The following is a 72,089-nucleotide window of genomic DNA, read 5'->3' on the forward strand; positions in this document are numbered from 1 at the left end:
TAGTCGAAGGCAGATGCTTAACCAACTAAGCCACCCAGGCACCCCTATGTAGGAGTCTTTAGTCTTCCACAGCTTCCCTATTCAGTGGCCAAAGGCAGTACAGACATTTTAGCAGTTATGAATATAGCTACTTAAACATTTGTGTATGTATTTTTGTTTGAACTTATGTTCTCATTTTTATTGGGTACCATTCATAGGCCCCAATAAAAAGTGAAATAATATAAATAAATATATAGATGTTCAGGCTATCCATTTAAGCTATGTATTGAATGAGCTTTATGAGTTTTGTTAATTTGTACTGCTCAAGGAATTTACTGACTACAGCTATGCTGTCAAATTTATAGGCATAAGATTGCTCATAGTACTACCTTTTTATAGTTGATGTCTATAGGATCTGAGTTGATGCCTTCTATATTTCATTTTTTATACTTCCAAATTACAGCTTTTCTTTTTTATTGTATTGTATTCTAATTTATCTGATCAATCTGGCTAGAGGTATACCAATTTCATTGATCATTTTATAGCCAATTTTCAGTTTCACTGATTTTTTTCTCCACTGTATTTTTCTTTTTTTTTTTTTTTAAAGTAGCTCAGGAGAGTCTTTATTGCTTTTATTTATTTATTTTTTAATTTATTTTCAGCGTAACAGTATTCATTGTTTTTTCACCACAGTGCTCCATGCAATCTGTGCCCTCCCTAATACCCACCACCTGGTTCCCCCAACCTCCCACCCCCCACCCCTTCAAAACCCTCAGCTTGTTTTTCAGAGTCCATAGTCTCTCATGGTTCACCTCCCCTTCCAATTTCCCTCAACTCCCTTCTCCTCTCCATCTACCCTTGTCCTCCATATTATTTGTTATGCTCCACAAATAAGTGAAACCATATGATACTTGACTCTCTCTGCTTGACTTATTTCACTCAGCATAATCTCTTCCAGTCCCGTCCATGTTGCTACAAAAATTGGGTATTCGTCTTTTCTGATGGAGGCATTATACTCCATAGTGTATATGGATCACATCTTCCTTATCCATTCATCCGTTGAAGGGCAGCTTGGTTCTTTCCACAGTTTGGTGACCGTGGCCATTGCTGCTATAAACATTGGGGTACAGATGGCCCTTTTTGCCACTACATCTGTATCTTTGGGGTAAATACCCAGTAGTGCAATTGCAGGGTCATAGGGAAGCTCTATTTTTAACTTCTTGAGGAATCTCCACACTGTTCTCCAAAGTGGCTGCACCAGCTTGCATTCCCACCAACAGTGTAAGAGGGTTCCCCTTTCTCCACATCCTCTCCAACACACGTTGTTTCCTGTCTTGCTAATTTTGGCCATTCTAACTGGTGTAAGGTGGTATCTCAATGTGGTTTTAATTTGAATCTCCCTGATGGTTAGTGATGATGAACATTTTTTCATGTGTCTGATAGCCATTTGTATGTCTTCATTGGAGAAGTGTCTGTTCATATCTTCTGCCCATTTTTTAATATGATTTTCTGTTTTGTGTGTGTTGAGTTTGAGGAGTTCTTTATAGATCCTGGATATCAACCTTTTGTCTGTACTGTCATTTGTAAATATCTTCTCCCATTCCGTGGGTTGCCTCTTTGTTTTGTTGACTGTTTCCTTCGCTGTGCAGAAGCTTTTGATCTTGATGAAGTCCCAAAAGTTCATTTTTGCTTTTGTTCCCTTTGCCTTTGGAGACATATCTTGAAAGAAGTTGCTGTGGCTGATATCAAAGAGATTACTGCCTATGTTCTCCTCTAGGAGTCTGATGGATTCCTGTCTCACGTTGAGGTCTTTTATCCATTTCGAGTTTATCTTTGTGTACGGTGTAAGAGAATGGTTGAGTTTCATTCTTCTACGTATAGCTGTCCAGTTTTCCCAGCACCATTTATTGAAGAGACTGTCTTTTTTCCACCGGATATTTTTTCCCACTTTGTCGAAGATTATTTGACCATAGAGTTGAGGGCCCATATCTGGGCTCTCTACTCTGTTCCATTGGTCTATGTGTCTGTTTTTTTGCCAGTACCATGCTGTCTTGGTGATCACAGCTTTGTAGTAAAGCTTGAAATCAGGTAACGTGATGCCGCCAGTTTTATTTTTGTTTTTCAACATTTCCTTAGCAATTCAGGTCTCTTCTGATTCCATACAAATGTTAGGATTATTTGCTCCAGCTCTTTGAAAAATACCGGTGGAATTTTGACCAGAATGGCATTAAAAGTATAGATTGCTCTGGGCAGTATAGACATTTTAACAATGTTTGTTCTTCCGATCCAAGAGCATGGAATGGTCTTCCATCTTTTTGTGTCTTCTTCAATTTCTTTTACGAGTGTTCTGTAGTTCCTCGAGTATTTCTATTCTTTTTTTTTTTTTTAAAGATTTTATTTATTTATTTGACAGACAGAGATCACAAGTAGGCAGAGAGGCAGGCAGAGAAAGAGAGGAGGAAGCAGGCTCCCTGCTGAGCAGAGAGCCCAACGTGGAGCTCGATCCCAGGACCCTGAGATCATGACCTGAGCCAAAGGCAGAGGCTTAACCCACTGAGCCTTCCAGGCACCCTGTATTTCTATTCTTAATGTCACTGTTTTCATCAATTATCTTTATTGTACCTTTCTATTTAGTATGGGTTTAATATGTAACCAACACAGAAAACGAGAGTGCTTACTTTTTCCAATTTATTTAGAGAGAAATTTAGAGGGTTAATAGAAGAATTTCCTTATTTTCTAATTAAGGTGCTTATTGCTATAAAATTTCCTCTACCTACTGCTTTACCCATATCAAACAACTTTTGCTGAGCAAAAAATTTACCTATAGCATGAGGACTGAGTCCATACAGACAGCTGAACTGGTTCTATATTTTGTTGGCGTTATTTTTATCAGTTCCCAGCAACTTCAAATTCCTCTGTTTTTGTCCTTTTTAGGGTAGAGAGGGTTGGAGTTTTTCTTCTCCCAGTTTTCCTCAACCAGTCCTTTGCCTTAGGCTTTCCTGTGTGTCTGTGTTGCAGATAAGCTATCTCTGACTCCTTGCACTTTTTCAACAGTAACCCCTCTCACTTGTTACTCAGTACTTGCTAACCTGATGGTCGACAGTCAGAGAGTATTCCTTGTTATCCTCCTTCAGCCTCATTCTTAGGCAGGACCCTTGTCCCTATACCTGACAGCTGGTAATTTCTCTGTAATTCATCCCCCTTCACCAGCATTGGGAAATCACTAATGGGTGATTTTCGCTCCTCCTCTAGGGTTGATTGGCTCTTTCTTTTATATTTCTCTGCTATGATCTTGAATGCCAGAGTTTGCTGCCTTTTTCTCAGCAGCTGAAGGCTTTTGTTCCTTAGGGCTTATGTGAAACTTTATTCTTTTCTGTATTTGTGGCCATTCCCCTCCTCTAGACCTATACCACCCGAGAAAGCTTTGTCCAGTCTCTTTCCCACACTACGCTTTCTTGTAAGCACCCAGTAGAAGTCTATCAAAAAGAGCCTATGAGAGGATACATTTCCCCCTTGAATCTATAACACTCAGAATTTCTATACTACTTCACTAGCCTACATACAACCTTTAGTAATTTGTTAAAAAGTTTAGTTAATTTTTTTAATCTATTTGAATAGTGGTGCTGTCTTTCTCCTGATGCCACAGGTGAGCCAGTGCTCATGTTTCATCTCTTCTGGGAGAATGAAATCATGACTTTGATTTCAAGAAAATTAGTATGAGATTATAGTGTTTCATATATAGTTCTGATATATTATTTTGAATTTTGATATTTATAACATTTACACCTTCACTTTGAACATTTAGTTATAAAGTGAAAACAAATATTTTAATGATTTTACCTAATTCCCTTATATTTCCTAGAGCATAATATATTAAACCAAATTAATTTCTTCTTGAATTTTCAATGCATAATAAAACTATTGTTATGTTTTCAAAGCTTCTTCTGTTTTATTTTTTGTTTTTTTTTCAAGTTCTTTTATTTATTTTAGAAAGAGAGAGTGAGTGTGTGCGAGTGGAGGAGGGGCAGAGGCAGAGGGAGAGAGAATCCTCAAGCAGAGGACCCCAAGATCATGACCTGAGCCAAAACCAAGTCAACTACTTAATGGACTGAGCAACCCAAGTACCCCTCTTTTGTTTGGTTTTTGTTTGTTTTACTGATAAAATCTGTATGACAATTTTCCTATATAAATTCTACAAAGTATTTGATCTATTTAAAATTTTCAAATTTGGGGTATCTGGGTGGCTCAGTCAGTTAAGCATCTGCCTTCAGCTTAGGGATTGAATCCTGCATTGGGTTCCCTGCTCAGTGGGGAGTCTTTTTCTCCATCTCCCTCTGCTGCTCCCCATGCTTGTGCTCTCTCTCTGTCAAATAAATAAATAAAATCTTTAAAAAAAATAAAATTTTCAAATTTTAGGGACACCTGGATGGCTCAGTTAGTCAAGCATCTGCTTTCAGCTCAGGTCATGATCTCAGAGTCCCGGGACTGAGTCCCACATCAGGCTCCTTGCTCAATGGGGAGTCTTCTTCTTCCTCTTCCTCTACTTCTCTCCTGGTTGTGCTCTCTCTCTCTCTCTCAAATGAATACAATACAATCTTTAAAAAAAATAAGACAAAATTTTCAAACTTTATCGAGGCCTGTGCAGGAACCAGCGTGTCTGTAGTTTGGGGTTGCTATCTGTCTTTTAAAGCAAAGTAGAGGGTTTGTACTCTGGGAAGACAAAATTGTCTTCTCCTCTGAAAATACCTCCTACATAGAGGGCTTTGGTATCTCCTGGAGTAGGGAAGCAGGGATTGAGGCCTCATGAATCTCAGTTTTCAGATGAGGTAGAGAAAGATGAGAGTGCTTATAACAAAAATCCCAGAGTTTAGTGTAGTTACCTCCAGAACTCATTACTGTTAACCCAGTCTGGGCTTCATGACAGTCCTAGAAATGGATTCCTTAACAATAAAATAATAATAATTTATTTAAAAAATAAAATAAAATTTTTAAACTTTACCTCTGTGACATTTTATATTGGATATTACTTTTGCAAAATTTAATTTTTCGAAGTCAAACTTTTAAACTAGACTTTTGGAACAAATGTTAAGTTGTTATTTAAATATCTAGGCAATACTAATTTTGTTTTGTTCTCTATATTGAGAATAATCAGTATCATTTTATATTGATTACTTTTAGCTTGTCTAGATCTTCTGGGGTAATTTTTGTAAATTTTAATTACAACAAATGGATATGGATCTATGTATGTTTACATTTCAGTATATTTTAGTTTATACATTTTAGCTATTATAATTTTCTATTATTTATTTTTACAGTAATATTTATTAAACACTGGTTAAAACTTATGTTTTTATTGCTGGATCAAAGAGCAACAAACATAAACAGGGCAAAAACATTTAATATGTACATATGGTGGGGACAAAATATATTTTTTTTAGGAGAAAGATGTTAAGATATCATTCCAGGCTAAAGAAAGGATATGAATAAAGCCAAATAAAGTGCAAGAATCATCAAACTAATGATAAGGGAAAGGGGGGAGTAGTTAAAGAAAACCAACACAGAAGAAATAATGAGGTTATATTGGGAAATAGGAGACAGAATATTAAACATTTCAGTGTAGCCTGTAGAGCTTGTGAATAATAATTGCAAAATGGGCCATGTTGAGAAATAGTCTGGGTTGGTTTTTCAGCAACTCTTCCCTCCTTCATAGAAATCTGGGAAAAGGTTTTCAAGCAGTATTTTTAGAGTACAACATTTTCTTGGAAATATACTCCTTCTACAAATATGATCACTAAGGTAAAGTGTTTGTTGTGCATCTTGTGTGGGAGCTACATACTTCTTCCTGAATCTTTATTTATTAGCAACACTATTGTATCCTTATACAATAAATAAATAATTAATATGAAGTCCTTAGACATATCTTTGAAGGGAGTATACAGTTTGTATATAGAAGAAGTGTATATATTATTCACACAACCAAAACTTAACAAAGGTAAAAAGCAAGGATTTTTTTTTTTTAATTTTACATAGACCAATAAAATTAAGAGTGTGTTTTTGTGTGTGTCTTTATTTTGGTTAAGAGAATTGCTGGGAAGTAATTTAGTCAGGTAATGAAATATACTACCTTCTTCAACATTTTTGTGATGGTCAATGTGTGTTTACGTATCTAGAAAACATAAAAGCTATGTGTATTTTGATTATGTTATTACTGCCAAAATCACTCCTGATAATGTTTGAGCACCAAAGGAACAGGTTTAACTGTATATCAATCTATGCTAGGAGAAAAATATTTTCAAAAATGAACATCACTCATTACTGATTTTTTTCATAATTATCCCCAATTTTTACTCCAGTTTCATCATGGTATGATTGTCAACAATTCTCAAGAAAGTACTGCACAACCAGGAGACAAGATGGTGGGGAAGTAAGAAGAGGCACTGTTTCAACCTGTACACTAAAGTGAGCTGATTACCTACCAAAGAACTCCGATCACCCATGAAATCAGCCTGAGATCAGAATTATACACATCTGGATCTCTACGGGGGCAGAAGACACCAATGGGCAGGTAAAGTGGAGTGGGAACATCAGACTGGTATCGGAAGATAAACAAAAGGGGGAGGGAGCCACCAGAGGCAACCCATTGGAAAGTAATACCCCAATACAAGAGTGCCCTGTGTCTGGGGACCAGCGTTAACTTGGAGTCTGGTTGAAAGCACTCAAAAAGAGCAAAGGATCATGGAGGAGGGGGAATTGTGAGAATAGGGGCAGTTAGGGACAGGGCTTAAGTCCCCAGACCCAGGACAGCCACCCCTGGTGCTGAGCCAGAGAGAGTGCAGTGGAGAAACCAGGTCTTGGTCCCTGAGCCACCAGCATGCCTGAGAGTAGGGAGTAGGGTCCAACTCCCATGAGGGGCTGGGAGCCTCACCAGCTGGCAGAAGCACAGCCTTTTTGCACTCCCCACACAAGCGCCATGCTGTGCTATCAGAGCTTGAGACACGTGCGCCCCACACCCTCCCCTGAGAGAAGTGTGAGTAAGCCTGGCGCTCTTGGACCCAGAAAGACCAGGCACTCCCAGCCCGGTCCAGTGGGAAAATCTCAGTGTTCGATCACTTGGAACCTCTCTGGTGGTCCGGAGCTGCCCAGACAGCCACCGCTGTCATGGTTTCGGGTACAAGCAGGAGTTTCTGTGTCCCCAGGGACCGCGACTGGGAACGTGCTCTGCCAGCAGCCGAGGGGAATCTTATGATTTCTGCAGCATCCAGAGGGGATCAGACTGAGGCTTCTCTCTGAGAGGGAGGTTGGGGTGCAGTTACTTTCCTATAAACCTCCAAAACCCATCATAAGCTGTCAAGGAGAGAGAAAACAAAACAAAACAAAACAAAAACGATCAAACATAAAAACCTCCAGAGAACAAAAGCCTGAAAAACCGGTTTCCTCAGAGCCCATCCCCTTGAGGGGGGCGGGAGGACTTAACTCAGGGAACATTGCCGGAAAACCCAGGTGGCAGACCCCTCCCCCAGAAAACCAACCAGGAAAAAAAAAAAAAAAAAAGACGACAAGAGAACAACTACCACTACTTCATAGATACAACTTTTATTTTTAATTCATTCCCACTATTCTGGTTCATTTTTTTTTATATAGATAATTTTTTAACATATTTACCATCACAGTGATATGTCCAGTATATCAAATTCCATAATAACCTTTTAACCTGAACTTTTGCTTTTCTATTTTTTATTTTTTTAAATTTTAGTTTAGTTTAGCTCAGTTTATTCTTTTTTTAATTTTAATTTTTTAATAATCACATGGAGTTAAACTTCAAGGTAATCCCCTTTCCCCAATCAATGCTACCCCCATAGGTAAACCAATTTTTAATCCCCCTCTTATCTTAGGAAAGTTGAGTCCTTTAACAAAGATATCAAGATACATCCAGGAAGAATCAAAATAATCTTCCTCGCCCACACTGAGAATTTATAACCACTTTCCCATCTTTTTCTTCCACCAGTGTTTCTGTGTATTTATGTTTGTCCTGATAGTATATAAATCTTATACTTGGGGTTCTTTTTGATGAGGGTTTTTTTTTTTTGCTTTTATATATATATGTATATATATATTTTTTCTTTTGTCATATACTTTTATCAGTCTTTTTGTTCATCTGTTTTTGTTTGTATACTTCATAAATCTTACTTTGGGGCCCATTTGGGCTGAGCCTTCTCTTCTATCTTCCTTTTTTTTCCTGTCTCTCTTTCTCTTTCTTTTCTTTTTCTTTTCTTTTTTCTCTCATTTGGGTGGGGACTCCTGATTGCTCAGAAGCGTTCCAGGGTGCACCTTGACTGCCCCATGGTTGATACATCCAGCTACATCTGTTCAGCCATCTCTCACCAAAATGACTAGGAGGAGGATTGCCCAACAGAAGAAAAATTCAGAGGATGAGCCTTCTGTGACAGAGCTAATGGCTATCGACACAGGCAATATCTTGGAAAGGGAATTCAGGCTAACGTTATCCAGGCAATAGCTAGGTTGGAGAAAGCCATGGATGACCAAGCAGAATTGATTAGGGCATAACTGAAAGCCACCAGGGATGATGTTCACAATTTTAGGGCAGAACTGAAAGCCACCAGGGATGATGCTCACAATGCTCTCAATGAGTTGCAATCTAATCTAAATTCTCTAAAGGCTAGGGTAACTGACATAGAAGATAGAATTAGTGATCTGGAGGACAAACAGATAGAGAGAAAGGATCAGGAGGAAGCCTGGAACAAACAGCTTAGAAGCCACGAAAAGAGAATCAGGAAAATAAATGATGCCATGAAAAGTTCCAATATCAGAATTATTGGAATTCCTGAAGAGGAGGAGAAAGAAGGAAGTCTAGAAGATATAGTGCAACAAGTTCTCCATGAAAATTTTCCCAATCTCACGAATGGAAACAGCATTCATGTACTAGAGGCAGAACGGTCTCCCCCCAAGATTATAGATTCTCAAAAGTCCTCGAGACACCTAATAGCAAGAATGAACAATTATAATTGCAGACAGGCCCTCTTGAAGGCAGCTACGACAAAGAAGCTCCTTAAGTACAGAGGAAAGCCCATCAGAATAACGTCAGACCTGTCCACAGAAACCTGGCAAGCCAGAAAGGGCTGGCAAGATATATTCAGGGCACTAAATGAGAAGAACATGCAGCCAAGAATACTTTATCCAGCAAGACTGATGTTCAAAATGGATGGAGAGATAAAGAGTTTCCAAGATTGGCAAGGCTTAAAAGAGTATGCAACCACCAAGCCGACACTGCAGGAAATATTCAGGGGGGTTCTATAAAAGAGGAAAAATCCTAAGAATATCATTGAACAGAAATATAGAGACAATCTACAGAAAGAAAGACTTCAAAGGTAACACGATGTCAATAAAAACGTATCTATCAATAATCACTCTCAATGTGAATGGCCTAAATGTGCCCATAAAACAACACAGGGTTGCAGATTAGATAAAACAACAGGACCCGTCCATATGTTGTCTACAAGAGACCCATTTTGAACCTAAGGATGTACCCAGACTGAAAGTGAAGGGATGAAGAAGCATCTTTCATGCCAGTGGGCCTCAAAAGAAGGCCAGGGTAGTGATTCTCATATCAGATAAATTAGATTTTAAACTAAAGACTGTAGTCAGAGATACAGAAGGACTATCCACCAAGATGATCTAACAATTGTAAATATGTATGCCCCCAATATGGGAGAAGCCAACTACATAAGAAAACTATTAATCAAGATAAAGAGTCATATTGATATGAATACATTAATAGCAGGAGATCTTAACACACCTCTCTCAGTAATAGATCATCCAAGCAGAAAATCAATAAAGAAACAAGAGCATTGAATGACACATTGGACCAGATGGACCTCATAGATATACACAGAACATTCCACCCTAAAACAACAGAATACTCATTCTTCTCAAGTGCACATGGAACCTTCTCCAGAATAGATTACATACTGGGTCACAAATCAGGACTCAACTGATACCAAAAGACTGAGATTATTCCCCGCATATTCTCAGATCACAATGCTTTGAAACTGGAGCTCAATCATAAGGAAAAGTTTGGAAGGAACTCAAACACCTGGAAGCTAAAGACCACCTTGCTTAAGAATGTTTGGATTAACCAGGAGATCAAAAAAGTTAACAATTCATGGAAACCAATGAGAATGAAGACACTTTGGTCCAAAACCTATGGGATACAGCAAAGGCAGTCCTAAGGGGGAAATACATAGCCATCCAAGCCTCCCTCAAAAAAATTGAAAAATCCAGAATACACCAGCTGTCTCTACACCTTAAAGAACTGGAGAATCAACAACAAATCAAACCAACTCCACACATAAGAAGGGAAATAATCAAGATTAGAACAGACATCAATGAGGTAGAAACTAGAGATACAGTAGAACATATCAATGAAACTAGAAGCTGGTTTTTTGAAAGAATCAATAAGATCGATAAACCATTGGCCACACTAATCCAAAAGAAAAGAGAGAAAGCTCAAATAAATAAAATTATGAATGAAAAGGGAGAGATCACAACTAACACCAAGGAAGTAGAAACAATCATCAGAAGTTATTATCACCAGTTATATGCCAATAAGTTAAGCAACCTAGATGAAATGGATGCATTCCTGGAAAACTATAAACTCCCAAAATTGAACCAGGAAGAAATTGACAACCTGAATAGACCGATATCTAGTAACGAGATTGAAGCAGTGATCAAAAACCTCCCAAAAAACAAGAGCCCAGGACCTGACAGATTCCCTGGGGAATTCTACCAAACTTTCAAAGAAGAAATAATACCTATTCTCCTGAAGCTGTTTAAAAAAATTGAAGCAGAAGGAAAACTTCCAGACTCTTTTTATGAAACCAACATTACCCTGATCCCCAAACCAGGCAAAGACCACACCAAAAAGGAGAATTTCAGACCAATATCACTGATGAATATGGATGCTAAGATTCTCAACAAGATCCTAGCAAACAGGATCCAACAGCACATTAAAAAGATTATCCACCATGACCAGGTGGGATTCATCCCGGGGTTACAAGGATGGTTCAACATTCGCAAATCAATTAATGTGATAGAACAAATCAATAAGAGAAGAGAGAAGAATCACACGGTCCTATCAATTGATGCAGAAAAAGCGTTTGACAAAATCCAGCATCCGTTCCTGATAAAAACACTTCAAAGTATAGGGATAGAGGGAACATTCCTGAACTTCATAAAATCTATCTATGAAAGACCCACAGCAAATATCATCCTCAATGGGAAAAAGGTCACAAGCTTCCCGTTGAGATCAGGAACACGACAAGGATGCCCACTCTCACCACTCTTGTTCAACATAGTGTTAGAAGTCCTAGCAACAGCAATCAGACAACAAAGAGAAATAAAAGGTATCCAAATTGGCAAGGAAGAAGTCAAACTCTCTCTCTTCACAGATGACATGATTCTTTATTGGAAAACCCAAAAGACTCCACCCCATACTACTAGAACTCATTCAGTAATTCAGTAATGTGGCAGGATACAAAGTCAATGTACGGAAACCAGTGGATTTCTTATACACTAAAAATTAAAATATGAAAGGGAAATTAGAGAATCAATTCCATTTACTATAGCACCAAGAACCATAAGATACCTGGGAATAAACCTAACCAAAGAAGTGAAGGATCTCTACTCAAGGAACTACAGAACACTCATGAAAGAAATTGAAGAAGACACAGAAAGATGGAAGACCATTCCATGCTCCTGGATCGGAAGAATAAACATTGCTAAAATGTCTATACTGCCTAGAGCAATCTATACTTTTAATGCCATTCCAATCAAAATTCCACCAGTATTTTTCAAAGAGCTGGAGCAAATAATCCTAACATTTGTATGGAATCAGAAGAGACCTGAATTGCTAAGGAAATGTTGAAAAACAAAAATAAAACTGGCGGCATCACGTTACCTGATTTCAAGCTTTACTACAAAGCTGTGATCACCAAGACAGCATGGTACTGGCACAAAAACAGACACATAGACCAATGGAACAGAGCAGAGAGCCCAGATATGGACCCTCAACTCTATGGTCAAATAATCTTCGACAAAGTGGGAAAAAATATCCAGTGGAAAAAAGACAGTCTCTTCAATAAATGGTGCTGGGAAAACTGGACAGCTATATGTAGAAGAATGAAACTCAACCATTCTCTTACACCGTACACAAAGATAAACTCGAAATGGATAAAAGACCTCAATGTGAGACAGGAATCCATCAGACTCCTAGAGGAGAACATAGGCAGTAATCTCTTTGATATCAGCCACAGCAACTTCTTTCAAGTTATGTCTCTAAAGGCAAAGGAGCTGTTGGAGAAGTAACTCCACAAGTTCCATGAGTGGAAATGTAGTGCTCAAGTCACATTCTATTTTAAAAGGTTGTAACAAATACCAAAAAAAAAAAAAAAGAACTGCACAACCTACTACAAAAATAAGTAGAATGGGAATAATCTGATATTCATTTGGTATGTGGGAGGGTTTTTTAAAAATTTTTTAGTTTATTATTTATTTATTTATATTTTGGTATGTGGGAGTTTTATCTTCTCCACAAATTCAAGTCACCCATTCTTTCTTTCATTTAAAAATATCTATTAATTACTAGAACCTATGCTAGGTGTTGAGGAGATGGCAGTGAATGAAACTGACTAAATCCTTAACTTCCTGAATGTCACATTTAGCTTTGAATAAGGCAGAATATAAAGAAAGTATATAATATATTCATTGTTTATAAGTGCAATAGTGAATAAAATAGAGACTGAAAGGAAAATAGGAAGTATGTGTGTGATGAAGGACAATTTTATTCATCACTGAAGAATCAACTAAGAAAGAATTTAGCAGCATCCTGATGCAGGTATGGGGACAAACCACTCACAAATATCAGAGTGTAAAGGCAGTGGAGAAAACAAATAAGTGACTTTGGTTCAGAAGCATGCCTGATCTACTGATTAAAAAAAAAGAAAAAAAAAGTTATTATCAGAATTTTGGAATTTACTCTGACTGGGATAGGAAGGTGTTAAGGGCCTGCACAAAAGGATCAAGTGATATGGCTGTTCAGTGGGGTCACCTGGTAGTTTTACAAAGCACAGTCTGTTGGCAACTGAGAGCATTAGCATTAGCTGGCTAATGAGTCATGATAATGGCCTGTTTCCATGTGTTTGTGTAGGGGTAGTAGAAATGGTCAAATTCTAGTATATTATGAACATAGAGGCAGCAGATTATCTTGATTGGTAGAATGTGAGAAAAAGCAAAAATGATTTCAAGGTTTTTGTGTCTGTTTGTTTTTCTTCCTCCTGAGCAACTGAAATGATATAATTTCCATGAACAAAATGGGAAAGGCTATACAAGAGCAAGTTTGGAGGGAAAGATGAATATCCCAATTTTGGTCATCCTGAGTGCTCAAAATAAGATAAATAGAGGGGATAAGTAGAGATATATAGACAACTGGATACACAAGTCTGAAATTTCAAGGGAAATCGAAACTGAAGATGTAAAGTTTGGGGTGATTATCATCATCATATATTTTGTATCAATGTCATTATATTGGATAACATTTCAAGTCAGTGAAATTAAACTCCCAAGTGAGGAAAAATAATCTGAAGAAGTCCAAGGGCAGAACACATTTGGGAGTTGGGAGAAAAAAAATAACTATCAAAGGATAATGAAAAAGAGAGAATCAGGTTCTATTCACAGTCATGGGGTATTTTTAAATTATCAGCCATTTTAATATGATATACTTTAATCATGGAAAGTGGTGTATTCAGAAAAATATTATATTCCTGCTACAGATGAAGGAAATAATTTGGGGGATCATCTTACTCAAGATCACATATTTTAAGTCATGAAGATTCCATTTTTATTCTGGTGTTGGAATATCAAGTCAAGTAAATTTTATTTCACACTATTCAACTAAATGCTGGTTCCTTCTACATTTGTGTCTTTGGGTCCACCAGATACAAACATCAACTCTGAACACTGGCTTAAATATTGCATTAAAAATTTGTGTGTCATCCTTCCAAAAGGGCCATGCTAATCTTTTATGTATCATTTCAATTTTAGTATAGGTGCTCCCGAAGTGAGTACTAATATTGCAAAAAGAATATCAGCTAGAACAATATTGTAAACATCATCACAGGTGATACACAAAACCAATAATTTTGGAAAGATTTTGAGATGGGTACAGAAGATAGAAGAGTTTGAAACAATTGAAGGGGAATGGCAGGAAATACGGACAGCTTGGGATCTGTAAATGAAAAGTAGGCTTGAATATGTCATTCAGTAGAATTCCTGGGTTGTCAGGAATCAGGATGAGGCACTAAGTTTCTGATAAATAGTATACAAATATGATATCTTTGTTAGCTATGAGACACATAGGGAAAAAAATGTAAGGGGCACAATATCAGTTTTAACAAAAGCTCAAAAAACAAACACCTACTAGCTAGATAATGGAGTCCATACTCATTTAAAGATACAAATTGAATCCTATGATGTGGACATATCTCTTATTTTTATGTTTCCTACTAATTCTCAAGTGCCATGCTTCTCTCCATGCAGGAATTTCAGAATATCCATTTTATCCATTTTAGACCTTCCTTATCCCTGTAAGTATTTCATGTCAATTTTTCTTAGTATTTACAATATAGATGCTTAATATTACAATAGATATAGCAATGCACTAAGAAGTAAAAAAAAAAAAACTTTCATTTAACTTTTCAATATCCATTGCTATGTATCTCTTCTAGTCAGAATAACTTTGAATGCTAATAATTCATATTATGGATATAATTTTTTGAAAAGAATTATTAGGTTTTGTAAATTAACCTAAACTCATGCTTTCCATGAGTACATTTTGTTTTAAATCAATAGTTCTTAAGCATAGTTCATGAACACCAGGGGTCCCTGGGACAATTCCTGGTGGATTGAAGATAATTTTTTTCCATAAAAATATGAAAACAGTATTTGCCTTTTTTTTTTTTTAATTATGTTGACACCTGCACTGATGGTGAAAAAGCAGTGGTGGTGTATTTTACTTGGTGTTACTTGACATAATCACATTTCATGACCATTCCCCATGCTGTGGGCACCTGAAAATAAGAATGAGATTTTTAAATGTATTCTCACTTCTCCTTAACTTTCCTAAAATAAAGAATTGAAGTGAAAGATAATCATGTTCTATAAAGTATTTGTTGACTTGAATAATAGTCATAAAGCTGTGGAAAGCAAACTCTTCCTAAACTTAATTATACATACCCTAGTAGTTCTTTTCAGTCAGCTCTTCATTTGCATGTATTATTTTTTCAAATTGAAATGTATTAAAAGAAGAAAAAAATGTTAAACAAATCTACATGCATTAAGGAGAACTTTTTTTCCCCCCAGGCTTTGAAAAATTCCCCACTCTGTATTGGGGTTTGAATAAATAATAGTATTCATTAATTCACAAAGATTTGTATAGCTTAGTGATTATGAACAGGGAAAAATATGAGAAAAGTAAAAGTTTGCAAATCAAAATCTTTTAAGTAAGCAAAAATTTCACGTCAGTCAAAAACATTAAAGCTTGATGTTTTTGGTTGATTTTGAAACCCCAAGTGTTAGGCCTTGGGCATAAAACAAGAAAACGATGAGGATGACGGAATAAAACACACATTCACCAATAGCTGGCAGGTTTTGAAAAGGTTAAGATATGAATGCTGGGCTTTATATACGTATAAATATGTATTAATGCTTGTCTATAGTATTTAAAATTATTTAGAGATACCATTCTTCAGGAAAACAGAAATATAAAAAATATTCACAGATTGAAAATGCAATAAAATAAAACTAAATGCAATATTAGGACAAAATATCTACACTTGTGATGGCCTTTAAATATCTATAAAATGTTTAAAAAATTACATTTCTTGACATTGAATATTTAGGTAGAATTTGAAATTTAACTTTTGCTTTTACATTAAATGTGGAAAGGCACTTCCTTTCTCTTAATCAAATGCAGTTTTATGCCTACCAAGCTATGTTCAGAAAAGGCAAAGCTGTCAACAGAAAGCCAATTAAAGAGGGAAACTGAAATTCTACTTGTAAAGAGAACTTGATAAGACAAATGCAGGATCTTACAGCTAGCATTTTAGAGTCAGACCTTGAGTAAAAAAGGCCATTAGAGCCCTTATCAATGCAATGTCACTTTGATAGATGTCAATTATGTCAACTGCATTCTTTATATATGTATGCCATTTATTAAACTAAAAAAAAAATTATCAACCAAACTTACTATGCTAATCGTTTTTGCCATATATACAAATATCAAAATGTTATGTTCAACAACTGAAATATATATATATATATTTAAAGATTTTATTTATTTATTTGATAGACATAGATCACAAGCAGGCAGAGAGGCATGCGGAGAGAGAGATGAAGGGAAGCAGACTCCCCGCAGAGCAGAGAGCCCGAAGCCCGATGCAGGGCTCAATCCCAGGACCCTGGGATCATGACCTGAGCGGAAGGCAGAGGCTTTAACCCACTGAGCCACCCAGGCACCCCTGAAAAATATAATTTATATGTCAATTATATCTCAATAAAAATGAAGAAAGACATAAAGACAATTTAACAAGACAGCTATAGAAAAGCACAATTTCAGTTGCTGTCCTTCCAAAAGCAGATGTTTTTTGGACCAAATCAAGAATTCTGTGAAAGGTGTCTTATTATGTGAGAGTCTCAGCACACATTGGACTAGCCCCTCTTGACCCTATAGCTCCTCACTTGCATTCAAAGTTACTACTTCTCCTTCTTCCTTTTTTTTTCAAAGATTTTATTATTCGACAGAGACAGAGAGAGACAGTGAGAGAGGGAAAACAAGCAGGGAGAGTGGGAGAAGGAGAAGCAGGCTTCCCGCTGAGTAGGGAGCCTGGTGCAGGGCTCAATTCCAGGACCCTAGGATCATGACTGGAGCCAAAGGCAGACGCCCAACTAACTGAGCCACCTTAGCACCCTCAATGTTACTACTTCTTAATTCTACCCACTTTACTCTTACTTTCCTTCTTAAACATACCACTATTTCATTGCTATTTATTTCTGGTATAGGCATGCAGTGACAGTTTTATTATTTCATAATTATTCTATTTTATTATTTTTTAAAGATTTTATTTATTTATTTATTTATTTATTTATTTGACAGAGAGAGAGAGAGAGAGATGACAAGTAGGCAGAAAGGCAGGCAGAGAGAGAGGGGGGGAAGCAGGCCCCCCCCAAGCAAAGAGCCCCATGCGGGGCTTGATCCCAGGACCCCGGGATCCCGGGACCACGACCTGAACCGAAGGCAGAGGCACAACCCACTGAGCCACCCAGGTGCCCCTTATTTCATAATTATTTTAACAACTGGCACAGTTTCTCTCAATTTGAGAATTCACTTTATTTGGGGAAAAAAGTACCTTGGTAGGTTATTAACTTGAGAGATAAGGCCTCAAGGGCTATGTTGGCTGGGGGCCAGTTGAAAAAGATATGTTTGTGGCTGCTTTGAATACAACAAAAAAGAGATGTGTTTTACCCAAAGAATGAAGGTTTTATGGGTAGAAGCGGGGACCAGCATGATTGAGGGAAACTTAAACACAGTGATATTAGGGACAGTGAATTATCACTCTTCTTACCACTCAATGTACTGAGTGAAAGCCAAGACATTTTAAAAAACTGTGATGACTCCAGTTCATATTTCAAAATATTTGCAGATGTCAAGTAAACTATATCTCTATGCTACTTCAGGTCTTTAAATCCTGCCATATGTTCCTATGTTATGTAGGCATTAATGTTTTGTGGAATATGAAGTAGGTGCTGAATTTCACACCTGAGCATATTCTATGTAGCAGGCAAAACATACTCCCATCAAGAAGCCAGAGAAAACTATAAGAATATAAGTGCACTGGGAAATTGCAGAAATGTTATGAGAATGCTAAATTTTCATAGTCCATGGAATTCTATTAGATTTTTTTTAACTGTGAGAATTATAACTAAAAATGATTTTAAAAATCCATATTTTCCTTCTCTGCATGTAGCTTAAAAAGTAGTACTCAGAAAATAGTGCAAAAGAGAAAAAAGGAAGCAACTGGCTCAAAATTCTCATTTATTTTTTATTATTTAAAACAAATTTTTTTTTAATTTATTTGACAGAAATCACAAGTAGGCAGAGAGGCAGGCAGAGAGAGAGGAGAAAGCAGTCTCCCCACAGAGCAGAGAGCCCAATGTGGGGCTTGATCCCAGGACCCTGGAATCATGACCTGAGCCGAAGGCAGAGGCTTTAACCCACTGAGCCACCCAGGTGCCCCTCAAAATTCTCATTTAGTCTGTAGTTAATTCATCTCATTTATGTGACCAGATATTGAACTTCAAAAATCCAAATACATGTATTAAAAAAAAAAAAACAGCAACTTCACATGAATTCTCTCTATTTTGAAAATCCTAATTTACTCTTCAGTTCCAAAATAAGTTAGTGTCTCTCATGACATTCATTCAATGATCAGTGGGTGAGTTATTCTTTGACAGATGCAAATTATCCATTTATTCATTCAACAAAATATTTACTGACTGCCTACTACATGCCAAACACTGTTGTAAGAGTTAAGTTCACAAAAATGAAGAAAACATATTCTTCATCCAGTAACTAGTAGAATGACAAGAAAACAAGTTTGTCTTTATTTTTAAGCAAATTAAAGCTAGTTTCATAGCAATACATGTAGGAGAATCTGATTTGTTAAAAATTGTAAAAATATGTAGATATGAATCCTTGTATGAAACAGAAAACACTGAATATGGTGGGAATAGGGGCAAGAAGGGAAGGTAGGAAGATGACTACTTTTCACTTTTTATACTTGTATCTTTATATCTTTCTGTATTGTTTAGATGTATTGATGTATGTGAATATGCACATATACATCTACCTATTATATGTAACATAATACAAATATATTAAATACAATATAAAATGTAAACAATAATGTGTATTACTATATTATATATATATGAAGAGAGAGGAGGGACAACCATGAGCACATATCAAGCAAGCACTTTTTACAAATTAATTAAAGTTTGTATTTACTGACGTTTCCTTATTCTTCCCTGATAATTCCTTTTCTGTTCCAGAATGCCATCCAGGATACTAAATTGCATTGAGGCATTGTGTCTTCTTAGACTCCTCTTGGTTGTGACATTTTCTTAGACTTTACTTTGTTTTTGTGACTTTGACAGTTTCAAGGATGACTGGTCAGATATTTTGTAATGTCCCTCAATTGGCATTTGTCTGATATTTTTCACATGATTAGACTCAGGTTTTGGATTTTGGGGAGAAAGCTACAGACATAAAGTGCCATTCTCACCACATGTCAAAGGTGCACACTATCACTATTGATGTTAAGTATCTTGCTGAGATATTTTTGTCAGGTTTCTCTATGACAAAGTTACTCCTTTTTGCCCCTTTCCACAGTGCATCCTCTGAAAAGAAGCTGCCATATACTGCCCACACTTAAAATTCTGGGTTATTCCTGGAGGTCAACCTCAGGAACATGTGTGTGTGTACAGGGTGAAGGGTATGGGAAAGTAAGTGTGTGTGGCAAGAGGACTAAGACTCCCAACATTTTCTTATTGTTACTATAAGTCACATTAAGCCTCCAGCAATTTATCAAAATTGCCATTTCAGTGTTTCTACTGTTTATGGTTCTAACAGCTTTTGTTTCACATAAGCAGGTTTTAGCTACTACTCTCTGGGTCCTCTAGCTTCTAGATTTCAGGTTGGAGTTTTCCCTGCAATCCCAGTTTGTCGATAGATCTGAGAAGATCCTTGAGTGTTGGTTTGTCCAACTTTCTCTTATTGTAAAGATAATGCACTGATTTCCTAGGGTTGCCATGACAAAGTATTGCAGAGTTGAGTAGCTTAAGTAACTGAAATTTATTTTTTCCTAGTTCTGGAGACTACAAGTCTGAAATCAAGGTGTCAGAAGGGTTGGTTTCTTCTGAGATCTCCCTCCTTGGGTTCTAGATGGCCATCTTCTGTCCTTTCCCAGAGTCTTTGCATAGTCTTCCCTCTGCACATATCTGTTATTTTCTCTTCACATGAGGATGTCAACAAGTCATATTGGAATAGGGCCCACTGTAATGATTTCATTTTAACTTACTTTATCTCCAAATATAATCACATTTTGAAGTAGTGGGATTTAGAATTTTCAACATATGAATTTTGAGGAGACATGCTTCAGCTCATAACAGGTGGCAATAACAATTTTCAAGCTCTTTTATATGTTGGAGCTGAAACAGAGAAGTGCTAGTAAGCTAACTTTAATGTCAGTGTTCTGCTCAGGCGTGTTAAATATTATTAGCAGGAGGTCCACAGTGAATTACCACTAAATAGTCTATATTAGCTCAGGTTCTACAGAGAAAGAGAACCAATAGGAGATATATATATATATATATATATATATATATATATATACACACACACACACACACACACACACATACATACTATTCCTACATCTATCTATCTATCTACTATATCTGTCTTTCTGAAGAGATTTATTTTAAAGTATTGGCTCACTTGATTATGAAGGTTGAGAAGTCCCACCATCTGCCCATCATAGGCTGGAGAAGCTCAAGAAAATATATGGCATAGTTTGAAGGCCTGAGAACCAGAGAAACAATGGTCCTAATTCCAGTCCATGTTTGAGATCCATGAGTACTGAGGGCAGGAGAAAATTGATATTCCAGAATCAAAACCAAATAATTCATTATGATTATTGCCAAAGTGAAAGAGGATAATCTCTCAGACTAGATAGGAATATGACTGTACTGTCAGGAGCTCACTGGAGTAGGAAGGGACAGTGAGGTGCCAGGTATCAGAATGGCCAATTGAAGCAACATGCCACAACATATTAACTTTTAGTTACTCACTTTGATAGTATGAGCAAGAGTCATTAAAAAAAAAAAAAGGAAAGAAAATTCAAATCTATTTTCTCCCATTGAACGGTACACTGATTAAAGATCAAATGGATCACCATACACATGGGGATTGTTTTCCTTTTGAGGGAGCCATGAACAAAAGGCTACAGCAGTTTTATAGACTATGGGGAACTGGCAGAGGGAAGAGGTAGGAGTGGAAAAGACTGGATACTGAGTTGTATTGGGGTTAAGTTTAAGGTTTCTCACTTCTCCACCTTAAGGGGATCTCAGGAAGGTTCCAGAAGTCCTGTCCCCATGACTTCATATAAAGAGACCTAAGGATGAAGTTACCTGGACTAAAATCACAAATATGGAAGAGAGTGTGGCAGTCCACAAGGGCCTATTTCTTTGACCACAACTCTCTTCAGAGATGGTGATACATTGGCTGTGTGCCAAATGCAGTATAATAAAGATAACCACCCCCTCATCTCCCAGCCTCCCAGATAAAGCCTTTTGTAACTGCCTATGATCAAGCCAAAAAAATCACACAAATGTTTTTAACTAGGAGTCAGACTTCTCCTGTACCAAATTATCTCCAAAGGAATTGAAACTTCAGAATAGAAGCAATTATAATATTCAGTATTATGAAGGTTAAAAATAAGAAATAACATCTAAAAATAGTTTTTACATTTCTTGAAAGTTTTGATTATAATGCATAGGATACCCTCATCAATGCATACAATATGCTTTCAAATACAGCAAATTTACTAAGATTTTCAAAATAGTTAACTTTAGAATCAATGAATGCACAACTGATTTTCATTTGGAATTGAGAAAGTAAATTTGGGAATAAAACTTGGCAAATTTGGGAATCATTGAGGAAATCAAGTGAACTCAATAGGTATCTTTTTATTGCATTACAATGAATAAACAAGTGAATAATCTATACTTCAAAAACCAGTAGTTCTCAAACTTTACCTTAAAAAAGTTTGCTAAAATGCTTATTATGGTAACAGTTGAAAACTTTCTGATCAGTATATTACAGATAAAGCCTAAGATTCTGCATTTTTAACAAACTAGTTGATATAATTGTTATTTACATAGACTTTAGACTTTGGGAAACATTGCTATTTGATTGATTTGAATGGCAAAATTATATTATTCTCAAATAAAGAGAAATAGTTTGAGATGGTAGAAAAACCAGTGTAGTAGATTTTGTAGTGTGTGATCTGAGATCTGCCAAGGAGTCTTGCTTAAAAAATTACCTAGGTAATTTCCTGAGCTCTTAGTTTCTTCATTGTTAGAATATGATTATAAAATTTCAATGTTTCCATTGAGCTCTAAAATTCTATGTGGATAACAAAATAATAATATTAGAAAAGTCATTTTACTACTTTTAGAGTCACTCAAAGTATCACAAATATGTGATTTTTTTTTGCAAATTTTGAACTGGCACAGTTTTATTTAAACTATTTCTTGGATTTGAGAGGCATTCACAATCTTATGTACACAAAGGATGCATTCCAGGAAATGGAAGTGCTCACCACAGTATGGACTCCTTCTGTTTATGTCAGGGTGGTCTTTGTGCTTATTTTTGTAATTAAAAAGAATGACAGATTTTTCATGAAAGAGCTAGACAATGAAATATTTATTAATTAATAATAACAATTGATAATAATGACTCTCTCAGGTTTCAATTTTATTTTCGCTTCTTTCTAACAAGTGAGTTATAAACAATTATTTTCTTACATATAGTGAATCCTAATTCCAAAATGAGAAAAACAAGCATTTGGTACAATAACACTTTTATTTTAATTTTATCCAACTGATTCTATTCTTTTCTGAAACAACAACATAGAGGTATGATTAAGTGTAAAATGTTTGATGTCAAACTGCCCTATTAAGGCCCAAATTCTATAACTGTCATGGTGAAAAATACCGGGCAAGTGCTTAATCATCTACAACTTAGTTTTTCAGAATCTATAAAATGAGGATGTTAATAATGGTGGCTGTAATTTGGTTTTCTGTAATTTGATCAGAGCGTTTCCCATTTAGAGCTTACCTTTGGCTTATACATCAACAAGCAAGGATAGAGAGGATAGAGAGCATTATTCTCAAGTACACTAATTTTTTAAAACAGAACACTCAAACTCAGATAAGTTGCCAGTCTTATTCAAAGTCATGCAAGCGTATTAGGACACAGGAAACTAAATTTGTTCCACTTCTAAATATTCACCACCGTAGACTAAGTTGTATCATTTTTAACAAAAGTAGAGTACTGAAAGGAACCTAACATTCTTATGAGAACTGGCCATGGTACTAAGGGTCAGGTTAATTTCTCAAATTTCATTATTACCTTCTGCCTATGGAAAAATCTTGCTTGAGATAGCCCAAACAATTGGAACCCACAATTTTCTTTGTGCACAGAAATCACAATGTAACAAAGCAAGCATACATATATAACAAATCTGTGGTCATAATGGCACACCACTATAGCGAAATGTCTTACAGAATCTCAATAAACAAAAGTAAGAATTTGTAAAGATTTGTCAAAACAAGTTTCTGCATAAGTAACCTGCAGTCCCCCAATATGACCTTCCCTGATCCATAATATTGTGAATATGTCACTTTAAATAGCAGTTGTAATTAAGGTTATTAAATAGTTGCCTGAGAGAGAGAGAACATTAGGGTACAACTAATCATGTAAGCTATTTAGAAGAGGTTTTTTTTGGCTGATGGTCAAAAGTAAACTCACAGAGAATCAAAGCGGGAGACAGACATCAATCATCATTGCTGATTTGAAGATGGAGGAGGCAGTCATATATGTAAGAATGTTAATAATCTCTAAAAGCTGAAAATAGATCCCAGATGACAATCATCAAGGAAACAGAGACCTTAGAACTATAGCTTTAAGAACTGGATTCTGGGAACACTTGGGATGAGATTGGAAGGAAATTCTTCTCCCAGGTCCTCCAGATGAGAGCCTACTCACCAGATAAACTTAGTTTCACTTTCTGAGACTCAAAAGCAAAGAACCCAATCAAGACTGCCCAACGTTCTTACACAGATCTGTGAGCTAATAAATGAGTGTGTTTCAAGCTGTTACTATATGATCATTTGTTACCTAGTAATAGGAAACTAATGCAAAACCCTTGGCATTCAAGCATGTGAAGGAGGTCATCAACAGGACGTGATTATCAGTTGATCCACAAGCTGGACCTAGGCAATCAAAACTTCCTCAGCCTCTTCCCTGTCCTTGGAATGTATCTCCTGTCTACCATTCCTACAGCTGGAGCCATTTCAAAGACACAACCTTCAGAGAGTAATGTGTTGTTGAGAGCATCTGGACTGTGCACATAACTAAACCCTGTTAAGGCCTCTGTATAAACTTTCAAGATTCTGGAATGTGAATGTGGAGATATACTCATCATGTGGGTCACCCAAGATAGGACTCATATAAGCTCCCTTGTTTATTAAAACGGCTAATTGCTTATCTGTCATGGCCTGCCTTTCTTCCATTTCTCCCTACCCTCTAGCTATGAGGGCTAGTTTCAAATTTCACCTGGGCAACTCTCCAGGTTGTGAACCAAAGAGATATTCTATGAGTTTTTGCTGTTTCACTTAATGCAGAAGTGGAGCTATGAACATCAGATGGCACCTGTACTACTGGTATAATGTGTCTGTCCTATTTCATGATGCCCATACATATTGGCTTGAGACTTCCATTATACAGTCAAAATTTTAAGAACATTCTTGGGTACCTGGCATCTTGGCAAGAAAATTTGAGGATTCCTTCTTTTTGTGGTAGGCATATATGCATTTGCTCAAAAATTCTTTGGGTCAAATAAACAACTTATCTTTTTTTTTTTAATTTCAGTGAACTTGAAGAAGTTGGTTAACCTCTGATAGACTTTAAACTTTTATAAAATATAACTAATAATATCTGCGTCAAAATATTTTTTGAGAATATGTTGAAATATGACATTGTAAGGCAAATATAGCAAAATCTTAAAGGTAGAAACTAGAAGATGGATATTAGGCTATTTGCTGTGCAATTAGTTCACCTTTTCTGTATGTTAAAAAATGTTCATCATTGAATTGTTTAAAATAAGGCTATTGCAAAGTGTTAAGCAGGAGGTGATAATGTATGGGTCTTGATGACACTGGAAGAACTAAAACTGAAAACTTTTATATTGAAATGTACAAAACATTAATGGAAGAAATTGAGGAAGACACAAATAAATGGAAAAATATGCTCATGTGCTCATGGATTAGAAGAGTAAATATTAAAATGCCTGTGCTCCCAAAGCAATCTACAGTTTCAGCGCAATCCCTATAAAAGTTCCAATGCAGGCACATGTGGGTGGCTCAGTTAAGTTTCTGGACTCTTGATTTCAGCTCAGGTTTTGATCTCAAGGTTGTGAGTTCAAGCCCCGCATTGAATTTCATGCTGGGTGTGGAGCCTACTTAAAAAAAAAAAAAAATCCAAAAGCATTTTTCCAAGCAATAGAAAAAAATAACCTTAATATTTGTATGGAACAAACAACAAATAAATAACCAACAAACCAACCAAAGGAATCTTGAGAAAGAACAAATTTGGAGCATCATGTTTCCTGATTTCAAAGTATATTACAAAGCTATAATAATTAAAACAGTATAGTATTGTATAAAAACAGACACATTAATCAGTGGCATAAAGTTGAGAGGCCAGAAATAAATCCATGCATATATGGTCAGCTAATTCACAGAAAAGAACTCAAGAACATACAATGGAGAAATCATAGTCTCTTCAATAAATGGTATTGGAAAAACTGGTCAGCCACATGCAAAAGAATGAAGCTTGATCACTATCTTATACCATATATAAAAATGAACTAAAAATAGATTAAAGACCTAAAACCTGAAACCATATAGCTCATAGAAGAAAACTTGAACAGTAAGCTCCTTGACATAGATCTTTTGATTTTTTTAATCTGACCCCAAAATCAAAAGCAACAAAAGAAAAATAAATGAGATTGCATCACATTAAAAAGTTTCTGCACAGCAAAGAAAATCACCAACAAAATAAAAATACAACCTATTGAATGGGAGAAAATATTTGGAAATCATATATCTAATAAGGGCCCAATATTATAAATATATAAAGGACTCATACAACTCAATAAGAACAACAGCAACAAAAATCTCATTAAAATATGCAAAACTGGGAGATTTTTCTGAAGACATACAGATGGCCAATAGATGCATGAAATAATGCTGAGTCTCATTAATCATAAGGGAAATGCAAATCAAAATCCCAATGAGATATCACTTCACACCTTAAAATGGCTGTTATCAAAAGAGCAAGAAATATCAAGCATTGGGAAGGATGTGGAGAAAAGGGAACCTCTTGTCAACTGTTGGTGAAAATGTTAATTTTTGCAGCCACTATGAAAAACACTATGGAGTTTCCTCAAAAATTAAAAACAGAACTACCATATACTCCAACAATTTCATTTCTGGGTATTTATACAAAGAAAACAACACACTAATTTGAAAAGAGTATATGTAGTTCATTACAACATTATTTATAATAACTAAGATATATAAACAATCTAAATGTCAATTGACAGATGAATAGATAAAGAAATTGTGAGATATACATACAATAGAATATTATTGACACATAAAAATGAATAAAATCTTGCCATTGGTGAGAATATGGATGGACCTTGATCGCATTATGTTAAGTGAAATATCAGATAGAGAAAGACAAATACTGAAATACCATATGGTCTCTCCTAATATGCGGACTCTAAACAAATAAACAAAAAACGCTGAATGTAGGCAAAAGATGATAAATGCTTTGGCCCTGATGGCACTGATAGAAATGGAGATTGTGGGCTGAACCAAAAGATACTGAGAAAATGAACTTGCCTGGATTTAGCTATAATTTGTGTACTGGAATCAGGAAGTTGGGAAGGATTGTTCATAGGTTCTGGTCTTGTGCAATTGGTGTTTTAAAAGTAATATTTATATGTCTTTTCCATGACAGGATGACTTGGTTGGCATATGTGATGGTTTTGGTTGCAGAAATGTTAAATCTGAGGTATTTAGGGATCTAAAAATTAAAGTCATCAAATAGAAAACCCACCATTAATAATGATATTCAGTTAAATATTTAGGGCTCTACTGACTCAGATAGACAAGAAAACTGTACATAACCAAATATGGTAAACCATGTAACTGATCACTAAAAAATATGAGTTGTTTTTATAGCATTTCCAAACAAAACTATACAAAGAAGTAATAAGCTTTCTTCTTCATTTCTTCTAAGTAAAATTGGTTGGTGAACACCCAGCACTCTAGGTAATGTCAAAGAATAAAACAACAAATTATGGATGGGGGCTTAGAAAAAGGAGTAAGATAGGTAATTTTTGAAAGGTGCAAAAGTCTTAGACAATTATAAATCTCGAGGCCACAGTCCATACAAAACTTCTCTTACTTGATACTCTTTGCAAATGATACCACCTACAAAATTCCTCACACCACTCTCAGTTTTAATAATTCACTAGAAAGACTTACAAAACTTACTGAAAGCTCTTCTGTGTATCATTATGGTTTATCACAGGAAGGGATAAAGATAAAAATCGGTCAAGGGAAGTGTACAGAGCAGAGTCAAGTAAACACTAAACATAGAGCTTTCATTCCTTCCCCCATGGACTCATGAATGTATTACTTTCATGGCATCCTTGTGTGAGAGTATGCATGGAGAGTTGCCAACTTGAGGTCCAGAGTCTTTACTAAGGCTCCATGATGTATTATGGTTGATTAATTTATTGCACAGTTGCTTATCTCAGTGTCCAGGTCAACTGACTGTGTAACTCAAAACCTCCACCTTAAGTCATATTGATATTGATATTTGTAGCACGATCAACCCCACCCTGAACAAAGACATGGTTATCTGGAATGAAATTTAGTTTAGAGATTACCTTCCAGAATCTTAGGGCAAAGACCAGATATCTTTTGGGGCAAAATTAAATATTTTATTTTTCAAAGGTTTTTCAAAGAAGAAATATGAGCACCTGATTGTTTTACAAAATTTACTAGCATCTTGGTCTAGTATGCTGTGGTATAAATGTGACAGTTGTTTAAAAATTCCATCAATGCTATTAGAAAATCTGGCTGACATAGGTACTCATTACTTCACAAGCTCAGAAAGAGTAAATACATACATTATAGACAAAATGATCATAATTTAAATTATCAGGGTAAATGATTTTATCACGTAATTTGCCTCCACAGAATTCAAGCTACCTTAAATCAATTGGCTAGTAGTATTATGAAATCTTTTGCAGTTTCTAGCTTATTTTAAATGTGTTTTCATGTTGTTAATCAGGTAACATTCACATTTAATGGGAGAAACCAGAAACCTCTGTTAAGTGGAATTGTCCTTATCTTTAATATTTAGAAGAATAGTAAATCCTTGTTGCAGGGAGGGAGGTAACTATAAAACTTTCTGCTCACCTTTCTGGAATCAGTAAAAATTTAGCCTGATTCCTCTACCAAAGGACATGTGTAACAATAATTCATATTTATTGATATCTCCAATATCTACAAGATTCTTATTAATAGAAATAATACATTTGAATTGTTTTCACTTAATTATGTTTGATAAAGAAAAGGAGTATATAATGATGGTAAAAATAAGACATTTTAGTCAATTCCTATATAAGTATACTATATGTGTGTGTGTGTGTGTGTGATATAGATACACATATAGTATACATTTAGTATATAAATACATACTTATATGGTATATATAATCTAAATGTAGCATGTACATATACTTGTGTATATACTCATACATGCATGCTTATGTATAATGCCATTCTAGAATGTTTTAGAGTGCATTCTAGAGTATTCTAATTAATGGAGTTATACATTTTATTTTGATTATAGTCAGTTGATAAGAAACCATCAACATTCCTAGAAATGTTCAACCAATGGACGAGTACAAGCAAAAACATGCTATAACGGAACTCGTACCAGCTTGGTATCCAGAAAACTCAAATTCTGATGACGACTTGACACTAAAGTGTGTGTGACTTGAGGCAGGCAAATAGCTTCACTTCTCTGTGGTTCAGTTTTCTTAACCATAAATTGTTGGGAATGTGTGGTTCAAAATACATTTTTTTCTAACATCCTTTTCAGTTCATGTGGTTTAAAATATACTTTTATAGTTTTAAGGATTTCAAAGCAGGCTGTAAATTTATTCTTAAAGTTTTTCAGGTAGGATGTAAAACAATGCTTATGATGTGAGAATTATAAGGGAGCTTAGGGTTGACTTGAAAATTTTAAAAAGAGCAGGAGTTTTAAAAAGCAGCAGAAATTTCAACAGATGACATTAACGTGGGAGGAAGAGTAAATAATAAAGAAAAATACAGCAAGTTACATGCAGACTTAGATCATCTAAATGCTAAAAGATGAAAGCTAGTTCAAAATAGGTTTAAATCAGAACAGTGACTCATCTCTGCAAAAAGGAATATCAAACAATTGTGTATCATTAAGTCTAACGTATCAAAAGTAAAGTACAAAGATGATCCTATGTACATTATTAAATTGAGTGATTGATAATAAGGAATAACAAGATTTAAAAAAAGAGCAACTGCAATTAAATAGGGCAGAAAGAGTCTACAGAATGACTAAACATTGGTAATCTCAATAATAGCAGAAAATAAGAAAAAACTAGTGGAAGGGATGCCATAAACTCTACTTCTAATAAAACCATAAGTGGTTTCCATTAAGTACAATTTATTAAAATTAAAAAAATAAATGTTGTCTATTTGTCAAAGTTTAGGAACCTTCCTAGAAATTATTGTTTATGTTTTTGTTCGATCTCAGACCAATTGAGTAGGTAGGTGTAGCAAGAAAGCCCCGACTTTCCCATGTTATGAAACTATATTCATATATATGTTGACATTTCATATTATGGATTATCAAATAATCATCCCTGGAGTTAATTAATTGTACTGTGTCTTGACCTGGTCTTAACATTCATTCATGCAATCTTGCACCACAGATCACCCCAGCCTAATCCTCCAAAGAATGTCAAGAGAATACAAAGAACAAACTCTACCAGAATTATATACACTTATTCAAGCTGCCCTTCTACAATTTATTTCCTCCCTTATTAATGTTGCTTTTAATAGTAATGTAATCTTATTTCATTAGTAAATGAGCATGCTTGTTTTAGAGTGCTTTTGGAGAACTGAAATAGGAGTTAAAAATAGATGCATCTTCCCTGAGAACATTCACACCTACTTATTTGGAGGTTTGGGATTCATCATTCGTCTTCCTCTTAAATCACTCCAGAGTTTTGAATCACATATCATGTGAGAAATAAGTCATGAAGAGCAGATAGAGATCAATGTATGAATTTTATCCAGGGTAAAACTAGTTAAAGATTGAGACTTGAAACAGTGGGCAAATGCACTTCTTAAACACTGCTCTTCCACTCTTCACCCCCACTATTTTTGGCAGAGCTTGGAAAGGGGAGAGGAAAAGAGAGGAACTGAGCAATATAGCTTCTTTCTTTTATCCAACCAGACAAATGTAGAAGAGTGGGGGTTATAGGAGGCTGCAAGTGTTCTTTCTAGTTGACTCTTTTGGGAAATGGAAAGAGGTTCCTTTCTATGTATGAGGAATGTGAGATAAGTTCGTTACTCCCCCAAATTTAGGCCTAGTCCGTTTGGAGATTTCTCAGGACCCCAAGACAACATAGTAATGACATCATCATTTGAGTGAATCTGACTACAACTCCTTTGATATTCATTATTTTGTTTTTTAATCATTTTACCTTTAACAGTTTTTGTCACTTGTCAAGTGCGACTCTTTAAGGAGGTCTTTGTATACAGACAAATAGAGAGACAGATGATAGGTAGATAGATTGATTTATCATGTATGAGAATCCTTTCTTTTAAATATAATAGTCAATTTACTTTCAATGTAATCAGTAATATATTGTTTTCCCCTACCATCTTTTTTTGTTTTCAATTTGTCTCATGTGTAATATGTTTCTCATTCTCGCCTTATTCATCTTGTTTTAGGTTAACTGAGGTTTTATTTGTTGTTATTTTATTTTTCCCCTCAATTTGCTTGTTAGGCTTAAATTATTTTATTGTTGTTTTTAGAGGTAAGCCTGAAGATTACAACCTGTATCCTTGGCATATTTTATTCTCATATAAAGTACTACTTTTACCACTTCCTAGATCATTCTAGGAACTTATAACATTCAATTCCATTTGCAACTCTCCTTTTTTTTTTGTAGTCATGACTTTAAATCTCATGTGTATTTTATTTTATTTTTAGAGACATTATTATATTTATATTTTTTCCCACATTTTCACATTTCTATGTAGAGTCATTTGCTTTTGCCTAAAAAGATCCCTAAGTATTTCTGTCATGGTAGATCTCCTGGTAACAAATTATATCAAATTTTTATTCATCTAGAGTCACTTTATGTTGTCATCATTCTAGAATCTATTTTTCCTAGAAAGATTTCTAGCTTAGTAATTTTTTCTAGCACTTTAAAAATGTCATTGAATTGTCTTCTACATTTATTGTTTCAGTTTAGAAGCCAGATTTTAAAAAAATATATAAAATGACATGTATCCACCATTATACAAATATTTTCACTGCCCTAGAAATCCTTTGTACTCTGCCCATTCTTTCCTTCCTCTCTCCTAACTCCTGGTAACTGCTAATCTTTTTGTTTTCTGCATTGTTTTGTCTTTCTCATAGTGTCATATAATGAGGTTCAGGGAGTATATAGGCTTTTCAGATTGGCTTCTTTCCCTTAGTAACATAATTTAAGATTTTTCCATCTCTTTGCATGGCTTGATTGCTCAATTCTGTATAGTGTTGGATAATATTCCAGTGCCTGGATGTACTACAATTTTTTATTCATTCACTCACTGAAGGATATCTTGGTTTCTTCCAAATTTTGGTAATAATTAACAAAGCTTCTGTAAGCATCTGTATAGGGTTTTGTGTGAACATAAGTTTTCAATGAATTTAGGTAAATGTCATGTAGCAATATCCTCTTTCTATTTTATTTTTTTGAAGATTTTATTTATTCATTTGCCAGAGAGACAGAAAGAGAGAGTACAAACAGGTGAAGCAGCAGGCAGAGTGAGAGGGAGAAGCAGGCTCTCCAGTGAGCAGGGAGCCCAATTCGAGACCTGATTCCAGGACCCTGGTGTCATGACCTGAGCCGAGCCACCCAGGCATCCCAATATCCTCTTTTAAAAGAAGTGTGTTTGTTTAATATTTTATTTTAGTCTTAGGTTGCCAACTATTATACAAAGAAAACCCTTTTTCAGGTCTGCTGTATTTCTTGAATCCTTATCTCTTACTTTTGGAAAATTCTTATCTATTACTTCTCTATTCTCTCAACATTGCTTTCTGGGACTCAATTTGAATGTGGTTTAGGTCTTTTTATTTTGTCCCAAATGTTTATTATACTTCCTACCCCTTTCTCTCTCCTGTCTTTAGCCTGTGCATTTTCTACTGACCTAGTTGCCAGATTACTAACATTTCCTTCTGCTGTGTCAAATCTGAAACTGAATCCATCTATTCAGCAGTTCTCAATTATAGACTTTTTCCTTTCAGAGATCCCATTTAATTTTTATTTAATTTCTAAAGGGTTATAGTTAAGGAGATTTCCACCTTGTCATTTATTCTCTTGAACATAATTATTATTACTATTATTTTTTAAAGAACTAAGTTTTTTAAACCCAGTACTTGGCTCACTTGTGGGTCTGCTTCTATTTTTAATTTTCTTCCTTTCTTTGGTGATATGAACAAAAATTTTTATTTAGATGTCTAACATTGTATATACATATGTGTGTATATATACATGTGTGTATATATATGTGTGTATATATACACACATATGTGTGTGTGTGTGTGTATCCTAGTCTGTACATGTATGAATCTTCTTAAGAGAGAGTTTATCCTGTCCTTTAATTGTCAAGTGAGTGGGTGAAAAACATTTTAATATAGCAAGAAGCTGTGCTGACTTGTGAGTTGGATTAAGTTTTCCATATGCCTTGACGCATTTCAATTTCCTTTATTCTGTATTGACTCACTGTTTCCAAACCAAAAGAAATCGTAAAATCATAGAAAGTTAGACATGTGAAGTATCTTAGAGGTCATTACCCAAATAATTTCATATTTACAGTGGAGGAAATGCCAAAGGAAAGTGTATTACTTCACAAATTCTACAACTGGAACCCAAATGCACTATATCTTCATGTGCTGTTCTTACATCTACTGAACTTATCAGTTTTGTGCTTTCCTGGTGCACCTGTCAAGATCAGGTTGCCTATTTAAGAAATCAGTCCCCGTTAACTTAAGTTGATAAATAATTTATTAGAGCTTTTTATTTGAGCTTATAAAATTATTGGAAGTCTGGATAGCAAGGCCCAGAAAATGTTCAGGGTCTGAGAAGGGCAGCAGAGAATATGACCACAGCATCTGTACTAGAGTCATTGATGGTGCTTCCAACAGTGGGTCTCCTGGATCTTGCCAGATGCTACCAGAGTGAGCAAACAATATTCTTCATTTGTCTTTGTGTATTCACTTGCAGCACAGGGTTCTGAGCAAAAACAACTTATTAGACAAGCTATAGTCTCATGAAGTTTCCATAATATTCCAGAGCGCAGACTAAAAGACTTATAAGGTCACAATAAAACAATAATACATATATTATTACTTTAGTGTATTATACAGAGATCTTTCAGTGAAGAGTGTGGGTTTTTTTTTTTTATTTAGAACCAAAAGTGTTAAATAATTTAGATAATTAATAGGACCTCTGATTTCCTTTCTTTTCTTTTCTGTAAATTCAGGATAATGATGCTTGCATTTTCTTAACTCACAGAAATATTGCAAAGATCTTAGATGCCATACAAAGTAAATTAGATATATAAAAACTTTATTTTGGGGTATACTACCACCAAAGAGAAGGTCCATCTTACTAAAATGAATAAAGGCATGATAACTTTCTCTTTTCTTTTTTCTTATACTTATCTTACCTATAAATTAAAAGTGAACTCTGGCAAAATCAGCAAAACTTTCACTAACTTTGGAGTAATAGATTCAAGCAACCACAAATTGATTTTTAAAATATTTCAATACATGCAAAAACCATAATCTCGGGTAAAATTGAACATTATTTGTTGTCTAGTGAGGTCCATAATTTTAGTTTCATCTGAAGCCCCATGTCCAAATTATTTTCATTATAAAGGGGCAGCATTTCATTTTTCTCTATTAGTTGCTAGTAAGAAGTTTTAGTGTCTAGGCCACCATTCTTATATCCTCTGTCCATTGTCCATTATAAATATGTCTGTGTGACCAATTATAAAGCAGAATAGATCTCTGTGGCAATGGGATACATATTGGATAAGAGACTATTCACCCTGTAGACTGTCTCAGCAAAGCGGTCAATGAGAAACTGATTATTAGACTGAACTCTTTTATTTTCCTCGATCAGGTGTTTGCTCTGTCTAGACTGCGATTCATGAGCATTGTTGGGAAGCAAAATTGCCATACATTATTGTAAGTTGCTTGAGAGTTACTTTTTAGATTCTTAGATCAAAACCTATCTAAACAAACATGCATAGTTCTATTCTGGGTCAAAGTTTTCCTCTGTATTTAATGAAACTTTGGAATTAAAAGTAGATCTATCTTCTAAAATTATATTAATATGATGAAACAGAAGGTGATTTTATATGAATGTATTTTTAAATGAGCACTTCCAAAAGTAACACCTTCATTTATAAGCTCTGTATGAAAATTTATACTATATTTTAAGAAATGAATTTATATATTGTGATGGTTAATTTTATGTCTCAGCTTTATTGAATTGCAGAGTGCCCAGATTTCTGGTTAAGCATTATTTCTAGGTGTATCTATGAGAGTGTTTTAGGAAAAGATTTGCGTTTGAGTCAGCATTTAGTCAGTAGACTAAGCAAAGTACATTGCTCTCTCCAATGTGAGTGGCCATTGTTTAATCCATTGAGGGCCTGAATAGGAAAAAAAAAAAAAGGTAGAAGAAATGAGAATTTGCCCTCCCTCTGATTGGTTGAGCTGGAACACTGATCTTTTGTGTTCAGCACTCCTGGTTCTAATATCTTCAGACTCTACCTAGCATCTATACCATCCAGTCTCTGGCTCTTAGGCTTTCAAGCTACACCCCTGGTCTTCCTTGATCTCCCGCTTGTAGATAGCAGATCATGTGACTTCTCAGCCCTCATAATTATGCAGGCCAACACTTTGTAATAAATCCTTTTATATAAATCTTTATGCCTCTTGCTTCTGTTTCTCTGAAGGACCCTGACTAATACACAAGTCACTATCTATAGCAGCTGCCCAGAGGCAACAGATAACAGAACAAATGGCTAAATTTTCTTTTTTTAACCATATCTCCTAATGTTGTGTTCCAAAAAATAAAATAGAAATAATTGAATGATAATTTCCTTATTTTCATAGGCAATGAAGACTTCCAAAATTTTTGTGTAAAAAATTTCCAAGAACAAACTTAAGGTCTTCACCTCAAAATTATTCTAAAATGAGAAACAAATAGTGACTTTTTCCCTTGCATAATGAGAATTATTAAAATGATAGAAAGACAGTGATATCACAAAATCCATATATATTATTAATCTTTGTTTAATATTTGACATTATGCCAGAAGACTAATGTTTTTATGCTTATTAAATATTAAAACATTTCCACTCAATTTCCTGAACCCATGGATTTTTTACCCATGGATAAAATTATTGATATATTTTATTTGTTATGATAAAGCATTTATAATGTCTTATTTTATTTAAAACATCATTATGAAACCGAGTTATTGAAAAACCTGATTGAAAATGAGAGCATGCTTTGGAAATATGGAGACTGTTTCATGTTAATAAATTTGGTAGTAATATAATGACACATCTGATAAATATTGTATATCTTAGAAAACATAGAGTAACATACAGACCTAAAGTTTGGACACTGGAGATATACTCACAAAACAACAAAAGCCAAAGATGTAAGCTGAAGGGACTGTTACCATTAATATCTTGTGATTAAGCACACACAAGTTAAACGTTTGTCTTCTAGGTGTGCCTGGATGGCTCAGTCAGTTGAGCATTGACCTTCAGCTCAGGTCATGATCCCAGGGTCCTGGGATCCATTCCAGTGTCAGACTTCTTTGTCACCAAGAGTCTGCTTCTCCCTCTCCCTCTACTCATTCTCCACTCATGCTTGCTCTCTCTCTGCCACTTACTCTCTCTCTAATAAATAAATATATAAATAAAATATTTTTTTTTTTAAAAATTTGTCCTCAGAGAGAGGGAAGGATAGTGGAGGAGTAGGGAACACTATTTCAACTGGTCCTCTGAATTGAACTGGGTGTCTCTTGGGCCACTCTGAACACACATGAAATCCAGCCTGCAATGTAAAAATACATGCCCGACTCTCTACAAACAATATCTCTAGAGGTTGGTTTCAAGGTATGAAGTGAGGAGTCATGCTTCTATGGATAGGTATTAGAAGATAAATGGAAGGAGAAGGGAGCCTGCAGACTCTTGCACTGTTAGAGTGCAAAAGCCTCCCATGCAGGGGACTGGGCACAGACTCGCAGACCAGTAGTGGCAGGGTAAGGACTTTAAAGCAGCCCCCTAGACTGAAAACTGGAGTTGCAAGGGTATGCATGTGAACTGGGAGGGACTGACAGTTTTAGAAGCACAAAGGATAGTGACGTGCTTGGACCTGGAAGTGAGGGCTGGGAGTGCTGCTGTGGAGCATGCAACCCAGGACGTTGTGGTTTTTAGCAGTGCAGACAAAAATGGAGTCAGTGTGGTCAGGAGGGCTCTTTGGAGAACATACTGGGATCTTTCTGTTCTGAGACAAAAGTTTGGGTTTGGTCAGTTCTGCTTTGACTCTTGGAGGAGACATGGAAAGCTGCCAGGGAAAACCACCAGAGAACAGAAGCCCCCCAAACCGGTTTTCACGGAGCCCATCACTGCCCCCCCTCAACAGGGGACAAGGAAACTCTGCTCAAACAGGGTTGCCTGAGTAAGAGCATGGCAGCCCTCCTCCCCTCCCCGCCCTGGAGGAAGACAGACTGAAAGAACAAGGGACTGAACTAAGGTTCTGATAAAACAGGGGCATCTTTCTTGGGCTCTGATCAATAATTTGGACTCTGTACATTCCCTCAACCACTCCTCAATAGAATCTCTAAGAGGAGGAACCCCCAACACAGTAAAAATTCAGAGACTGTGACCTCTGTCACAGAACAAATGAATATGGATAGAAGCAAGATGTCAGAAATGTACTTCAGGGTAACAGTTATGCAGACAACAGCTAAGTTAGAGAAAACCATTAATGGCAACATAGATTCTCTGATGGCAGAAATTAGAGCTGATCTGGCAGAACTTGAAAATACTATCAATGAGATTCAATCTAATCTAGATACTGTAAGAGATAGAGTAAATGAGGCAGAAGAACAAATTGGTGATATAGAAGACACACCAATAGAAAAGAAGAAACAGGAGGAGGCCTGGAACAAAGAACTTAGAATCCATGAAAACAGAATTAGAGAAGTAAATGACATCATGGAACATTCCAATGTCAGAATTATTGGAATCCCTGAGGGGGTGCAGAGAGAGAGAACTAGAAGATATATTTGAGCAAATCCTAGCAGAGAACTTCACTAACCTGAGGAATTAAACAAGCATTCATGACCTAGAGGCAGAGAGAACACCTTCCAAGATCAAGGAGAATAAGCCAGTGCCCCAGCATGTAATAATAAAACTCCTAGAACCAAGGAAAACATCTTTAGGGCAGTTACGGGGAACAGATTCCCTATATACAGAGGGAGGAACATCAGAATAATGTCAGACCTGTCCATAGAAACCTGGAAAGCCAGAAAGGGCTGACAAGACCTATTCAGGGTACTAAATGAGAAGAACATGCATCCAAGAATACTTTACGTGGCAAGACTGTCATTTAGAATGGATGGAGAAATAAAGAGTTTCCAAGACCAGCAAAAATGGAAGGAATACGTGACCACTAAGCCAGCCCTGTCAGAAATATTAAGAGGGGGTTCTATAAAAGTAGAAAGACCCCAAGAGTGATATAGAACAGAAATTTACAGAGACAATCTATAGAAACAAGGACCTCACAGGCAACATGATGACAGTAAAATCGTATCCTTCAATAATCACTTTCAACCTGAACAGCCCAAATGCTCCCATAAAATGGCGCAGGATTGCAGATTGGATAAAAAGACAGGACCCATCCATATGCTGTCTACAAGAGACTCATTTTGAACCTAAAGATACATCCAGACTGAAAGTTAAGGGAAGGAGAGCTATCTTTCATGCCAACAGACCATGAAAGAAAGTGGGATAGCAATTCTCATAACAGACAAATTAGATTTCAAGCTAAAGACTGTAGTCAGAGATACAGAAAGACACTATATCATTCTTAAAGGGTCTATCCAACAAGATGATCTAACAACTGTAAATATCTATCCCCCCAACATGGGAGCAGCCAAATACATAAGCCAACTCTTAACCAAAATAAAGATACATATTGATATAATAATACATTAATTATAGGAGACCTTAACAATCCACTCTCAGCAATAGATTATCTAAGCAGAAAACTAACAAAGAAATGAGAGCTTTGAATAACACACTGAACCGATGGACCTCATTGGTATATATAGAACATTCCACCCTAAAACAACAGAATACTCATTCTTCTTGAGCACACATGGAACTTTCTCCATAATAGACAACATACTGGGTCACAAATCAGGTCTCAACTGATACCAAAATATTGAGATTATTGCCTTCATATTTTCAGACCACAATGTTTTGAAAGTGGAACTCAATCACAAGAAAAAGTTTGGAAGAAATTCAAACACTTGGAAGCTAAAGACCATGCTGCTCAAGAGTGTTTGGGTCAACCAGGAAGTCAAAGAAGAACTCAAACAATTCATGGAAACTAATGAACGTGAAAACAATCTGTCCAATACTTATGGGATTCAGCAAAGATGGTCCTAAGGGAGGAAATACCCAACCATCCAAGCCACACTGAAAAAAATAGAAAAACCCCAAATACACAAACTATCTTTATGTCTTAAAGAACTGGAGAGCTAACAACAAATTAAGCTTAACCCACATACAAGAAGGGAAATAATTAATATTAAAGCAGAGATCAATGAATTAGAAACCAGAAATACAGTAGAACACAACAACAAAACTAGAAGCTCTTTCTTTAAAAGAATTAATAAGATTGATAAACCACTGGCCATTATCCAAAAGAAAAGAGAAAGGACCCAAATTAATAAAATTATGAATGAAAGGAGAGAGATCGTGACTAACACCAAAGAAATAGAAACAATAATCAGAAATTCTTATCAGCAGTTATGTGCCAATATGTTAAACAATATAGAAGAAATGGATGCATTCCTGGAAACCTATAAACTTCCAAGACTGAAACAGAAAGAAATTGACAACCTGAATAGACCAATAACCAGTAATGAGATTGAAGCAGTGATCAAAAAACTCTGAAAAAACAAGAGTACAGGACCTGATGGATTCCCTGGGGAATTCTACCAAACATTTAAAGAAGAAATAATACCTATTCTCCTGAAGCTTTTTCAAAAAGTAGAAACAGAAGGAAAACTTCTAGGCTCTTTTTATGAGGCCAGCATTACCTTGATCCCAAAACCAGACAAAAATTCCATCAAAAAGGAGAATTTCAGACCAATATCCCTGATGAATGTGGATGCCACAATTCTCAACAAGATCCTTGCTAATAGGATCCAACAGTACAATAAAAAGATTATCTACCATGACCAGGTGGGATTTATCCTGGGGATGCAAGTGTGGTTCAACATTCACATATCAATCAATGTGATAGAACACATTAATAAAAGAAGAGAGAAGAACCACATGGTCTTCTCAATTGATACAAAAAATGCATTAGAAAAATACAGCATCTGTTCCTGATTAAAATACTTCAGAGTATAAGGATAGAGGGAACTTTCCTCAATCTCATAAAATCCATCTGTGAAAAACCCACAACAAATATCATTATCAATGGGGGAAAGCTGAGAGCCTTTCCCTTAAGATCAGGAACACAGCAAAGATGCCCACTCTTGCCACTATTGTTCAACATAGTGCTAGAAGTCCTAACAACAGCAATCAGACAACAAAAAGAAACAAAATGTATTCAAATTGGCAAAGAAAAAGTCAAACTCTCTCTCATCACAGATGATATGATACTTTACGTGGAAAAACCAAAATACCACCCCCCTCAAATTACTAGAACTCATATAGCAATTCAGCAATGTGGCAGGATACAAAATCAATGCACAGAAATCAGCTTATTTCTTATATACTAACGGTGAAACTGTAGAAAGAGAAATTAAAGAATCTATTCCATTTACAAGAGCACCAAAAACCGTAAGACACCTTGGAATAAACCTAACCAAAGAGGTAAAGGATCTATACTCTAGGAACTACAAAACACTCATGAAAAGAAATTGAAGAAGATACAAATAGATGGAAAAACATTCCATGCTTATGGATCAGAAGAATAAACATTGTTAAAATGTCTATACAGCCCAGAGCAATCTGTACTTTCAACGTCATCCCAATCAAAATACCATCAGCATTTTTCAAATTGCTGGAACAAACAATCCTAAAATTTGTATGGGATCAGAAAAGACCCTGAATTGCCAAGGAAATGTTGAAAAAGAAACATAAAGCTGGGGCATCACATTGCCTGATTTCAAGCTATATTACAAAGCTTTGATCACTAAGACAGCATGCTACTGGCAGAAAAACAGACACATAGATCAGTGGAACAGAATAGACAGCCCAGATATGGACCCTCAACTCTAAGGTCAAATAATCTTTGACAAAGCAGGAAAAAATGCCCAGTGGAAAAAGACAGCCTTTTCAATAAATGGTATTGGGAAAATTGGACAGTTATATACAGAAGAATGAAACCCAACCATTCACTTACACCAACACAAAGATAAACTCTAAATGGATGAAAGATCTCAATGTGAGACAGGAATCCATCAAAATCCTAGAGGAAAAAAAAAAAAATCCTAGAGGAGAACATAGGCAGTAACCTCTTCGACATTGGCCACAGTAACTTCTTTCAAGACACGTCTGCAAAGGCAAAGGAAATAAAAGTGAAAATGAACTTTTGAGACTTCATCAAGATAAAAAGCTTCTGCACAGCATAGGAAATAGTCAACAAAACAAAGCTGGAACCCATGGAAAGGGAGAAGATATTTGCAAATGTCACTACAGACAGAGGACTGATATCCAATTTCTATAAAGAACTTCTCAAACTCAACACCCAAAAAACAAATAATTGAGTAAAAAATGGGCAGAAAACATGAACAGACATTTCTCAAAAGAAGATATACAAATGGCTAAGAGACACATGAAAAAATGTTCATCATCATTAGCCACCATGGAAATTCAAATCGTAACCACATTGAGGTACCACCTTACACCAGTTAGAATTGCAAAGATTAACAAGACAGGAAACAACAAATGTTGGAGAGGATGTGGAGAAAAGGGAACCCTCTTACACTATTGGTGGGAATGCAAGTTGGTGCAACCACTCTGGAAAACAGTGTGGAGGTTCCTCAAAATTAAAAATAGAGTAACTCTATGACCCAACAATTACACTACTGGGTTATTTACCCCAAAGATACAGATGTAGTGAAAAGAAAGGCCATATGTACCCCAATGTTCATAGCAGCAATGTCCACAATTGCCAAGCTATGGAAAGAGCCAAGATGGCCTTTAACAGATAGACCGATAAAGAAGATGTGATCCATATACACAATGAAATATTAGGCATCCCTTAGAAAAGATGAATATCCAGCTTTTGTATCAACATGGATGGCACTGGAGGAGATTATGCTATGTGAAATATGTAGAAAAAGACAATTATCATATGGTTTCAGTTATTTGTGGGACATAAGGATAGCATGGAGGACATTAGGAAAAGAAAGGGAAAAATGGAGGGGGGAAGAGACTATGGATTCTGAGAAACAAACTGAGAGGTTGAGGAAATGGGTTAGCCCGGTGATGGGTATTAAGGAGAGCGTGTACAGTATGGAGCACTAGGTGTTATTTGCAAACAATGAATCATGGAACTCTACATCAAAAACTAATGATGTAATGATGGTGACAAACACAACATAATAAAAAAATAGAAAATAAAAAATTTGTCTTCTATACTTCACTATATAAAATTGACTAGATCTTACTTGTTATTAGTAACTACACTTATACTTTCTAAGTATGCAAAACTAGTTTGAGAAAAAGAATTCTAAAATTATTCAAAATTTAAAGGTTTAATATTGTTTATGTAAATGGGGAGTTCAAAAATCTAAATCTGATAATGCTACTTTGTATCAAAGAATTCAAACACCTCAGGAGAAGAACTAACTGAACTGTAAGGAGAAAAGTCTCAAAAGTCTGAAATATATCGACCTAAATTCATATAATGCCCAAGCCAGATTCATACAATCATACACTGAATATCTTTATGAATAAACAGAATTGAGAATTTTCTAAAGATCTTTGGACTTCAAATGGCCACTCTATATCACTAAGTCAATTCAGGTAACACTGAAAGGTATTTTTTAAAAATATTTTATTTATTTATTTGACAGAGATCACAAGTAGGCAGAGAGGCCCACAGCAGCGGGGGGGTTGGGGGGGGAAGCAGTCTCCCTGCTGAACAGAGAGCCTGATGCGGGACTTGATCCCAGGGCCCTGGGATCATGACCTGAGCCGAAGGCAGAGGCTTAACCAGCTGAACCACCCAGGTGCCCTTGAAAGGTATTTTTGACCACACCTGTCTTAATGCAGAATGTAACCTCCTCATTAGGAGGACCTCCCTTAGTCCCTATTTTTGTATATAGTGCAGTGATTTGGGGATTATATTCTAAGCCTTCTCTAAAATATGCCTGCATTTACAAGACAAGGGGACTTTAATTCTGTCTGATGGGATTTTCCTGATCAAGTTTTTCTGTTTTTCTGTGTCTAAACTTGAAAATGAGGTTGTGGTGGGTTTTCCTGGGACTACTAATAGTGGAAATCCTTGCACAAGGTCCACCTTTAAGTGATCCTCAGAAAAGTGAGAATTATGAAAACAACTTGCCTGGAATGAAACAGTACATGTTCAGGATGTCATGAGTCATTGTTGAACATGGTGAATCATGATGGAGAAACCTCTTCACATTCTTTTATATATATATATATATATATATATATATATATATATATATATAATGTATTTTTATCCCCAGGGGTACAGGTCTGTGACTCGCCAGGTTTACACATTGCACAGCACTCATAATAGCACATACCCTCCCCAATGTCCATATCCCCACCACCCTCTCCCATCCCCCCTCCCCGCAGCAACCCTCAGTCTGTTTTTTGAGATTGAGTCTTTTATGGTTTGTCTCCCTCCCAATCCCATCTTTTCATTTTTTCTTTTCTTACCTCCCCCTAACCCCCCCAAATTGCATCTCCACTTCCTCATATCAAAGAGATCATATGATAGTTATCTTTCTCTGATTGACTTATTTTGCTAAGCATAATACCCTCTAGTTCCATCCACATCGTCGCAAATGGCAAGATTTCATTTCTTTTGATGGCTGCATAGTATTCCATTGTGTATATATACCACATCTTCTTTATCCATTCATCTGTTAATGGACATCTAGGTTCTTTCCACAGTTTGGCTATTGTGGACATTGCTGCCATAAACATTCGGGTGCACGTGCCCCTTTGGAGCACCACTTTGTATCTTTAGGATATATACCCAGTAGTGTGATTGCTGGGTCATAGGGTAGCTCTATTTTCAGTTTTTTGAGGAACCTCCACACTGTTTTCCAGAGTAGTTGCACCAGCTTGCATTCCCACCAGGCTTTCCTGTATTTTATGCTTTTTAACTTCATAATTAGTGAAAAATTGGAAAGACTGGATAAATTTCAATCCTTCCAGAAAAATTAAGCTGAAAGTTTTATGTTTTGGTGTCTAATTTTTGCATATATAGAATGTTCATGGGACTGGGATGGGCAAGAAAAGAATATAATGCTGAAGCTGTGCTCAAATTAGGAATATAACTAATAATATGTGGATTGTGAATTGTGAAGGTAGTCCTTAGAGCTGGCACAATTTATAGCACTGGAAATATATACTTAACATGCAGATTTCCTTTTGGGTGTTTAAGGCACAAATTCACAATGTTCTTGTGTTTTTATTTGAGGTTAAGAATGTACAATTGCAAATACATAAAATGTAATCATTGAGTTGACTTGACTCTAAGGAATTAGCAGTATATGGATATTTCTTCAACATGAATTTCTCAAGTTATATATCTATTATACCAAAATTCTGGGGGAAATAACTTGGATATAACTGACTAACATTGAGTTTGGGCAGTGATTGCAGTCTGGCATAAATATAGGAATCTGAGACTCAGAGATCAGGTTAAATTCCTAGTTCTGTTATTTATTAGCTTTGCTTTGAAGAAGTCCTTTAACCATACAAGCTTTGGTGTTGTCATCTGTCCAGAGAAGAAAAATTTCTACCTTTCAGGGCTAATATGAATATCAAACCAGTTGGTTTATGCTGTAAGTGAAGAACATCATATGATTCTTACTTATATAGCCATGAAAAATGAATTTTGAATACACCATACTCTTAGGAGTATCAGCATTATTTAACTGTTTCACTTAATCCTCGATAGGATTAAAGTTTACTTAAAATCCATAGCTATTTGAATTTAAATTTAGGAAAATAAAAAAAGGAAAGGAAAGTTTACAAATTTAAAAAAAAAAATCCATAGCTAATCTTCTGAAATCTCCAGACTGCCAGCACTAGTGGTTTTGGTTTTTTTGAAGCTTGAGGATATTCTCAGTCACTTTGATTAAACCCACATATATTGAGTACTTTCTATATATAAGGGCTAAACCAAATATGGGAAAAGAAAGAGAGGAAGAGAAGGAGAGGGTGGGGGAAAGTTTTCTTAGCATAAATATATCTGGAGATGCAGAGCCCAAACAGATAACTTCAATAAAATGATAATTATAATACGATAGCACCAGTTTGTATTTATTGAGTATTTAGGCCCAGAAAAGACGTAACTGTACTATATTTCCATTACAACATTGATGCCTCATAGTACATCTATGTTAAGTTTCAAGTATCTCCACATTGTTCAAGACAAAACTAAAACACATCTGTAATCTATTAAATTGTTGAACATTCCACATAAATTGTCAAAGCTAGCATGATTAATTAAATTGTGATGTGTTTCGCACTAGCAATTGTCAATAACTGGATCCAATCTACAGTGTAACTGCTTTGGTTTGGAAGTTCAAAGGCCAGGGTTCCAAACCAAGTCAAGAAAGATTGGTGAAGGAGTTGACATTTATTTGTTTTTAATTTTTTTACTAACATATAATATATTATTTGTTTTGGGGGAAGAAGTTGATCCTTAAATTTGTCCCTTAAAGAAAAAAAATAGGCAAATATATAAGGTTAGGGGTTTAAGCTTGAAAAATATATGAGCAGAGAGACACTGACTAAAGGACAAATGACCTTCTGTATGCAAAACAAAACAAACCCCCCAAAACCATTCTTGGTGCTATAAGGGGGATACTTGACTGGTGATAAAGATGGTAAATGCTAGTTTATAAAGGTTGGGTGTGCCCTATTGGAAATTTCAGCTTTAGCTTAAAGGGATTTTCTGTAAGAAAAAGAGAAGTTGACTATTTAGAAAGCTCCCTGGCTATTTCAGATAGGATGAATTTGAAGATGATGAGACTGGAACTAGTGGCTTAAGATGGGTTTTGACGTTAACCAGTGGAAAATGATTGGGGTCTAAGTTAGAACAATGATAATAGAAATGAAAAGAAGGAAATTAATTTGAGAAATAGGAAGTCAAATCAGCAGGATTGGGGGATTACATTGGGAAGGGTATGTGGCTCAGGAAGGGAAAGTCTGTGAAAACTCCAATTTCATATTTGCATTATTGAGAGCAGTGACCTCAAAAAAGTACAGTGAAGATAATGAGCTTGTGGGGCCCATAAAGCTCTAATGTGAGTTGTTTCATAGGAGTTGAATGTAAAATCTAAAGCTTGCAGGAGCTATCCAGGCAGAGATTTGGAAGCAACTGGCATAGAGATAGCCATTAAAAACCATGATAGTCATGAATGAAAGAGTTGATGGGCAACTTGGAATAATGGAGCTGAAGGACTCCTTCCTGAGGGCAATAGTGTCAGAGTGATTTAAAATACTTAAGAACGAAGTACATCTGAATCTGTCTCTCTTCATACCCCCAAAACTAATGAAGCCTTAAACCCGGTGTACTGTCAGAGTGTCTTGGCCATTCACTACTTTGGAATCACCTGGGCTATTGTTGAAATGGTAACAACTTTGTCTTGCCCCAGACATAATGGATTAAAATCCTCTCAAGGTAGGACCCAGGAACATGCCTTATCCGTAAACTTCCCAGGTAATTCTGTTAATTCCAAACTTAAGAAAGATCTACTTTTGTCAGTGCTTCCAAAATAATAATGAGCATATGAATTACCTGGGTGTCCTGTTAGACAGTAGATTCAGGTTCTATGGGTTTGATAGTCTTTATTTCTAGTTGGCTTGTCAGTGAAGATGTTGCTACTCATCCAAATATACATTGAGAAGCAAAGCCTTGGAGAACATAATACTCTCTCAAATCAGCACTTACGAGGTAGAAATAATCACTGTATTTTGATAATTTTATTAGTGCTATTACTAACATTTAAAAGTGTGTTATGGTTTCTATTCTACTGATTTATTTTGGAATGCCATTTCTATTATTTTAAGTCTCTTTCTACTTTCATATCCATAATTTAAAAGAAAAAAAGTCTCCTGATTAATTTTAGTGGCTTGAGAAATGGAATCACTTTTACTAATTTAATAATTTTAAAAAGGACTCCCCAAAACTTCAATTATGCAGTTTGAGTGTGTAAGAGGGCGGATGTGATGGGGTCCTTTACAAATGTCTTTGACCACGAGACCTTTCTGTCTGAGTGCTTTATTAAACCTCATGGGAACATACTTTGGGAATATTCCCTAAAGCCATACTAGAATTTATTTGAGAATTTTTTTGCATGTAGTTTTCAGTTTGCTCTAATATATCTATCCTTTAACTATTGGAAAACAAGCTCTTTAAAGTGTCATGGGTATGAGGGTAGTCCCAGGAGTAAGGTTACCTATTTTCAAATCCTGCCTCTGCCATTTAGTGTCTGGATATGCTTTAGCAAAATTGCTTAGTTTTTCTGAATTTAATTTTACTTGTTTTTAAAAATGGCATAACAACATTTCATATCTCAAATATTGTTCATGTTTAGCAACATAATCAATCCAAGCAAAACGCAGGGCATGTTGGTATGGAACTGTTGGATCACTATATTATACACCTAAATTTAATACTACACTGTGTGTTAACTAACTGGAATTAAAATAAAAACTTAGAAAAGATAATACATGGCATGTTGGTGAGAACATAATAAACATTCAGTAAGTTCTGCCTCATATCTATTGTGAATTTTGTTCTTCTTAATTGCTTTGCACCCTTAAGGTTCAAAGTTTATTTTAAATTTTATATATATTTTAGATGTAAAGACACTACCTTGGTATTCTATTGAGACTTCTTACAATTAGAAAACACGTGACTCCTCCTCTAGAACCCTATTTGAGTCTCTATAAGGATTTGGCCCAACTGCACCCTCAATCCCATGTCAGATGGTACTTTCAGTGCTTGGCACTTAGATAGGTTCTCAATTTTACTCATATTTTTACTTCCTTACATACATTAATTCTTACTGTGTTATTGCTTTTAGTTATTTATTTAATTTAAATGCAAGTGTATACATTTCAATTCACTCATAAATGCTATGAATCAGAGAATAATGCCATTTGATATTTTGGTATTTACTCAAAATTTAAAAATTGATTAAGAGTGTAAACAATGAAGTACTTTCCCAAATGACACAAATATCTACACCTTGTAAAAAAAATTCCACATTGAATTTACCTTTAAGAGATGTTTTGCATAACTTTACATTTTCTGATTTTTAGCTTGTAAAATACCAAAAGTACTTGGATTACTAATTGCTTTTAATTTGAATCTATGCTCTTACCCATTGTGCTAATAGAAAGAGCCATGAGAAATGAATCACAGTAAAACGTGATCTGCTCTTGGGGTCACTGACATTTAGGTGACATTAAGTCCTTTAAGTGTGAATAGAGTCATTTAAAGAGACTTTATTCATTAAAAGAGGCCCAAGAACAAGGTCCTATGAATATTCTTCAAAAATAGAGGCTGAACAATAGAAAGGTAACTACATAGAAATTAGAAAACCACAGGGGCTCCTGGGTGGCTCAGTTGGTTAGTGTTGGACTCTTTATTTCAGCTAAGGTCATGATTTCAGGGTCCCAGGATCTAGCCCTGAGTTGGGCTCAGCTGAGAATCCGAGATTCACTCTTTCTCTCTCTCTCTGCCCCTCCCACTCCTGCTCTTTGCCATCTCTCTCTCTTTCTAATAAATAAATAATTTAAAAAAATTGGAAAACCACAATGAAATGGGTAAAACAAATGAAAAACTGGAATATTTTGTCACAAAATTAGACAAGACAATGCGTCATGGAGAATGGCATCATGTATTGAATGTTGCACAGATGTTAACAAAATTTGAACAGAAAGGTGACAACAGTAATCTTTTTTTATTATTGACATGCAATGTATTATTTGTTTCAGGGGTACAGGCCTGTGATTCATAAGTCTTATACAATACACAGTGCTTACTACAACACATACACTCCCCAATGTCCATCACCCCAGCCAGCCCATTCCTCCCACCCCCTTCCACTCCTGTAACCTTCAGTTTGTTTCCTATGACTAAGAGTCCCTTATGGTTTGTCTCCCTCTCTGATTTCATCTTGTTTCATTTTCTCCTCTGCCTTGTTTCTCAAATTCCACAAATTAGTGAGATCATATGATAATTGTCTTTCTCTGATCTACTTGTTCTGCTCAGCATAATACCCTCTAGTTTCATCCACATCATTGCAAATGGCAAGATTTCATTTTTTTTGATGGCTGAGTAGTATTCCATTGTATATATCTGTACCACATCTTCTTTATCCATTCATCTGTTGATGGGCATCTGGGCTCTTTCCATAGTTTGGCTATTGTGGACATTGCTGCTGTAAACATTGGGGTGCACATGTCACTTCAGATTACCACATTTGTATCTTTGGAGTAAATACCAGTAGTGCAAGTTGCTGGGTCACAGGATAGCTCTATTTTCAACTTTTTGAGGAATATCCATGCTGTTTTCCAGAGTGACCGTACCAGCTTCCATTCGCATCAACAGTGTAAGAGGGTCCTCTTTTTCCACATCCTCGCCAACATCGTAGTTTCCTGACTTGTTAATTTTAGTCATTCTGACAGATGTGAAGTGATATCTCATTGTGGTTTTGACTTGTATTTCCTTGTTGCCAATGATGTTCTCTTCCCCTCTCCCTTTTCCTCTCCCCCTCCTGCTCCTTGCCCTGTCTCTCTCAAGTAAATAAATAAATCTTTAAAAAAATGGGAAAACCACAGTTGATCAAATGGGTAAAATAAATGAAAAACTGTCATAAAATTAAACAAGAAAATGGCTCATGGAGAATGTGGCATCATGTATTAAATGCTGCACAGACATCAATAAAATTTGAACCAAAAAGTGACAACTGAATTTGACCACATTCACGTGACTGGTGGGGTATTGAGAAAAGTGTTCCCTTGGAATATTTGAAAACAAAGTCTGTTTGGAGAAGATGTAGAGAAAAATCTGAGCTGAAAGAATGGAGAGAATAAAAAAAAAAAACTATTTTTTTCAAGGAGTTTCACTGTGAATGTAAGTTGGGATGGTTACCAGAAAAAGTACAAGATACCAAGTTAATCTGAATTTCAAATAATAGTCTTTTAGAACAAGTGCAGAACATGTTTATCCTTAAAAAAAATAATAAAATGTTTGTTTATTAGAGTATTTCCCATACCTATTGCTCTGTTTTTCTTTGCTAAATCTGGCAAACTTAAAGTCAGTTTTGTGGGTTTTTTCCTGAGATAGGAAATAATAAAGTATGTAATATAATTAGAAGGTCCTATGAAGAGACAATAATGAAGTAGATACATTTGAAATGGTTAGATCTTACAGATAATTAACTTGAATAAGACCCAGAGCACAAGAGGTGGATTGGCTGTGAGAGGAAATGGTGCAATTCTCACATACTCGTCCAAAGTAAAACTAAATATGGGACCAGATGTAGAAAGACAAATAATTTGTATGGTGGGAAGATGAGGAAATGCCTGTCTAAATGCATTTACTTTTTAATTAAAATATGATCAAAGTTGTAATTAACTTTGTCTAAGTAATGATAATAATTAACAGTATTTATGGTAATTTATATAATTGAAGCAGATTGGAATAAGTATATATGTGGCTTAATTTATATTCTCTTTAGACAATGGTTATCTGGATAATTGGCTAGGTATAGCCTCCCAAAACATGGACACTGAAAAAGTCTACATCTTGTAACTCAGACTCTTTCAAGTGTGTCCATGTTTCATGGAGTCAGTTGTGATGTTTATCATATCATTTTATTAGATCATTATACTTACATTGTGGACAGATATTTCAGAGTTTTAACACCCATTTATCTTAATGAATTTAAATTGTATATATCAGCATAATATACTGGAGACCATGAATAATATACAGATTATTCATGTATATTATAGATATAATTATTCACTGTGTATTATAATGAAATGTGTGTTGGTATCCATAAAATCACAAACTAGTATTTATTATAATCATTATTATACATATTATAGGTAAAATAATATGGTAACCATCCACTTAAGTATTCAGAGGCGAAGAAAAAGAAATTGAAGTAGATTGCATGTATTCAAAAGAAGCAAAAACATTTGGTTTGACTAAAAATGGATTTTACCAAATTTTCCCTCATGCCTAGTACCTTCTTTTTAGGTCAGATGAATTTCATTATACAATTTTATGATGTTAAATAGACCTGGGTTTGAAGCCTGACTCTAATATTTCTTTTGTATAACTTTAGGGAAGCAATTTATCTTAACTTCAGTTTTTCAATCTGTAAAACAGACATTAAAAACTCTTATAGGTTCAATTTTAAGATTACAAAGGTAACAAATGAGAAGCCTAGCAGAATGTCTCCTACTTAAATTGATACTTAGTATAATAAATTACTAAGTACAGATGAGAGCCTACTCAGGGACAGCTGGATATACATTAATTTAATCCTTGTGCCAAATTATTAGACTAGTTCTGTATGGGCAAAGATGAGCCATTTTGTTCATTGTTTTCCTGACACACAATAAAAAAATAATTTGAATATGTGTTTGAAATGGACAAGCCCATGAAGGAGACATTATTCAGTACTGTACAGATGAGGAAACCAAGCACAGGGAGGGTGATTAAGTTCATTCAGCCACAGAGTGATGGGGCAAGAATCAAAATAGGATTAGCTAACTCCAGAGTTTATGGTACTCCCCAGCATGCCAAAAACTCTACAATTAACAGATTAACAGGAGCTATGGTTATTTATTATTATTATTTTTTTATTTTTTTAAAGATCTACTTATTTATTTGAGAGAGAATATGAGTAGGGGATGGGCAGAGGGAGAAAATCTCAAGCTGACTCTGAACTGAGCCCTGAGACAAATGAGGGGCTCCATCTCACAACCCTGAGATCATGTCCTAAGTCAAAAACCAAGAGTTGGATACTCAACTGACTGAGCTACCCAGTCACCCTAGGAATTATGGGTGTATTTAAAAAGAAATTATTTGAAAGTATTTGAATATACTCTCTACTAACAATGAAAAAGCCAAGCATAGTATGGAAATGGAAGCTTCCATGAATGTCTAATGCCTGTATTTCAATCATTAATATTCCCTAACACATTTCCAGACTGTGATTACCAGCCCCCCCCCTTTTTTTTTTGCAGGGGACTGGTGTGTGTGGGAGGTGGAAGGCTGGAAGAGATTGATGAGATTGATGTGATTGATGTTGAATGGCTGAAAGATTTTCTGTGTCCAGTTTGGACACTTATGAGTATTTTTTTTCCTGTGACATTTTGAATTATACTACAAATTGTATCCTGTCTGGGGACAGCAGTCAGAAAATATGTTTAGAGGTACAAAAAGGGATGTTCGGTTAGTTTGGTTTTGATTAATGGGAATGAAAGTGGCTTTTTCTAGGAACTTTGTCTGTATTTCCATTTCCTGATTACCATACTGTTTGTAAATTACATACAGGTAGGAACTTGAGGTCTCAGGACCATATTCCACTTGCCCAATGTCCCCAGAGTCTAATTTTTGTCCCAAATCTCTGCAAGAAGATGAGAGGCAGTGTGATCTAGCAAAAAGCATATAATCTGTGGAGTTACACAGCTGGAGATGCCACATTTATGATTTTTACATTGACAATGGGAAGCAAATTTTAAAGTACATGAGAAATTTTCTTATTTTCAATACACATCCAACCACAAAAAAAGAAAACCTGAAATCGTCTTTTGACTATCTATTGATCCATCTATTTGGCTGATAGAAAAGAGAAATTTAAAGTACACTAGAATCAGGCATTCCTAAATATTTGTTTCATATGTACTTAAGAAAAATTACAAGGCCCAAGTCACAAAGAAAATACACTGTTTACATATAATTGGTAATCTACCAGCAATGCTATTCCCTAGATATGTCAGGTGAAGTTATTTCTGTTATTCTTAGAAGACATTATAAATATTTCATTTAGGTGCAACTCTGTCAAGCAGATAGAAGGTAAGATTACTTTACATGCGACCATGTGCATACACACACAACGAATTAAGAGAAGACCAGTACTGAGATTGTTAAACCAATGGATTTAAAAATCAATGAGTTATTGAGTTTAACTAGTTATCTTCAAAGTATACACTTAAAAGTCAGTCCCATTTTTTTATGCTGACTTGTGTGTGTCAAGGCAAAATTAGAATGCAAAATTCATAATCAAACATGACCAAACTGGCCACTTGAGTACTTTGCTCTGTGACTTTGGGCCATCTTTAACATTTCTAATAATTAATGTAATTAATAACTGTAACAAAGTGATTAGTAACAGAGTCATTTTGTCAGGGTAAATAGGTCAATAAATCAACACAATAATGAGTACTTTTGATCAATTGGCTTAAAATTTACACTGCAGGAGATACCACTGTTTTATTTAAATTCTCCACATAGATCACCAGAGAAGAAAACAGAAGCCTGATTTTGGTCTAACTTTTTCAACAACTGTGTGATCTTGTTCTAGTCATTTATCTTTGCATGGTCTCAGTTTTATTGGTAAATACCAATCTGTGAGAAGACCATCATGGTTGTTTTAAATGTTCTAATATCCTCAGGGATCCTATCCACATAATTATGATTATGAGAATGATAATAATAGCAACTAATGATATGGAATGTTTACCATGTGCCAGTATTATAATGAGTCTTGTATCATGTTAATATCCATCTGCACAAAAATCTAGGGATGTAAATATTGGTAGTTTTCTCATTGTATAGATAAGGAAACTAAATTTGAAAAACATTAATAAATTAACAGGTATTCATAGGTAGCAAGTACCAAAAAAGGGCTGAAACCAATTTCTGTTCACATTTATTCTGTGTTCTTTTCCCTCTATTCTGCAGTCACTCATCACACATACAACCCACTACATTTTCTGTTGTTACAGGCATCAATAAAACATGTCACTGTCTCAAAACTTAGCAAGGAAAAATAAGTCCACTGTGACTCCATTTACCTGACTATGGGAATGGTGACTTTTGAATCAGAGTAGAGAAACTCACAAGTGCCTCTGTGCCCAGCTTTTACTAATCGGGCATTATTCAAAAATACAACTTCCTATACAATTGGTACAGGCTTAGAAAAACTTTAGAAACCCAGACACAACTACAGGAATAAAACTCATTAAACTTAACTACTTCAACCAAGTGGTTTGACAGCAGCTCCTTCTTGAAACTCAAAATAATTAGGCAGAACATGAGACTTCTTTATAAAGAAGACTTTTTCTGCTGTTCACCACTGAACTAGAATTTGAAAGATGCTTCAACATATATTGGCTCTTCAGAGCAAACTCAGTTCTACTGATGTATTTTCCCCATTTGCACATTTGCACAGGGGAGATCAGCATAAAACCCAGCACTTTTGCTAAATCCCAATGGAGTGCAGACACCTGGAAGAAAAGAAATAATTTTTACCACCTAGAAGTTTCCTTTGGGAAGCAGGGGGGAAAGAAAGAGAACCATTGAGACCCAGAGGAGGAAAAGATTAATAAGCACTGCAGTTATTGCAGGAAAAAGGATTTTTCAAAACAACAATAATAAAAAGTGCCTCTAGGACAACTGTGCAATATTCTTTTCTTCTACTAAAATGGACAAACATGACAAAACAGAAGGCAGAATAGGACTGGGAAAGGAGATAAGTGAAATAAGAGGTCAAGCTCCTGGAATTGTATTAAAAAAAAAAAAGTAAAAGGAGAAGAATTCAGTTTATTATTTTTATTTGTTCATGTATTAGATATGTGCAGGTTTTTGTGACTGTGGTCATAGGGATGTCATGTATCTGTATAGAAAACAGCTCTGGTTTAAAAATAGACTATGCACATAGGAGTTTATGCACTCCAAGTCATTTGTGTGCTACAGACTGTCAAGTACAGGCTCTTTAGAGTTTCCAAAGCAGCACTACAAAGAAACCAGTAACCAAGTAATTGATTCAGAAAAAAAGAAACAAACTGTGGTCCTATCTGACTACTTTCTACTAATAATCCATCATTTATATGTTCTTTCATGGCAGTTTTTGTTTTTTTCCCTCAAAATATGGAAATATGGTTCCCTTTCTCTCTTTCTCTCTCTCTTTCTGTTTCTGTGTGTGCATGTGTGTGACAGATTTAAAATTGAAGGTGATTAATTCTACATATTTTTCTGAAGGATTCTACTATGTGGAAATAACAGTCCAATAGTTGTAATATTCATTTCAAGATAAACAATTACTGGAATGTGTTTCCTGTCTACATATATTCTCTTTTCATTTTAAAAGGGTATCCTGAAACTGTCATTAGATATTTTGTGTATACCTCTCAGAATCTAGCTTTTTAGAAATACACACTCATATGGATATACTTAAAATGAAATCAGATTTCTGTATTTAATATTGCCAACCTCTTTTTCTGTCATCAAACCAGCTATGAGAGTATCTTCGTTAATGAAAAGTAGGCTACCTGTCTCATATGCCACTCTAAAACTTAGGGAATTATGCTGGTTTAAGTTGTATACCCTCTAATTTTACACATGACTATGTGATAATACATTTCATTTATTAAGAAAAATAGGAAAATGGGAAGTGGTTTAAGTGCTAGTCCTAGATGTTGTGAATAATGATCTTGGAAGGGAAAAAAAAATTAAGCTGCCTGAAGCCTCAGAACAGACTTTTCTTGCTAGTCTGCCCACAGAAACAGTGCTGAAGAGAGAGAAAAGTGACACTCCAGTGATATAATTATTGTTCCACTCCTCATTACACATGTGGCTTAATATAGCATAGGGAACAGCAGACATGGCAGTAGTCATCTTCCTCCTGCTGAAATCTACAGCATACTCACACTCATAAATAAAGCTCTCAAGTTATTGTTGCTGCTACAGAAAGGCCCATATTTCCCTCAAAGAAGAAAGTGATACTTACTCTCTTGCCAGTTTTACTAACATGTGGTATACTGAGGGAATGCCCACACACTTCAGTTACATTTCAAGTATTTGCATGAGTCAAAATGTAGCCATGTTAAGTATGTTCTTAGGATATCAAAGCACTCTAGAGTTACATATTTGTAAGGGCATGAGGATGTCACCAAATCTCTTCTATTTTTGCATTAATTAAAGGAAGAGGATTGTGAGTATAACCTCAGTAATTGATACCAGTTGCTAAGATTTCTTCTTGTTTATAAATGAACTTTCTCATGGTGCTGCTTAAAACTTAGTTCTTGACTTCTGATGTTTGCAAATGACTTGCCAGTCTGTCCCAGATTCCTCTGCTATATTCATCTTCCTAACAAGCAGTTCTTATAATACTATATTTTATTTTTAAAAAGGAAAGAAAGCAAGAAGAAAGGAAGAAAGATAGAAAGAAACTGTATATGTTTTCAATGCCTACCACATGAAATATAAACTCTTTGGGGTCTGCTTTCAAATAACAGTCGACTCTGTCTTCTCTTCCTATTCTTGTGCCCTGACATGTATTATATTACCTTTTATTCTTCTTTGTAATCTCCACATAGTCTTCCCTTTGTTTTATGATTATCATGCTATTTCATCGGCCAAGAATTTCCAACTGTTTTCTGTTTCCATTGACCTGCATGTGAGTAAATCTACCCTTCCCTTCAAGAGTCCTCCAAAATGCAACAATATTAGTTTATTTATTCTACCTATTCATTTAAGCCACATCCATAGGCATCTATTATGTAGCAGACACAATAGGTACAGTAATGAATCAGATAGAGTCAGACCTTGTTCCCATGGTACTTAGTCTGGGAATATTTCCTCGCTTAACAGCAATTTCTTGTTTCTTTGCATACTTCTAGCACTATATTTATACTTCTGTGGCCCTTTCTTACTTTCTGTCTATAGTTTATTTTGCTTTCTACCTCATTTGAATGTATGTAACACACATATGCATATATTTAAACTGAATTTTTCAAATGGAAAATTATTCAAATGGAACCTAACTGTATATTTATATCTTAATAAATTTTTCACTTATATATTGCTATCTAAAAGACTACCCCACAGCTAAGTATCTATAAACTTCAACCTTTTCTGTCACATGATTTCAAGAAATGGGAATTTGTTCAGGGCATAGTGTATGATGTCTGATGATTCAGCAAAAGTGGCTGGAAAATCCAGGGACTAATGTCTTTTTCTTTCTCCACATAGTGTTTCTATGAGGAAACTTGCTTGAGATCCCTCAGAGCATGATGGTCTCAGGAGAGTTGGAGTTCTTACATAACTGATCAGGACTCCAAGGATGAAGCTTCCAAAGGATCCAGGCAGAAACAGAAGCTTTTTAAAACCTGATATCAAAAGTTGCTTATTCCACATTCTATTATTGAAGCAAGTCAAAAAGGCCAAGCTACATTTGGGGTGAGTTTAATGTTTCAAAACATTAATCAATGATGTTGGCTTCCCATGGAAGTTTGGAAGTTACCATTCTACCCTAACATGTAAAAAGCTATATAAAGAAGGCACATTTTCAAGCTAAAAAGCAAAAAACAAACAAACAAACAAACAAACAACAACAACAAGAAACACCTTCCTGGTAGGGAAAAAAAAAATGGTATATTTTCACAAATTAACCATGCCTGTGTAACTGGTACTCATGTTAAAAAATAGCATATTATCAGTTCCCCTCAAAGCCATCTTAATGTCCTCCTCATGCTCTCTTCTAGGCATTATCCTACTCCAACGCCAAGGATAATAATTTTACTAAAATATAATATTATAGATTAGTATTGCTGAATTTTGAACTTTATTCAAATGGAACCCAACTGTATATATTCTTTCGTGTCTGGCTTCTTTGGTTTAACATTATGCTTGTGAAATTCAGCTATGTATTTTTCTCCAAATGGTAGTTATGTATTATGTATTATCCTGTATAATATTCCATTGTGTGGATATTGCACAATGCATTTATCCATTCTAATGTTGATAGGCATTGGGGTAGTTTTCTGTACCCAGTGCAGAGAATTTTTTAGGCAATAAAAATTCTCTGCATGATACAAAAATGTTGGATACATTTCATTTTACATTTTTTCAAACCTATAAAATGACTTCACCAAGAATGAACCCAAAAGTGAATTATAGACTTGACTAATTATGATGTGCCAGTCTAGATTTATCAATTCTAATAAGTGTACCACTGTAGTGGGAGATGTTGATACTAGGGATTAGGGCAAGGATACTTAGGGAAACTGTACCTTCCCTTCAATTATGCTGTGAACCTTTACTTGCTCTAAAAAATAGTAACAATAATAAATAACTAAAAAAAGTCTTTAAAAAGTCAATTGTTTTATGTCTCGTGATTTTGTGAAATTTAGTAAGGGCATAGAAATGATGACCTATCTCTTAATAATAATAGTATTTAAAAAAAACCAAACTGTTAGCTATCCTTAAACTACCGTAATATGCATCTTGTGTTTTTTGGTAGACAAAATACCTTTGAGTGCAGAATCTGTCTGATTCATCTTGGGTCTACCTCAAGGTGGATATTAGTACAATAATTAACATTAGTTCACATAATAACGTTTAGTCTTAGTGGCTTAACATTACAAAGTTAATTTTTCATTTAAATTAAACTGTAATGTTGATTTGAGCTTCTCTACTACTGTCCTCCAAGCAATGACTCAACTACGTTGGCTGCTTCAATCTTGTAGTTAGGCCAGCCAGAGCATGTGCCTTCTGTGTAACCACAACAGGGAAGTAAAGAGCTAGAGGACTGTGTGGTGTTTTATGGGGCATATCTAAACACAGCTTGCATTGGTCAAAATATATTCTCATGGTTTCAAAGTGAATAGGGTACTGGAAAATATGAAGGAACACTCAAATATTTGAATTAGTGGTTTCTATTAAAGACCTTCCTTTTGGTCTATATGTACCATTTGTTTTCTCCTTTAATATAAGTCATTGGGTCAAATCCAATTTCATGACTCTATGGGATTTATAGTTCTTTCTATCAGTATAATCAACTTATGAACATTTCTTCTTTTGTCCAGTAATTTGTGATCTAAAAGAGGAACATGATATATTTCTCTTCCCACTCTTAATACTTAATACTGGAGGAGAAGGATAATAAGCCCTTCCATTTGGGAAAAGGAAGTATGGGAAACACAAAATTCAGACCTATTCCTATTTCCTGGGAGGCACTTTTGTTTCCTTTTATCTTAGTAGTGCCTGGCTCTGACATCTCTGAGTTCTTCCTTTAATACTACCCATTTTGGCCAAATCTGGAATAGGAGTGGGAGAATTCATGGTATACAGTATTTCATACTCATACAGTCCTTTTCCTGCCCCAGCTTTGGAATGAATTATTTTTCCAAAGAAATCTGTTTCTTTTCTGTGGAGAGTGGTATTTAGAAACCAAGATCTGGGTTCTAGATGTGCTCATTCTTATGAGGTTAATGGTTTCTTTTTGTAATATATTAAGCTTGGTAACTTAAGAGGCTTCTGATCTACTTGTCTTACTTGAGTTCAATGTGTCAGTAAGTATAACCAATTTTTTTCTAGACATACCTCTTAGGTCTTCTCCCCCTTTTTGCTTTATGGATACCAATCACTCTGTAAACTTAACAGTGGCTTCCTTAGAACACTACCTAGCTTAAATATGAAGGTCATGTCTGTAAACTTGTCTTTGCCCTGATGACACTATCCAAATGAAAAATTTTATTGATACTTTTTATTCAAATGTGATTTAATATCATTTCTGGAAGAAATGAGATTTTCTAAATCTGAACTCTTTTGAATTAGCTTTCTATTTTTTTTTAATTTTAATTGAATTATAATAAACATGGAGAAAACTACATAGAACACAAATGTATAACATGGTATATTTTCACAACTTGACCACGTCTGTGTAACTGATACTCATGTCAAGAAATGACATATTATTGGTTTCCCCAAAAGCCCTCTTCATGCCCTTCTCTAGGCATTATCCCACTCCCACCCCAAGGGTAATAATTTTTCTAGCACATAATACTATAGATTAGTATGGCTGAATTTTAAACTTTATTCAAATGGAACCCAACTCTATATGTGCTTTTGTGTCTGACTTCTCTGGTTCAACATATTTGTGAAGTTCAGCTATATATATATTTTTTCCAAATGGTAGTTATGTATTACATATTATCCTGTATAATGTTCCATTTTGTGAATATTGTATAATGTATTGATCCATTCTATTGCTGATGGGGATTTGGTTAGTTTCTAGCTTTTGATTATTATGAAGAAGGCTATTATGGACATTTATGTACATGTATTTTGGTGAATGTATATACATTCATATATATACATCTATTTTTATATACTTAGGAGTACACATACTGATTCATAAATATGCATATATTCAGTTTTATAAAATATTGCCAGTTCTTAAGGTGGTTGTCCTAAATAAATTATACCCATGCTAATGATGTGTGGGAGTTCTCTTTCCTTGGAGGTCCTGAATCCCTATTTTCCATAATAATCTCTTTATTTTCTTCTATTTCTACTTGCACTCAAGACATATTTCCTGATTTTATGTGTTTTTGTCAATACCTTGTCATATGCAAACAAAACATTATGATATCTTGTTATTTTGGACCCATCCCCTAGTTCTACTATCAGAAAGTGCATGGCCTGTCTTTTCATTTAAAATAGGCAATGAGTTTTCCAAGTATTTGTTGACATTTTATCATAGACAACCATTTTCTAGATCCTTGTGTCAGTTGCCTCACTACAGTGCCTGACCACTAAGTCAGTGTTACCTGTTTTAATTTTCCTTTTCTTTTTTTTTTCCTTTTTTCTTTTTCTTTTTTTCCTTTAGTAGGCTCTATATCCAATGTGAGGTTTGAACTCACAATCCATAGGTGGAGTCATATGCTCCATGCACTGAGCCAGTCAGGAACCCTACATGTTTTAGTTTTTAAAGCAGAGCCCAACTTCAAGGACTGATTCCAGTACTCAACAGCAAACAATCATCTGAGACTAGAGTAAAGGAAACCTTGGGATGCCTGGGTGGCTCATTTGGTTAAGCAAGCTCAATTCTTGATTTCAGCTCAGGTGATAACTTCAAGGTCATGAGATTGAGTCCTGAGTCAGGCTGTCTGTTCAGTATGGAATCTGCTTAATATTCTCTCTCTTCCTCTCTCCCTGCCCTTCCCCCTGCCCACATATGCTCTCTAAGTAAATAAATAAATAAAGTCTTAGGAAAAAAAAGGAAACCTGAACTCTTCATGGATTAACATATCAAAGATTTATTTCTTGCTCACATCATAGTCTGTTGCAAAACATTTGGCTCTTTATCTCAGATCCATGCAGACTCAATGGTCACCAAATCAATGGAAGAGTGAATTCAAGAGTCTTGTGAGATATTTTTGGATTCTTTATAGAACTGGCTTTCATCACTTTCATCTAAATGGTATTTGTAACTACCCAGTCCCACCAAATTTAACCTAAGTACAGTTAAGTTAAGGAACACATGAATATAACAATTTCTGCACAAGGCAGCTTGTCAAAACTTCATAAGTGTAAGTTGAATAAATGGGCGTGAAAGTACAAATATATCTTCAGTGTTTTATCTCAACACACTTGTGAGATATTAAAAATAAGAAATTTCCCAAACTTACCACTCATTATTTTCCACTTCTAGTACACATTATATATATTTTTACATATACATTTTATTTATACATATTTATATGTATTTGACAGAAATTTCAATCTGTATCTACATATTTGCTGCATATATGTGTATATATATGTATCATATAAATTATTTAAGTATAACTCATAAAGCATATATATGTCAATATCAAGTAATTAACAACACAGTGGAAGTATCTAAACTTTAAACGATTTTGACTTTATTATTTTTCCATAGAAGCACCCATTAATGTTCACAGTTCCCAGAAGTAGATAAATGAAATTCTAAAAAGTCCTGGCAATTTACTGCTCCTACATCTCACTAAGAGGAGAACTGATGTGAACAACTGATTCCAGGCAAATAAAACAGATTCTTCTGATATTTTGAATCATGTGCTACCTCTAAGAGTTAATGCCTGTTCTCTATCTCTTGACCTAATCATCAGAGCTAGCCAAAGTTGATGGCCTTCCGGAGAGCAACTTTATAATTTATTAACCATGTTTTAAGTACTGTTTGTCAATGCTCACAACTTTATTTAAATTAAGACTTTCAAAATAACTGCTCTCTATGATTTCCATTCATTTCACTGGTGAGGTCTTCATTATCATTGTCATTTTTTATTACTTCTATAATTAATTAGTTTTTAATTAACTTAGTTTCATCTTCTAAGAAGTATTCTTTTTTGTAATGAATTAATGCATTCCTTTATTTCCTATAGTATTAACGATGGCACTGCTTATCCAGTGGTTCTCCAACAAGTATTTGTTGAATTGAAATGAATGCAAACTCAGGGTTGTTTATGTATTTATCAGTTTGTAACAGTATTGAATGATTTAAATTAAGTTCAGTTGCACATGGTCAAAAGAAAAAAAATATCAAAAGTAAACACATTTTTGTTCTCTTGTCTAAAAGATGCCAAGGGTATGCCGTCCAGCATTGCTTTAACAGTACTATGTAGTTTTCCAGGATTCAGGCCATTTTCTTATGTCTACTTCACTGTCCCTAAGGTGTGGCTCTCACTGGTGTGGATTAAGATGGTTGGTAACTATCACATCTGTATTCTAGGTACTAACATAGAGGAAGATACAAAGGAGAAATAGACAAAGGATTAAAACAAACTCTTTTTCAAGGTTGTCCAGAAAAGGTCACATACATTCTACTCACATCTATCTATAAAAAGTGTATTTACAGGGGCTCCTGGGTGGCAGAGTCAGTTAAGCATCTGGCTCTTGGTTTCAGCTCAGGTTGTGATGTCAAGATGGTGAGATCAAGCCCCGTATCAGGCTCCATGCTCAATGCATGTTCTGCTTGGGATTCTCTCCTCTGTGCTGCCCCTTGTGTTTGTGCTTGCTCTCTCTCAAATCAATCAATCAATCAATCAATCAATCAATCTTAGAACATATTTACAAGATAACACCTAGTTCCAAGGGGGTTTGGAATATATAATATTATTCCAGAAGGTCTATGCTGGGTAGAAATGTGGAGTCTGGTAGCTACAGAAGAAGGTTTTAACAAATTCTGGTCAAATTCAACATTTGCCCAAAACAAACACAGAAAAGCATGATGTTCACAATAACCATTATGATCATTGGCTTAGAAGTCAGGATGACCTAGGTTTGAAGTCAGGATTGTCTGTTTTTTAGCTATATGGATTTGAATGATTAGCTCTCCCTTAAGCTTCAGTTTTCATGTATGTATAATAGGCATAAAATACTCTTTGAGTATTTTTTGTGTGTGAGTTTTTATTGAGATTATCCAAGTTAAGTTTTAGTCATTCTGATAGATTTCCTTCTCAGCATTATAATTTAGTTTTTTTTTCCAGTAATTGCTTTATTGAGTAGGAAAAAAAAAATGGACTCCTACTTAAAAGACATGATGAGATTCCATGATACACTAATTATATAATCTTCCTGAGTATCAGTGATTCTATGTGTAGAATGGGTCTATCAATACTCTTTTTTATTATTGTGTTAAGAATTAAATATAATATTGTATTTGATGTTTTCCTATGATCCAAACACATGCTTAGTGAATGTTGTTTTATTATTTTGCCCTCATTTGAAATCATACACATTACTCTTTTATGTAAATAGATTTAAATATATTTATTGAATCCTCAAAACTAAGAAGTAGTTCTATTACATTCCCCAAGCCCAGAATATGTTGAGATATTGGTGGTGACTGCTGACCTGACTGGTGTGCAAATAGTTAGATCGTGGATTAGGTCTAACAAAAATTTACTGTTCTATTGAGGTTTTCTTCTGAAATTAGTAGCATGAGTTTTAGAATGTAGTATTTGAGTTTCTTATCTTGCCTTTAAAATAAATGCTGATTAAAAATCAAGAAATGAACTTTACTGTGCTAAATTAATATAAATGTGAAAACATATGAAGAGAAAAAGGCCTGATGTAGCACATAGTAGGGGTTCAGTAAATATTTGATAAATTAATTAATTAATGATAGGATGGATGAATTCATATATTTATGTCCTCTTCATGGCTTCATCCCATGGGTCTTTTCTACCAAGGAAACTTCAAGAACTGACGAGTTGACCTCTGCATGATTGCAGTTATGTTTCTTGTGTTTATTAGATTCTAAGTCATATTGGCAGTTCTCCTCTTTACTGTTAGGTTTGGTGAATGTTACAGATTCAACTAACTGAACCGTAGCAAATATAAAATAAATCTTTGCCAAGGGGATGATATAAATTAAGACAATTACTTCTTAGGCCCATCAGTTTTGCAGTAAAAACCACATAGCACTGGTGAACAGCACTGTGGTAAAAAGGCTTGTTTTCTTGAAGACTATCAAAGTAACTTGACAAATATTGAATTACTCGTTAAACCAACTTGAGAAATCTGCATTTTTTCTTTCAGTTCAATGATTTACTAATTATTTTCCTAATTAATTCTGCTCCATAATATTAAGCAGATACATTAACTTCTGTGGTACTAGTTTCTCATCTTTAAATAAGAGGGACACAAATGTATTATCCAAGGTTTCTTCTATAACTAAGATTCAGTGATTCTAACAGTTTGCTTGGGGAACTCAATAGTAGCCCCCAAATCCAACTTTCCACTTACTGCAACCCTCTCACCCCCTTTTTATTTTTTATTTTTACTTTTTTAAAGATTTTATTCATTCATTTGACAGAGAGATTACAAGTAGGCAGAGAGGCAGGCAGAGAGAGAGAGAGAAGGAAGCAGGTTTCCCGCTGAGCAGAGAGCCCGATGTGGGACTCGATCTCAGGACCCTGAGATCATGACCTGAGCCAAAGGCAGAAGCTTAACCCACTGAGCCACCCAGGTGCCCCATCACTCCCTTTGCTGGAGGGTCATGTAGTTTTAGCTTAGAAAATCTCTTATTATAGAATACCTTTTGGATAAGACCATGCTACTGTCAGATTTTTCTAATTATAAGACAACTCATTCTGAGACACAGCCTCCTTTTAGGTAATTTCTAGTCATTTGTTAAGTTTTGCTTCCTTGAGGGAAAACTTAATACCTCTAATACAGTCTATCAAACATCCACAGCTGTCAGCCAAGCTCATTCAATTCCTTTAGTCATAAACAGGTGACAAGATTCCCACTCCTCTAAGATTTAAGCCTCTTCTAAATCCAAAATTAATGAGTTTTAATAAATTTTCCATAAATCTGGTACCCCAAAAAACAGACAAGAGAACACTAAAAACATGGCTTACTGGCATGGACAACAAGGATGGATTATTCATATATTTAGTCTTTTTATTTTGCCAAAGAATATGTTATGACTTTGAAGTTAGAAAACTAGCTCTACAATTCACTTTATAAAACATTATTTGTGGACTTTTCCAAGTCATTTACCCTCAGGATAATTTGCCAAGTGTAAGATCATTGTAATTATCATCTTCATGATGTGGATGATATCTGTTTTTCTCATGTACTGTAAAATGCTTTGAAATTTTAAAATTTTATACTTCTGTAACTATATAGCTTTAATAATTTCCATATTTGTGCATAACATCATTGTCACATAATTTTCTTTTAAAAACATATATAAAAATAACAGATAGGAATTTTCCTTGACCTGATAATTCCTAAGAAGGGAGAGAGAGTATTTCAACTGTATGTATACACACAGTGACACTCATGTAGTTTAAAGTTTTAATAAGTATATTCATAATCATTTTGTTTAGATATAACTGGTAGTCATTTAAAACTACAAATACTGAAACTACCAATGGTCATACAAATGGCAATGTTATATTTAGTTTTGAAAATTATAATGATAACTACCTTGAAGCCTTTAAAATAAACTAGAATATACAATAAGTGATTTTTTTTAGTTGCAAATTTAAAAAATTCAGAAAGATATGCAGGTAGTATTTTAAATACTCTGAAGGAAAAAATTAACAAATCTTATGAGGGTGAATTGCGGAATGTCTAGAATATAGGCTATGTTCTGTGCATAAGCACCATTAAGAGGATTTTACTCTACCACTTGTCTCAAGTTTAGTTAACATCTGTCTGTTCTTTATATGACATGGCAGCTCATAACTCAGTGAGGGAATAAAAAAAAAATTCTGTTCCTAAGTCATCCCTAGTTTTTCCTAGTAAAACAACTTGTATACTTTCTAACAGAAGAAATTCAGTCCTTTGAATATCAAAATCAGCATAGAAAATAGCATAATGTTAAGAATACTGTGATATACATAGTAAAAGCATTTACTGAGAATTCAAATTTGACTGCAGAATTCTAGGTGGGATTTATTTTGTAATTTTTATTATTCGTGTAATTTTTGGGTGGTCTATATCATTAGATTAAAAAAAAGTCATACTCTGATTTTTTTTTCCCTTATGGTACTGAAGTCATCAACTGGGCTTTAAGCAGGTTGACCAATTTGTTTTAATACCCGAAATTGCAAAAATTGTGAGCAATATGAGAGTGTGTTGTACCAAGAGAAACAAAAGAATCACACTCTTCCAGGCAAAAATAAAGCAGCTCCATGAGAATAGCTGGAAAGAAACTCAAGACAGCATCTCATTCATGAGTACAGATAGGTTTTCCTTTAAAAACTGGAAACTCCATTATTATTCTAAAGTGTCCAGCCCTTTTTAAGATGCAACTGATATTTAGTACATTGTGAACCCACACTACTATGCATCTTTTGTCAAATGGCATCATCAAAGCAATCATCTTCCAGTAGACTGGTGTCTAATATCATTTCAGCCCACAGAAAGACTTTCTGCCCCTTCTCCCAGGAGTCCACTAGCTATAGTACATCTGGCTTGGAGAGGTTCTCTGATGGATCTTCAGAGGCTTAACCCTCCCAGTACTGTATGATATTTCTCTTGGAGGACTGGAGAAAATGTATGTTGTAGGTCACCAGTACTGATGGGATAGCTTGCCAGGTGTGAAGGAGGTATGGAAGTGGGACTGTCTGTTAGGATCTACAGATTGTATTGCACAATGCACCATCCTGACAGTGCCAGTCTGATAAATATTAGGATGACCTGCTAAAGCCACACGCTTTTTTGATTGAAACATCAAATCAGAGGCAGTATTTTCTGAATAGGAAATGTCATCCTCCAGGATGCAGTATGCACACTGAATTGAGACCTCTAGATTGTTTAGTTCTCAAGCAGAAGACATCGGTCCAAACCCAAGGTCTAGATCTAGGAATAGCTTTCCTTACCATTACTCCAATGGCATGTTGGTGGTCTTTGTGCTTCCCGTCCCCAGTCTGGGCTCTGTGGGGCAGCACTCTTGCTGATGCATAAGGATCCCATTGCGCTATGAACCACTTACTCTCTTTGATTCTTAGTAAACAGGAAAATAATTTTTCTACCTGAATTTGTTGTGAGGATTAAAATAGGTCAGGTGTGTAAATGATAAAGGATATAGGAGATTGCTCAATAAATATTCATCTTCACGGTTCATTTGAAATTACATTTTTTTCATGTGGAAACTTTGGACATTTATTCATTTGTTTATTTATTAACAATGGCTGGGTGATGGGCTTTGCAGGGGTATGTGCTATGGTGAGCACTGTGAATTGTGTAAGACTGATGAATCACAGATCTGTACCCCTGAAACAAACAATACATTATATGCTAATGAAATTATATTTAATACACATTTTAGAAATATACTACTAAGACCTTTTGAGTTTATTCAACTAAAAATCCATGATTGGTTTGTAACCAAGAAAGGTTTAGAAGAAAAAAAAAATTGAACTCACTCTTTTGTCATAGTTTACATTTTACAATGACTCTTGAGTAAAGTATAAAATTGGGGAATTCAGGATTGGTTTTACTAGCTCTGTTGTTAAAAAAATGGCTATTTTATAAAGGTGATTCTCTTCAACTTATTGAAGACCATAAGTAATCTATATCTTCCATAAGAAATTTAACATTTGTACTTGACTGCAAAATACTACTGAGATATTATGTATATGTTGGGCTCTGATTCAGTTTAGAAAAGTTGAGTGAATATGTGATTGATAAGAAACATATTTTTGCTATTTTATTTTATACTGTCCTTGATTATAATTATTAAAATAACTGCAACAGAGTGCCTGGGTGGGTCAGTTGGTTAAGCGTTCTACTCTTGATTTTGGTTCAGAACATGATCTCAGGATCATGAGATTGAGCCCTGCGTCAGGCTCTGTTCTCAGTAGAAAGTCTGCTTGACATTCTCTCCCTCTCCTTCTCTCTCCCTATCTATCTATCTCTCAAATAAATAAATAAATCTTTAAAAAAAGGAAGCAAAAACATTTTTTCCCCCTAATTTGGGAAAAAATCTTGAGAACAAGACAAATTAAAGAAATATAAGGTAAGGTGAAAGGGGATATTTAGCATTACTATTAAATTTCTGTGAACTTAAAAAAATATTTCTTCTTCTACTGGACACAGTATCTATGGTCAGCTTCAGGTTTTATCCCATTTTCTTCAATAATATGTTTCCTTTGACCTATCTTCATCTCCATTTCCCCCTTTCTTTTCAATTTAGTAAATAATAAATTTATTAGATGACTCTATGTACAAAACACTGGAAACTGTTACATGAGATTATAAAGATGTCCAGACCATGAGCCCATCTTTCAAAGCATTTACCATCTAGGCAATTAGTCACATGAGTCTGTTATGGCAGCATTGTTTTAGGTGACCTAAGTAAAGTTCATTATAATGCTCACATCATTTGAACATAAGGACTACCCCCCCCCCCACCAGGAAAGAGGGGAAATGGGAAAAATGACCTTCTTTTGGAAAAAACTGGTGACCTTGGCTTTGCTTATGAGCATATTTCTGTCATGATAGGTTTCTCTCTTATAAGTTTCTAAGCATCATTTCCTAATCAGAACTTTGAAGAGATTCTCCATATTTCTTGAGCTTTCACCAGGGTTTCCTGATCGTGAATGGCTCACTTGCAGTTTGGTCTGAGAATGAACTGCAGTTCATTTTTTTTTTTTCCTTCAACAAATCAATATTTGATTTCAGCGGATGCTAGAATGATACACTTTGCAATATGTGGTTTTAAGGGTGGGAGTGAGATTCAATAAAAAGGAACACAGGTCAGATTATTCCTTATTCTAACATTTAGTAATATGCACTACATGGAAACATTCTAGTAACATGGGTCAAAAAATTCACTCAAAGTGGTCTTCTTTGTGATTTTCAGTCAAATTCCTAACTGTTTGCATGTGTAAAAACAATATGATTTGTTTTCTTCATTGTTAAGTTTCCTTCTCACTCTTAAAGTATACACTTTTCTTTTGCATGGTTGCATATAGTAGGTAAAGTAAGTGGGAAACTACTAAAGTGGTTTGTGTCCTAAGCTCATTTTTTTATGATCAAGCTTGTATTTCTCAAGAAGCTTAAACTTGAAGTGAGAAAACAAATCACAAAACATGAAACAATTTGAAAGAAAAATTACCTGGGACCATATAAACACACATATAAAATGAATAGACAACATGGATATTAAATAAGGCAAATAGATTACAGGATAACTAAACTAAACACACACACATGCACACACACATTTTAATTAACAAGTTATTTGCAGCTAGCCTTTGAGAAATACAATTATGCAAGCGTAGGTAGTTATTGGGCTCTACAAAGTGTTTTAAAAAGTTCTATGGAAAGGAAATATGTAAATAAATGTTCTCTGCACTTGAGCTACTTGGAGTCTGAAGGGGAAATTAAGACCTAGGAACCTGTAAGTAATATGGCTTAATAGGTTTTCCTACACACATTTGTATTACATGGCTTTGACTCAAGTTTATTTGCCATTTAATCTTGGTTTGTCCATTCAGTGGGTATGTGTCATCGTACCAATTACCAAGCCCTCCTAATCTTGTGCTTATATTTGTAAAACAAATAATATTTTTTCTTCATCAAAGTATTGTTGTAAAAATAAAATAACATATGTAAAATACTGCTTTCCTTTACATATTAGCACTTAGGCTGCTATGCTTTCTATCTTGGAGTTTTGTCTAGATTTAATGATGAAACATTTCTATTTATGATGCAAGACAGTAGAGGTCTTTTTTTTTTTTTTTTAGATTTTATTTATTTATTTAACACAGAGATAGAGAGAGAACACAAGTAAGCAGAATGGCAGGCAGAGGGAGAGAGAGAAGCAGGCTCTCCACTAAGCAGGGAGCGCGATGTGGGGCTCGATTCCAGGACCCTGGAATCATGACCTGAGCCAAAGGCAGCCACTTCACCAATTGAGCCACCCAGGCACCCCGACAGTAGAGATCTTTAAGAATGATAATCAGATGAGAGTTTTAGCCAAGGCAAATAAACTTAGTGTACCTGTGGGATAATATTTGAGAAATTAAGTAACCCTAATGATATAAATATGAATAATATGAATATCAATGGAGTACATAAAGTATATAAACTGCAATTTAATGAAATTAATTCAAATTAATGATATAATTGACATATATGTGTGCATATGAACATATATATTCTATACATAATGGTAAATTCAGATAATAAGTTACACATATACAAAATATATTGTAATTTGAATATTCTTCTTTGGTGGGTTATTCATTTTTTTACCTGAGGACCTGAGTCTCAGTCAGATCTCTCAGTTGGAGACTATTTGAGGATTCTGTGTCAGTGATCCTACTTTCATATAAACATAGGTCAAGAAAAGGTAATTTTTTCTCTAAAATTACCTTTCTCCCATGGAGTAGGGAGGGGATAATCATCATATATCCTGATAAATATTATCTAGAAAAGGCAGAGCATTTTTTTCAGGTTTTTTAAAAATTAATTAATTTATTTTAATAAACATATAATGTATTTTTATCCCCAGGGGTACAGGTTTGTGAATTGAAAGGCAGAGCATTTTATAAGGTTTGCTAAGATAAGGGTCTTCTATCCATTCACATTTCTGGTCTCTTATCCTATAGCTTTTGGGTTCAATAGAGAGAATTCTTGAGTTCTTTCCCTTTAGTCTCTTAAAATGATAGTGTCAATTTTGGAACACTGAAAAAATAAAATTAAATTAAAAAAAAAAGTGATAGTGTCACAGCTTAACCAAGTGTTGGTTTGCAACCTTCAGAGTTGCCCTACGGAGGGCAAAGAGAGAGATAAAAGAAAGAGGCAGACTACAACAAATTGCCTGGTGACTGATTTAATAAGCAAGGGAACTTACATATAAGCCTCATCTGGGATGGTCACAATATAAGTTGATCTCTGCGTTCTCCAGGTGGAATCTTAAAAATGTATATAGAGGTATTAAGGGGGTTGTCTCATATTACCATCTAGATGGTCTCAATAATGCAGTGCTTCCCCAAAGCAGTATTCTTCAAATGGTTCTGACTGTGGGAACAGTGGACAGAATGTATTTTCCAAGGGCAGGAGAGAGGGCAAGAAGCCTCCAATTGCCTAGGCACACCTCACATGTTAACCAGAAGCCATGTCCTCTCATTGACCTCCTCCAACATCAACTCATAATTAACTTGAGGGTTATGGGGAAAATATTGCATTGAATAACTCTTCAAGGAAGCAGGAGAATCTTGCCCAAAGTCTAAAGTTTTATAACTAAGACAACATTTACTTATATAATTGTATTTATATTAATATGTTAATAAATATATTCATTCCATGGAATCCTTTGGAATTCTTTTTATCAGGGTTTTTAAGGTATGCTTAAGAATTAGAGGTATGAGTTTGCTCAAATAGGTTCCAAAAGCGGTATAAAGGTTATCACTTTTAGCTATTTCTTAACTCATACACTTAAATAAAAATAAATAAATAAATAAAACAAAACAAAACAACAACAAAAAAACCAACCAAATCAAACTCTAAAAAATGTTCTCCCGGTGTGAATAGGAATAGTTTGTAAGGAGAGTCCCAAGAATTAATAACATAGTTCTATAGCCAAATCTTTTATAAAAGAATACCCATGTCTATATGTTGCTTGAAGAATTTTAAAAATTCTAATCAATGATACATAGTAACACTCTTCAAATCCCCTTTCCTTTCCTCCTTAATTC

This window comes from Martes martes (genome assembly GCF_963455335.1).
Source record: "Martes martes genome assembly, chromosome: 2".
In the NCBI taxonomy this organism is placed as follows: Eukaryota; Metazoa; Chordata; class Mammalia; order Carnivora; family Mustelidae; genus Martes; species Martes martes.